Raw genomic sequence first — 72,089 nt, forward strand, 5'->3', positions numbered from 1 at the left:
GACCCTGAAATGTAGCATGAAGGAATTAAGTATGTTCCTGTTGTTCTTAGGAATTGCAACGGTGATATTCGCGGGAGCGGTGTATTATGCTGAGATGGCAGAAGAAAATGGCCAATTTACAAGTATTCCGGATGCGTTTTGGTGGGCAATTGTGTCCATGACTACAGTAGGATATGGCGACTATGTTCCTCAAGGAGTTGTCGGCAAATGTCTAGGAGTGCTGTGCTTAGTTTCAGGTGTTCTGGCCATTGCTCTTCCCGTCCCTGTGATTGTTGCCAACTTCAATCATTTCTACACTCAATACACGGGTCGAGGTTACGGATCTCTCTAGGACTTTCTTATAACGTAAGAGCAGCCATCTTGGTTATTTAAAATAGAAATGGCAAATGGAAACGAAACGAAATAATATGTAATGAAATAGATACACCTTTTATTTCTATTGAACCTAATGATCAAGCAGGGGGTTCTATATTCATCAGGCGTTGAATTGATAACTGTGGTGGCGTCATGTCAATCATGTCAATTAAATCATCTTCCGCGTTTGAATTACATAAATGCGATCTTGTATCGGTGATCTTTTGACGCTTTTGCTGACTGTGCCAGAACAGTATGTATGTCAGACCTCTTTCAGAGAGTATCACTTAGTATTATCTCCTTTGATTTGGGTCAGTGATCAGACACGTCAACCCTAATATCAAAGCTATCTTTTACACGCCTATCACATGTAACCCATCTCTGTTCATTGTTTGAAACATCATAGCACAGCGAGGAGTCGTGTCGTCTTTAAAACGATAGCCTTTGTGACATACATCTGATTAATTGGAGCGTATCGTACATGGTTACATAACTCTATCTTGTATGGTGATATAACTTAATACTTACAATTAACCCATGAAGATCCGGTTTAGAATTGATCTTCTGCAACCAATACATGTCTTAACAGGCGACTTTCTGGTTTCATGATTTTTCATGATCGGTCTCGCTGACTCGGTTAATGCATGTCATCTATCCCAGTTGCTTAGATCGATGTTCATGATGTCAGTCACTGGATTGTCCTGTCCAAACTCGATTATGTACAGGCCGCCGTTATAAGGCTGGAATACTGCTGAGTGCGGCCTTAAACAGCAAACAAACAAAGTTTAATCTTACTGCAAATATGGTCACTGTTCTGGCAAGAGCTGTTTTGTTTAACTCATCAAATATATCTTGATTATTAAATATGGACCTTTGTGCCTTGAAATAAGTTCGACATAAGGCTTTCATTTTTATTAAGTGATAGTTACACTTCTAAACCCTTGCCATGCATGTGTAATTAAAGTCTGACCCATTTCTGCGCCACCTGTTTAAAATCTTCGTATTACTGCTTAGTACCATGAAGCAAGACAATGCATAGTTTTGTTAGTGTAGGAACCTTCATGTGATATGTCTTCCAACCATTCCCAGAATTCCAAGAAGGATCAGTTGCCATGATACAGTTATCCCTTGGCGTGAACTACCAGCACCATAGGACAACCTCGCCATTCTAGACGTTGATGACCCCAAAGCAGTATTGCACCATACATGTGTATTGTCAACCGCACCTGAAGAATAATGAGTATTGGCCGACCACAGACCACATTGCTTCTCTGAGCAGGATTTGTGTATTGTTAACCCTGAACCCAACTGAGCGATAGATGTGTATTGGACAACCAAATACAACAGGTCTTCTCTCAGAGCGATGTTGCACCATACATGTGTATTGTCAACCGCAGGTTGCACTTCTGAAGAATAGATGTGTATTGGACGACTTTCGACAACACTTCTCCTCTCAGCAATATGTGTGTACTTCCAACCTCAGATTGCACCTCTGAGCAACAAATGTGTATTGGTTGACCATAGGTCAGCCCTTCTCCACTCAACAATATGTGTGTACTTCCAACCTCAGATTGCGCCAAGAGCAACAAGTGTGTATTGGATGACCAGCGACTATACAGATCCTCTGAAGTCATACGTATGAACTCGATGATCGCTGGTCAGATTGACCCTCTGAATATTAAATGTTGTATTGCCTTAACGCTCAGGGAAACCCACCAAGGACACCATAATATCTTGTCTGTGATACGTTTTCGTTATCAACGATGAACAATTGTGTAACTGTGACGTCATAAATGAACGAAGATGCAAGTAACGGGTAAAGTATGATTGAATAATGACGTGATATCTGCAATGTACGCCTTCCATGTCCAGATTGTTAGTGGATCCTTACTATAATGCATGTATAAAAGAGCAATGGTCAATATGTTTCCTTATTTCCCCAACGATACAAGTTTAGCCCAATGTTAGCACTCAAATATTTACAATAGGCAATGGCAAGATTTATAAATAGCGATTAGGGTCTGATCGATTTGTCGAAATGGGCACTATATGGAAGTATGTTTAGGTAAGTTATTAGTAGGGGTGGGTATTGCAGAGAATATTCATATTGCGATATATTGCGATGTGAAAGCATGTATTGCGATATGTATTGCAATATATTGCATGAAGTATTTCTAAACAAAAACACTACTATAATCGAGTTACTGATTGATTTATAGAGCAAAACACTACTATAATCGAGTTACTGATTGATTTATAGAGCAAAAACACAACAAAATCACTATGCTTGATTAAGCTTTAATAACAAATTTTAATCATGATAAAATAAAAATGTGAATAATATTTGGCACAAATGAAACAAGGAAATCGCCGAAGATTTCCGAGTGTTACGACGTTTTCCGAATGCAAGTCAAAATACCGGTTTTCGATCAGCGTATCGCAATACGTATCGTTTTCATGTTTTCATACCGGTAAATCGGTTATATTGCGCAGCCCTAGTTATTAGTGAAAGGTAGTTAATAATCATTGTGTTTGTATCGATTCTCACACGACTTTACATCTACTCTAAACAATAAATGTCTTGACATTAGTTTAGTATGCAATATAATGGACCTTGCCACCCATCTAGATATACGAAGGCATGCATGTTGTTTTCTTTTCACATGTGTGTAGTCAAGGTGACATGTTTTGAGTTTTGAGAATGTCCTGTTAAACGTTCATTCTATGTTTGTAAATAGTCCCGAGTGCCAAAGCAAAAATGCAGCTTGTGTTGATCCTTAGGACTGACACTGAATATACGACGTGGTCAGTATCATATATCCGCCCAAAACAGCTTTAGAAGGTAGAATAGCAGAAAAAGTACACGAGTCGATTAGTTCATTTCGGGCTGAAATTTTCATTGACATGTTTTTGCAATAATAGAGACTGTTATTGTGCAACGAAGTGTATACTTGATATGTATGGTCGAATGGAATGAATGAATGTAATTTATTTTTAGATGCATGAAATGAGGAATTTTGTCAAGTCATTTTAGGTAGACATGGATAAATGTTTGTCGTTTTAATAGTGGTCATGTTGACACTTTCTGACTTAGATGCTTAAATACCAATATTTTTAGTAAAATAATGTTTAGTAAAATTTCACTTCAACAGGTATGTTTTTCAAAATGTTAGAATTAATTGTAGTTGCTGCTGCTGAGATGATGAAAAACATCCTTGAACGATGTTGTGCTTTTGTTGTTTATATTTATGCTTGTTCATCACAAATTATGCAGTATGCTGTTTCAAACGAACATGCAAATGGTTCATATCGGATCTAAAAGAAGTGGCATAATGTAAGAAAGTGTTAGGGGGTGCCATTTTATGAAATGAATACTTTTCTCTCACAACCAACCTGTCTGTCATTCTGTGATAAAACTACATTACATTTCACGGCCAAAAAGCAAACTCACTTGGTGTGGGGTGTTTGCCGACAATGTAGTTATGTATTACCTTATCTCTGTGTCCAGTAGAATAATGTTCACAATGTTTGTTCCGTTAAGTTTTCCAGTCACCTCAATGAAGCCATTCCATTGATAAAAATGTGCGAATGTAATCTGGTGTTTGTGTTCTTTGTTGTCATACGTTGTCATACGTTGTCATACAGGATGGGCGGTTGTCATACTTTCAGGATGGGCGGTAGGGTAGCCTACCAGTTTCCCAGTTGGTGTGCTGAACGTATCAAGTGGCACAGAGTTAGTTGTTTGGGGGATAAGAAGCTAACATCCATTTCCGAATTACACCAGACCGTGTGTGTGTGTGTGTGTGTGTGTGTGTGTGTGTGTGTGTGTGTGTGTGTGTGTGTGTGTGTGTGTGTGTGTGTGTGTGTGTGTGTGTGTGTGTGTGTAGGTCTGTGTGTGTAGGTGTGTGTGTGTAGGTCTGTGTGTGTAGGTCTGTGTGTGTGTGTGTAGGTCTGTGTGTGGCATTTAGAGTGGTTAAGTCGTCGCTCGCCACGCCCATAAAACCCTGGTTCGATTCCCCACATGGCTACAATGTGTGATGCCCATTGTATGCCCAGGTATGTACCTGACTACATGGCGTGCATGCCAAACACCAATACTTCGGATGAAATAATATTCCATCACTATTTAAGACTGGATGTGACCATGAGGATTGATCCACGCATAATCTGTACTTAACAAGTGTTACATAATTTTCAAATGTTCTGCTCACACTAGACCCGTGGAGATCCGAGTCAGAATTTATCTTCAGCAACCCATGCTTGTCGTAAGAGGCAACTAACAGGATCAGGTGGACAGACTCGTTGACACATGTCATCGTATCCCAATTGCGTAGATCGATGCTCATAATGTTGATCACTGGATTGTCTGGTCCAGACTCGATTATTTACAGACCGTCGCAATATAGCTGGAATATTGCTGAGTGTGGCGTAAAATTAAACCCTCTGACTCACTCTGCACACACTATTGGCAATACAAACCATGCAAAACATGAACAGTTATAAAGTCATGGCTGTTGTTATTTCAGATGACCTTTGACGTCTATGTGCGTCACTACAGTACATTATAGGACATGTGTGAGCGTAATTAGGAATAATTCATTTATTCCATGGAATAAATTACCAACAGCGTGCTTTACTAATGAATGTCCCCATTATTTCTTTAATGTGGTATGGCAATTTGTAGTCCGTATTGTGTAATTCTGTAAGCGTTGTTTGTTTGTTGTGCTTTTTCAACGTAAACTTCTCCCGTCAAGGGCGATGATTGGTGTGCGTAATTATTGTAATGCCGGTCGCGTTCATTCAGATGTCAGGTCATTGCACGCATCAATCACTGATCACTATGAATAATTCAAACTTTCAGCATCATTGCGTAAGCAATAAATGATCATAGTGTCTTTAACATTAACTTATTGTTTGATTTAAGGTCATTAACTTATTTTGTTGAACACTTTTTTGATAGGTTAGACGTCATACTTATATGTTTATATTGTATTGACGTGTCTAAATGTTTAATATGTTTAACTAAAAAGTTGATGATGATGATGATGATGATGATGATGATGATGATGATGATGATGGAGGAACGGTATTTGTGAAGGAAAGGTATATGTGTGCAGGAAGTGTGTCTGTGTTATGTGTTGTTGTGTGTGTGCGTGCGTGCGTGTGAGTGTTGGAAAGACGTTTTGTGTGTCTCTGTGTGTTAGAGGCAGGAGGGTGTGTGTGTATTGAGGGAGATGGAGTGTGTACAATTTATGAATTGGGAGGTTATGGTCGTGCATGCCCGAGTGTACCATGTCTATATCAAATATACTATTACATTTCCTTTTCATTTATTGCGCAGTTCTCTTAAAGAATCAACCTATAACCACGAAAAACGAAATTTATATTTTTCGGTTACATATCACTTAAAGACGATTATCAGAGACAATACCATTCAGAAAATCTCTTATGCTCGTTCAAAATTATACAAACACTTCTCTAACTTAACCTTCAATGCCAGCGGTATAAGATACAAACTGTTATACAGTCAATACCAAGTATTCTGATTGAGTGATTATGACGAGCTGGCAATACGACACACATACCACCTGCACATATGTTACCAATGAGCGTGACCTTTGTCCGCGAGACTACCCTGCCATTCCTCGATCCAAGTGGGTCGGAATCCTCTGAATGGACATTTGATCTCTGTAAACTTACTGCTACTTAGCGCCTTACACAATCATTACATTACATACGCCAATTACACATGAATGCATTAGTCCCGTGCCGCCCATCCGTGGCTAAGTCAGATTACATATATCGTGGATCTGTGAGGCGTGGTATCTGCCTAAAGGGTTGGTATTATAGCTTGAGGCCTGTTACTCAGATTAATGGTTGTTTTATGAAAGATAAACCCGAATATCAGATAACACTTGCTGTGAGTTTGCACATTTGTGTAATCTCTGAGATTAGGTAGGTAGTGCTTATTGTAAAGCTGGCATTAGACAAGGTTGCGCTTTGGCGTTGATGCCAATGCACGTGTGAATCCTCATATGTGTTATTCATGCCGTTGGTGCTTATGGTGCTTATCATATACGTATATCTGTGTGTTGAGCGTACATAGATTGTGTAGATGTCGTTGGTGAAATGTCTGTTTCGCTTTGTCGATAATCACAAGTCAAAACAATTTCCCTTTGCCCACGTACTTAATTTCAATTACAGGTCTTTGTATGTGTACCTGTGGCTTTAATGGAATTTTGTCTAACGTTTTAAAATACGATATTACACCGACAAACGAAATTCCTCGTCCAAGGACAAAATTCAAATGATATTTAATGTCAGAAAATTTACATGGATATTAAGCTGGATCTCAAGTCACCATGGAGTGGGAATTATTTGAGAGGGGCAGGTAGCCAAAGCACTGTACGTCCCCAAGGACCCTAGCCTGGTTATCTACCTTCAGTTGCTGGTGATCTCAAGCCCGTTTTTATACTGTATTGTCCGTACTGTTTGTCTATTTTAACAGTTACTTACTAGTTTTAATTCTCTGTGATACTCTAGTTATTTTACTGTCCTTTGTCGACGTTTTTTTTCTTTATATAATTTGATTGCGCTTACTGTTAATTTAAAACGCTGTAAGTCACAATATGGCTGAAATATTGTCAATGTGACTATAAATTTTAACTCACTCACTCACTATTCGGAAGGGTCTATGTTATCAGAGTTTATGGTTTAATACTTTAAGCAGTCTGCGTCCCTTTAACTGTACCCGTGAAAATCAGGGTTAGAATTAGAATTCAGCAAAACGACGCTTGTCGTTTGAGGCCACTAACGGGATCAGGTGGTCAGGCTCGCTGACTTATTTGACACATATCATCGTATCCCAATTGCGTAGATCGATGCCCATGATGTTGATCACTAGATTGTCTGATACAGACTCGATTTTTTACAGACCGAAACACTATAGCTGGAATATTGCTGAGTGCGACGTTAAACAACAAACAAGCCATTTAATTTAATGACCTATTTTGTCTCGTGATATTGACAGTGGCATTGACGTTATTGTATGGAATATACTGACTGACTGAGTTTGGTTTTACGCCGCTTTTAGCAATATTCCAGCAACATCACGGCGGGGGACACCAGAAATGGGCTTCACACATTGCACCCATGTGGGGATTCGAACCCGGGTCTTCGGCGTGACGAGCCAACGCGTTAACCACTAGGCTACCTCACCGCCCCGTATGGAATATACACTGTAATTTGTTGATATCCCTTCAGTCAGTTCAGTGTGCCTGCAGTGTGCATACAGTCAAAACATTGGACGTACATGTATGCCAAACCCCTCGTCATGTTGCGATAAATGAGTATATTGTATTGCCCGACCCCTCGTGAAAACGATGGCGCATATTAGGGATGCCAAACACATACCAGTGTTGCATATTTCCGCTGGCTTGTTATCATTGGAGAGGATATGAAAAGCTCATCTTTTCGTGGGCGAAAGAAAACTGCAGTCAGTTGTCGCTAATCCAGGCGAAATATATCAGGTGCATATATATACATAGTTATGTAGAAGTGATTTAGTTCATAATTACGATGTTACGGATGAACGCCAATACATTGGATATCACAGGATGGTTCTCGCGCGATGGGTTAATGTTTATAGTCAATGCAGCATTTTGGATCTGTAATCGTAAATGTACGCGAAACACTGGTAGCTTACAATGAGGGTTGGTCAATGTAAGCAGCACTTCTCCAGAATTGAGTTCACGTGTTTCACCAAAGGTTCTGGAGGTATGTTCGCAAGTGTTCTGTCTATAGTATTACATTTGTAACATTTAACAGTCAAATATTTAAATGCGTGTGTATCAAAGAAAATAAGTGAAATATCAGTGATGGGGTGGGGGTGGGGGGAGAGGGTTATTTTTTAACACCATGCAACACACACAATCACCCACTCACTCTTTAAGATGCGTAGTATTAACTTTTCCAAAATACCGACTGATAATGATTGAAAAAGAAGGTTCTTTGTCTATAAATAATACTTTCGGTGGGGGTGCGTTTGTCAAATCAGACGTGACCGGGTGATCAATCAATAACGATTTTCCACAGACTTCCGAGTCAAGATAGCAAGAGCAATTTCCTTACGAATTGCAATGATACCTTGTTGAAAATTCAGCCAAAATAGTTTGATCGGCCACATTCAAGAAATATGAAATGAAAAAAAAATAATACAAATGTGCGTTTAATGTCCCTTACATTCAAATATCTTTAAGCTAAAAGAAGCAAATGTAATGTAAGTCCCCATGGTCTCTAGTATGGTGATCTACCTCCAGTTGTTGGCAATCCATAGTCTGTTTTATATTGTAGTGTTCTCTTTAAAACAATCATTTTATGCTAAAATGCTAGTTTAACGTTAATATCTGTGATATACTGGTAGTTTTACTGTTCTTCGTCAAAAGGCGTTTATTTTCTAATATTATTGTTTTATAATACAATAATTACTTGTTCTCGTCACGATAGGGCTGAAATATTGCCGATGTGACGATAAAAATTAACTCACTCACTCTAGATCTCGCTCTCTTTTCAATGCCCCATATTTCAGTTCCATATGTTAAGATTGAAATCACAATAGCATCAAATAACTTCAGTTGGCAGGCGTTAGATAAATTAAAACATCAAGCTTTTGATAAATTATGGCTAAGAGTTACCTAATGTTGGTGTTTTTTTCTAATCAGTAATAACAGCAAAAGTCATCATTCTGTTTACCCTTTGTCTCTGTATGGCATGACCAAATGTATCCTGAATTCCTGCTGGGAAATACAAGGGCGAAATATGGTGTCTTCATACCTCATAGCCTTGACCCAAAGGTCAAAACAATGACGTCATAAGTAACCCAGTTTTTGCAAAATGTATCCACGTTCAGAGCACGTGGCAGTTTATCTAAAATAATATCAACGAAAATATAGTTCCCTGGCAGATCCGAGTATCGTGGCACGGATGTATCCCTCCGAGGAAGTAATCAGGCCACGAGCAGGAACTCACAGACTTAGCGCCACTTGTCTATTTCTGCACTGGCAGCTTTATGTATAGTTGTGTACGTCGGTGCTAAGGGGGAATGTAAACACGTCTGTTGTTTGCAAGTTTAACGTTTTTCTGCAGTAAATATCAAGTTTGTTGATATCAAAGGTATTTTTTCAAGAGTCAGGAGTGTCCAAATATAGTGAATCCCCAGGAAACACATTTCCCTAATGCCGAGGTATTTATTGAATAATACTGTGCACATGTTATAATATGTGGCCCACAAGCATGTGTGACATTTATAAGTAGGAACAAATATTCCGAATTAATGTCTGTATCAGAAAACGGGATAAATGTATAGACAGAGATGATGTAATAGTTTCTTAGTCATTTGTTAGAAAAGGTATGATACTTCATGGATGAATTCTTTATTTTATTGTGAAGCGACTTTTCGGTATAGACTCTTAACCGTTGTCAAGCAAGAGTGATGCGAAACTGTACCGAACCGTCGCATCAATAATACAGCAAAGACGTTGTCACCCATAAAGTGTCATATCATCATTATTTATCAACTTCTTAAATTTCAATCAAACAGATTAATCATTTGCTGATAACAAACGTGATAAACAGTATTTTTTATTGCATGATAAAAATCATAATATTTTTGCGTATGTATCGCGTTTTTTATATAGTCATGAATATTTTCCAGTTTGGGTGTGATATTGTGCATGAATTGATGCAGTTTGGAATAGGAGTAATTTACAAATATCTATGAACGGGGGAACGTTTAGTTAAACATTCCGCTGGTAGAAGTATATCTTTTAATATGTGCTTTTAAAAAACAATATGGAAACTTTTGTGTGTGTGTGCGTGCGTGCGTGCGTGCGTGCGTGCATGCGTGTGCGTGTGTGTTTCTGGCGGCGGAACTCGTCAGGGGATAACAGGAATATGTCACAGTTTTGGAAATAATTGTAAGGAAATTACACAGTTTACAACAACAACTTTCTCAAAAATGTGTTGAAATTGCAAAATGTTCGGTATTGTTTGGTATATCGGCTTTATGTATACACAATTTCAAAGATATTTTTGTATTACAAGAAGAAGGACGACGTAGATATGGTATAAAGGCAGGGCCTTTGTGCGTCAGAAATAATAAGTTGTGTTCACACAGGTTTCTAGGCAGTTAGCAATCTCAGAATGTTATGAAATACATCACAGACTATGGGTTTACTGCAAGTCCTATAGGTACACGCTTTATTCGAGTTATCGCACAACTGGCGTGCAACAACCTGTATAGTTGCAGTATAATCAGTGCCAGATGTTGACACATATGGCGATATAAGTTCCATTAAACACATGGGTATGAGGGCGGTAGTCATTAGGATCAAAGGGATTTAGATACAAGTTATAACCATGATTATTCTTGGCCACCCTATGCTATATATAATTAGACATTCTTGTTTCAAATTCGTGAAGATCCGGGTTAGAATTGGTCTTCACCAACCCATGCTTGTCTTAAGACGCGGCTAACGGGATCGGGTGGTCAGGCTCGCTGATTTGGTTGAGACATGTCATCGTATGCCACTTTTGTTGAACGATCCTCATGATATTTATCACTGGATTGTCTGGCCCATACTCGAATATTTACAGACTGTCGCCATATACAGCTGGAATATTTAAAACTGCGATGTGGAATCTCTGTGGACAAGCACTATAAAATTAAACCCACTCACTCATTCAGAGAACACATTTCTATCCCAACACTCTTTTTTGTTGAAATCATATAGAATTATTCTCATACACAAATAAGGGCGGTGAGGTAGCCTAGTGGTTAAAGCGTTCGCTCGTCACGCCGAAGACCCGGCTTCGATTCGGTACAATATGTGAAGTCTATTTCTGGTGTTACCCGCCTTAATATTGCTGGAATGTTGCTAAAAGCGGCGTAAAACCAATCTCACTCACTCACTTGTGTGGGTAACGCAGGTATATAATTATCAAGCATTACATAGGCATGATGAAAGTGACACCAGTATGTACCAGCGATACTGTCGGTTCAAGACTGTGGAAGCCTCACTGGATACCCACCAATAGCACAAGGAACCTTCACCACTACCTGCTGTGATCGTCGATTGCCTTAGTTAGCTGACTGCTGGCTGGCTGAGTATGGTTTTACGCCGTTTTTAGAAATATTCCAGCAATATCACGGCGGGGGACACCGGAAATGGGCTTCACAAGTTGCGCCCATGTGGGGAATCGAACCCGGGACGAGGGAACGATTTAACCACTAGGCTACCCCACCTCCCCGCCTTATAGTTAGCGATTATCTGGATGCGAACATAGAACTATTCAGGAGCGGAACCAGAAGGGGTCTCTCTCTCTCTCTCTCTCTCTCTCTCTCTCTCTCTCTCTCTCTCTCCTGTCCTTTGATGACAGTTTTTTTATATACATATATTCCATTTCATTGTCAAATATGTTCTCGTCATGATATGGCTGAAATATTGCCGATGTGACGTTAAATATTATCTCACTCACTCACTCACTCATTCTCTCTCTCTCTCTCTATTTTCAATGCCCCATATTTCAGTTCCATATGTTAAGATTGGAATCACAATAGCTTTTGATAAATTAAGTATACGAGACACAAAGATATTCCTGCGTGAATGTTTTAACCCTGCGGCTAAATCGAATGGTTACAAAACTTTCAAACTTTATTTACCTTTCATCGCCACCTCCAAATCTCAAATAGCAAGTGGTCCATGCCTCCTTGTGCAAGTGGTCCGTCTGTGAATGTGTATCTCATCGTGTTCTCGGTATTATTCACAACTGTGCACATCTCGGAATCTGTGATGTAGACTGATAAGAACTTTATTTAGTTGATTCCGCCGTGTAAGGTTTATTGACCATGTGGTGATTGAATGCTAAAACGGCATATTATTATTGGGTTTGAGAACCTCCCTCCAGACCATAAGCTGCACATTCACTCGCTCAAGCATTCGTAAAATATTTCCATCAACGCGCATGGCAAATGATCAACGGGAATTTCCCAGGCGTTTCGCTTTGTTTGCGGCGAACAGCTTCTTCTCATTCATCTCGGACAATTTGGAACTGTTTGCAGTCTCGCGTTTATTCATGCGCAATGTTTGTACCCCGCACTCAGCAATATTACAGGTATATGTCGGTATATAATCGAATCGGGACCAGACAATCCGATGTTGGGAGTCGATGTAAAGATTTGTTATACAATGACATGTGTCGACCAAGTCAACGAGCCTGACCACCCAATCCCGTTACTCGCCTCGACAATCATGGGTTGCTGAAGACCGCGGTGTGTGCGCGTGCCTGTGCGTGCGCGTGCGTGGTTTTATCATCGCAATAAGATTGCATTATGATTGTGAAAACATAAATATATAATTACTAATTATACTTAGCAATAAAAACACCGAACATCGAGTATTGTGTATTTTGTTTTGTTTAGTATGTTATGGTTTGTTGGTATTGTTGTATGTGTTTGGTTGGTTGGTTGGTTGGTTGTGCTTTTGCTAACTGTTTAGTTGTTGTTGTTTGGATTTTTTGTTGTTTTGTTTATGTTTTGTTTATGGTTTTTGTTAGGTTGTTTTGTTGTTGTTTTTGTTGTTTTGTGTGTTTTTTTTGTTGTTGTTTTTTTTTGTTTGTTTTGTTGTGTTTTTTTTTTTTGGGGGTTTTCCACGATGTGGGTACAATTGCTGAGTCGAGAACAAGAGTGCATCTCTTGCACAGTTCTCATACCAATGACAAGGCATCAATGGAAGAAGAGTTATCTCCCTTCCATGTGTCTAAACAATTTCCGTCCCTGCTAAAATGTGCAGGGTGTTTGAATGGAAAATGTTATTACCGTGCGTGTTTGATCTTGGTAGCATTCATGAGGAACATGGTACCGATATGGACCGTGTTAGCAACCCATCACTTCTAACACCTCTAAATCGCGGACAAAGATTTCATAACACCAGCTAACACTTACGTAGACCGTGTTTAAAGGCTCATGGTCGCTGTGTTGTTTTCGAGGAAGATTTTTGCAATAATTGGAACACTTGCGCATTCTCGACAATGTCAGCAATCAGGTCGCCTATTTTGGACAGAGAGTCGGGGTGTTACAGATGCATTTTATATCTGCTGTGCAACAAAGATGTAAAGATTATTTTCAGAACGAATGAGTGAATGAGTTTAGTTTTACGCCGCTTTTAGCAATATTCCAGCACTTTCACGGCTGGGGAACCAGAAATAGGCTTCAAACTCACTCACTCACTCTTACACCGACCTGATCCGGGTTATAATTAATCTTCAGTAGCCCATGTTTGTCGTAAGAAGTCACTAACGGTATCGGGTGGTCAGGTTCGCTGACTTGGTTCATCGTATCCGAACAGCGTAGATCGATGCTCATGATGCTGATCACTGGATTGTCTGGTCTAGACTCGATTATTTACAGATTCCGCCATATCGCTGAGTGTGGGGTTAAACAACAAACAAACACAAACAAACACCAAATGGGTGGAAAAGTAGAGAACCTGTCTCCTCTACTCCACCCAGCTACGTCGTGAATAATACGTTCTTCAAAGGGACTAACTCACCTACCGCGAAAAATAGACCCGTGAAGATCCGGGTTAGAATTGGCCTTCACCAAGCCTTGCATGTCGTAAGAGGCAACTAACGGGATCGGGTGGTCAGACTCACTGACTTGGTTGACACATGTCATCGTATCCCAGTTGTGTAGATCGATACTCATGATGTTGATCACTGGATTGTCTGGTCCAGACTCGATTATTTACAGACCCCTGAGTGCTGAGATTGCGGCGTTAAACAACCAAGAATCCTACGAAAAATAACAAACCCACAGTGGCTCGTATAAAAGATAACTCATTTATTTCAATAAAATAGTATAAAACTCCCTCTATTTACAAACAAAGAAAATTTTCATAGAAAATAAAACAGGGTGTATATCAATAAATAATGAAGGACTAAACTCTTCACACATAGTGCAGAATAAGTCCTAACTATCTGGGATGCGGAATATCTTCAATTAACAACTGGCATTTAACACCGAATACTGACTTTAATGGTTCAATCCTGGCGCCATGACAACTAACAAATGTCAACGTGCATCACGAACCGGGCTAAATCATTTCTGGATGTTAAGGAATATTCTCATATGCCTTTTGTTTATCCGAAATTTGAAATTCCCTGTGAAATTACAGTCACTGTTGTATGGTTCCCACTGAGCTTGTAAAGTTAACATAAAGAGTCAGTTTTGTAGAGCTTGCTAAAATTATCGGTAATCGGAAATATCGTCGATAGGGAAAATAATGATCATCGCTATGAAAATTGGGATATCGATATATATTATACATTAATTTTTGTGATAGAAAGAAGTTTTAATATATATTTAATATAGATAAAATATATTCCTTTTTTCACACAATTTTTCTAAAAGTTACGTCTCCGATATTTATAGATATCGATCGATATTTAGTTAACGATTATCGATTTCTATTATCTTTAACGATAGCCAGCCCTACAATTTTTAATGACTTATATCAAATAATCTAAAACTACCGAAGACTTAGAGCTGTTACAGATGTATTGTATCTGTTGTAGGATAAAGATGTAAAAATTGTTTTCAGCAAGAATAGTTAACGATAATCGATCTCTTTTGAGTTGTGACGTCACCTCAGCCCATTGCAACCGCTAATATTTGTTTACCTATGATGAAGTTATCAAAATATCTATGTGCAATATATATCATATATATATGCATATTTTATGAATATTGCTACTACATGAAATCTACGAGGCAGGATGTATACACTTATGCGGAAATGTTTCACAACAACTTATCACAAGAAATTCAGTTTAATTATGAGTGTAATTACCCGTATGTTACATGACGACTTCATCTGTGATAAAGACACTGAAAACGTTGCATACTTCATCAAGAGAGTTTGTAGGAAGGTACATTCAAACTTTCGTGTTTAACATCAACGAGATGTCATTTTCACACAGTCGAAGATTTTGACTGATCATCTATTTTTGACACGGGCTATCACATGGTCGCTGGATCTTGAGGACGTTATGAATGATTAGTTCAAACACAAATGTCAAGCTATGCTATACATGTGAATATACTAATGTCCGAGGGAGCATGTCAATATTGATACATATTAATATACCACGAAAAACAGGCACGAACCCCGTTTATCGTATACGATCGTAACAATTTTCATTTTTTTAAACATAAGATGCTCACTAATGCGGTTTAGTTACGATGAAAACAGAAATATTTGGGCTTAGTGTTTATGAAAAATAAGATGGTGAAAAAATGGTGACGATGATATAGGTTTCGTTCAAAAAACGTGTGATTTTGAAAAGTGCGTGGGTAGTAGGTTATAAACAGATATATACAAATGGATTAACAGTTTTTTTGTGTGTCATTAACTGGAATACTTCATAACGTTTTTACGTTTGTTAAACTTGCAACGGTACTTTCAGATATGTAAGACTCTACAGCAACGGGTTCATTCATCTCATACAATCTATACTGCTCACATTCAAATGGCATATTTCGTGGAAAACAATGCATAGATCTAACCGAATAAATCACGGTGTTCGGTTGCTATGGTAACAACGTGGCGCATAATCTTCACACAATACGTGAGATCAGGCATGTCAATTCGTTTCAAGGCACAAAATGTACATGGACTTTGCACACTGTCAAAATAGATGAATATAGTCAACACTAATTTCACAACAACAAAACAGATATATGTAAATCTATGCCACTTTCACTCAAGATTCAACACGCGCTCTACAAAACATATCAGTGCATTCTAGATGCGAATTATTTTTCAAACTATCACATTTTCTCTTTTTGATACTAATGATATATTGATATATCATTCGCTTTTCATGTGTCCATTCTTTTCCTCCTTTTCCGCTTCCATCGTAATTTCCTTTCCATCTTTTCGTGACACCCGGATGTATTTTGGCACATAGTTCCCAAACCAGTGACAGTAGAGGGCTCCACCCACTAACACCACCATGGCAATTGAACACAGTATGCCTGCCAAGATAAAGGCCCCTTTCTCCGTGTGAAGGATCGAATGTTCAATACCTGAAAATAAACATATTAGTTGATTATTTTATACACACAAGATGCAAAAACGTAAAACACGAAGGAGCTTTCAACTCCAACCCAACCATTCGTCACCACTCGCCCCTTTCCGTAACCTACGAGAACATGTTCGGCTTCTCTCGGAAAGACACGAGTTCGTCACTCCCACAACGCCAGAAGCAGCGTTACTAAGATTAGTATAATTGTGACTAAAGTCTTTGGATGAGTGAGTGAGTTTTTACGCCGTCTTTAGCAATATTTCAGCAATATCAGGGCGGGAGACACCAGAAATGGGCTTCACACATTGTACCCATGTGGGAATCGAACCCGGGACTTCGGCGTAACAAGCGAACGCTTTAACCACTAGGCTATACAATACGGAGGAAGGGCATATTCTATTTCTAGTCGTTTGTTTGTTTGTTTGTTGTGTAATGCTGTATTCAGCAATATTCCAGCTGTATGGCTGAAGTTTCTTCTAAAAATATTCAACGGTTTTGGAGTGCTACTCCGGAAAGGAACAGTACCCTCATTTTCGATATTCGTCTAACTTGTCGAAATTAAAACGTAATAGCTGGTTGGGGTTGGGGTTTTCAAACAGTGAGGATAAATTAGGACGGAATTGTTTGAATAATGAATGGAGTGAGATTAGTTTTACGCCGCACTCGAAAACGAATGGAGTCGCGCTGTCCGGGAACTGATAAATTGTAAATATTAAATAGAGTTATCTGCCTTAGATAATACTGCTGCGGGCTAAAAAGGCAACTCATTTTGATAATTCACCATCACTGATACATTCAACGTGTACGGACGAATGCGTTCACTGAAATGGATTTCTAATATTTTAAAGATATGTATGTTATAATAAAATCAGTAAAATCAGTTACTTTGTTTTCTTCTGAAAAAGGAATTTGATCGTCTTAGAATACATAAGCTGATAAACGTTATTTTATTTTGTTGGGGTTTTCCCTTTCTATTCCATTTGTATGACGGCTGTTTGTATATAATCGAGTCTGAACCAGACAATCCAGTGATCAACATCATGAGCATCGATGTCCGCAATTCGGATACGATGACATGTGTCAACCAAGTCAGCGATCCTGTTAGTCGCCTCTTACGACAAACATGGGTTGCTGAAGATCAAGCCTATCTCGGATCTTCACAGGTTATAGCGGATATGGATCATAATGTTATTCGAGAGTTTGAAGTCAAACTTCATTCATTTCAATACAGTTTCTGAAGTTCTAGTTCGTGTTTCCAGGCTCCGAATCAATATGTACTTACAAGGAAAGAACATCTGTGAACACGTTGACATTGCTCAACTAAAAATACACATTCCACATGGCGTGGTAGTATGAAGTCCCAATTCCACACTGACAACAATATCTTGACGTCACAGAAGATGAAATCAAATGCATACATGTGACGTCAGGCACGGTCACATGTCTATGACGTCACAATGCGTGAGTCGCAATGGTGACACAAGCGGTCGGCATGGCCTAGATGAACACGACCAAGCCAGGGTCACGATCCATATAGCCTTCGTAATGATACAACCTATCGTAACGCTATACTTTATCGCGGGCTTACGAATGGCGTAGTGTTACGAACGTTTTGTGGATAGGGTCCCAGCTGTCGTTCATTTCCCGTTGAACGTCAATTTATACAAACCTACGTCATACTAGACTTAATCAAAACGACATTGTGAAATAATATTGTTACACAGTTAATTATTTCAAAGTAAAATACAAATGTTTTAACATAATGCCTTACACAGAGCTAAGGCTGACAAAAGCGACATCTGTCGTTTTTAATGACGTCATAGGATCAGATCACATGACTACGCGTATGTCACGTGATTAGGTTTTCAATCGCGCGGAGAGTTACAGAACAGTCAGTATATCGCCCATCTTGGAATTTTGACACCTAAGGCACTGTTTTCATTAAAATTGAGGTTGTATTTGTTCACGTTAATAAATACCATGATATCCCTGTATCACTAAATCACCAACACTTCACAGAACATTCATAATAATTCACTTTCAGGATCAGCCGGTTCATGATGTTTTTGTCTGTTGTTTTTGAGGTGAGGTGAGGTGAGGTGAGGTGAGGTGAAATTGGGTTTAACGTCGTGCTTGAGAATATTTCGCTCATATGACGACGTGCATGCGTGTGTATGTGTATGTGCGGCTGCTTGTACTAGCCCAGACTGAAGCTGGTTTTATAGTGCTAGCCCACTGAGATACCATGCCGCAGTGAAGCATGAATACTCCACTCAGACACATTATACTGACTCCGAGCCGACCAGTCCTTGTTGTACCCATTGATGCCGAGCGCCAGACAGGGACCAACAAGTACCATATTTTAACGTCTTTTGGTATGACGCGATCGGGGATCGAACCCGCGACCTTCCGCTCTCCGGGCGGACGCTCTAACCACTACACCACGGAGGCGGTCTGTTGTTTTGATGCTGTGCGGTTTTGTTTTCGTTATTAAAACCACTGCCAGAAATAGTATCGCTTTATCTCGGCGAACTACAAACAATCATGTCCATATATGCATTTCCTTCTTTGATATAGAATTCTAAAAAGTGTATATTGTCGGGCTATCTGTGTGGTTCAACGGAAATCCTGTTCAAGCTCACGGACGCGCCGTACGTTTCCGGCTTAACATACGAGCACATAGTCCTTTCTCAGATGATAGAAAATAAATTGAAAAAAGGTCTAGAATGACTGTGCATGTCTTAATTTTCTGGGCTCCTTTTTGATTCTAACTGCGCGCGTGCGTGCGTAGATACATACTTTAAATATAGGGCGATAGGGTACCCTAATTGTTAAAGCGTACGCTCGTCACGCCGAAGACTCGGGTTCGAATCCCCATGTGTGAAGCCAATTTTTCTGGAATAATATCAAAAGCGGCGTAAAACCATACTCGCTCGTCTACTGACTTAAACAAGATAACTATATTTTCTTGACGTATATAGGACAGAATGATATGTACATACGTTTCTGAAAGGCTTTCAGCTCATCCAGAACGTGCGAGAGGCCAGCTTGGGCGTCCTGGACATAGCTGTGTTCAGCCTCTCCCTCTGTCACCGCTCGGCCATAGCCGTCAAAGTCTTCTCCCGAGCCCTGAAAACAAATACGACACAGGTGAAAAATTGCATCATAAAAGATACGCAAGCAGCGGTCACGCGTGATCGACCTTCAACTAACATTAATCTGACTTTGTTTTAAAGCTGGAATACTACTGAGTACGTCACACAAGTTTGTTGCACAATGTCTCTCGTTGCACAATAATCGTACTTTTTACACATGTACAACGCAAGGTCCCATAATATAGCCATGTCTCAAACCCTATCAGGGTATGTTCGTTTGTCACTGAACGCCGCACTCAGCAATACTCCAGCTATACGTCGGCGGTCTGTAAATGTGCGAGAAGGGACCAGGCAATCCAGTGATGAATATCATGAACATCGATCTACGTAATTTGGATACGAGGACATGTGTCAACAAAGTCAGCGTGCCTGGCTATGGTATGGAGAGCACGATACCTGATACAGTGAAACATAATTCATCGGAACAACACCGTTCGACTGGATAAACACAGGATTAACGAAACACTTGCAAGCACTTAACATTACGGTACGTAAATCGATGGTCCTTTCAGTAAACGTCTAACAGATGTTGATCCCTAAACAACGAGTGAGTGAGTTTAGTTTTACGCCGCACTCAGCAATATTCCAGCTATATGGCGGCGGTCTGTAAATAATCGAGTCTGGAGCAGACAATCCAGTGATCAACAGCATGAGCATCGATCTGCACAATTGGGAACCGATGACATGTGTCACCCAAGTCAGCGAGCCTGACCACCCGATCCCGTTAGTCGCCTTTTACGACAAGCATAGTCGCCTTTTATGACAAGAATGGGTTGCTGAAGACCTATTCTACCCCGGATCTTCACGGGTCCCTAAACAACGAGCGACTGCTAAGCCTATATTACATTATTACAAACTCTTCAGATTCATTTCATATATGATTTCAGTTATGTAGTAGCCTAGTGGTTAAAGAAGACCCGGGTTCGATTCCCCACATAGATACAATGTGTGAAACCCATTTCTGGTATCCCCCGCCGTAATATTGCTGGAATATTGCTAATAAAAGCGGCGTAAAACCAAACTCACTCACAGTCGCAACGAAGCACTACCCCAGCCGTGAGACAGCGGCCTGAAAACGAGTCAACTAAAATCAAGAAACTAAAACACAGTTTTCTGTTGAGTTTTACAATTTTTGTTCCACGAGCATACGCCTGTATATTGAACCAAACTGAATCAATGTGTCAACTTTCAGCTCGGGTATTCACATCAAGTCCAACCTGTTACATTCTCCGTGATGTTATGGCTCTTTGAATTACTCATATTGCCTTTTCGCTGGTGACATATGATATATATCCATTGGCTGGTGATACACGATCAATGTTTTATAGTCATTGCATTCGCTTGGCAATTAAGCATTTGAACACTGTATAGTTAAACGTTGCGCAGAGTTCGCATGTATTTCAACGGTAGACACCTTTGGTATTTCGTAACTATTCTCCATCTAAATTTGGACGCATGGTCTATGTGAAAAATACTAGATTCGGGATGGATGAAATATGGTCCTAAATTTGTATTTGTCCCGAGCTAAAGGACAAGTGGTTGGTTGGTTTGTTGTTTAACGCCGCACTCAGCAATATTCCAGCTACATGCATGGGGGTGGTCTGTAGATAATCGAGTCTGGACCATACAATCCCGTGATCAATATCATGAGCATCGTTCTACGCAATTGGGATACGATGACATCTGTTAACCAAGTCAGCCAGCGAGCCTGACCACCTGATCCCGTTAGTCGCCTCTTACGACAAGCATGGGTTACTGAAGACCAATTCTAACTTAGATCTTCACGGGTTAAAGGACAAATGATTTTGTCTGGTATTTTGGTCGCTTGCTTCAAGAGTATTCCACTGACCAATATGAATCTCGAAAACCTGGAGTATTTAAGCGACGTTATACTAACATCTTGTCTCTGAATGTAAACTGAAACAAACGTCTGATATTCTGAAAATATAATGAAAAATAACCAAAAGATTTTCTTCAAACAGAAACTATAGTAATCTAGATTTGCCAAATATTAGACATGCGAGGGCTGTAATATACATATTTGTTTCAGGTTGTATTTTTAAAGATTTAAGAAGGATAGAGAGACATACAATTTATTTCCTCCTTTCAAATGAGAAAATAATAAGCAATACTGCATATTGCATTATCTCATTTTTTTAATACAAATGAGAAATATATACTACCCATCAAAAGTTTAGACTCACTTAAAGCACTCACTATATGTTATGTATATGTATGTGGTTACATCGAAGATGAATTTCTCCACCAACTTGGGGGAACCAACTGAAAACCTTATGCAGATGAATTGCACAAGGATGATGCTTCAAATTGCGAAAGGCATGAGCAAATGTCGTGCATGTGAACAGATGCGTTTTGGTGTAAAGTTTTGTTAAGAATTCGCCAATTTTCACAGATTTTAATCATTTACTGAACTCATGACAATAATCTTTTCAATGTTACGAATATGTTTTACAATACACCAGTTCATAACTAAACAGTACCTTTAAACAGTATGGAATATTTTGCAAAAAGCTAGTTTAGAACAGTGGACAAGTAAGTGGCTCCATTTACACTAGTGAGTCTAAACTTTTGATGGGTAGTATATTACTTATACTGAATATTTCACAAAATGAATTTTCTGTTTTCTGCATCACATGCTACAATTATTCAGTTTTCCTACAGATGAGAAATTCATAGGTGATATGGTATACTACATAACACGACATAACAGTACAATGCGTTTTAATCGCACACAGCGTTATACGGTGACCTATATAACAAAATAGAAAGAAAATACTCAAAACAGTATGACGCGCTCACATGAGAACAAATTAAGAAGTCACGTATGTAGGTGCATAAACTCACGTCGTAAAATTATCGTACCACATCACACAACCACGTGCACTATATGCATACTGCAAATTTACGATTCACTGACCTAATCAAGATCTGCATACGCTGCAATCAATATTTCGCCATCGCCCATGAGTTACAGATTCGAAAGAAAATTTAACTGACAGACAACATGCTTATTGCTGTGCAACTTCCGTGAACACACATCGAGCAGCACCTACCATTGTGGTACCACGCGTCCAGGATGAGACTACACGCTGGATGATACAACTGTGGATGGACCCTGTTCAATAGGATGTACAAACAGGCTGTTACACACACAGGCGTAAACTAGCTACGTCACAGCTGGATATATTGTTTGGCGTAAGTCATATATTAAATCACATTAGTATATCAAATAGCAGTTCTATTTTATCAATATGTGTCTAACGTTCATTTTACCGGCTGGCAGTTTTATATTTCGATCATATGCTGAAATTAGTAAATATATATATGTGGGGGGGGAATTAAATTAGCGTACCTGTCCATACGTCACTATTTAATATAAAAGTGAATTTTCTTCACTTTGGTAGAAATAATCGTAAGTTAAATTAACCTATTCAGGTTTGTGGTGTTTGTTTAACGCCGCACTCAGCAATATTCTTGCTATATGTAAGCTGTAAATAATCTGGACCAGACAATCCAGTGATTGACATAATAAACATGGATCTACATAACTGGGGTACAATGACGTGTGTCAAACAAGTCAGCGACCCTGACCACCCGATCCCTTTGGTCACCTCTTACAACAAGCATGTGTTGCTAAAGACCAATCCTTCAAAGATCGATCTTCATACGTTACGATTCAGGTATAAAATGAAAATGTCGGTGAATGCCAATGGCAGGCACATGACGTTTGAATATAGTTTCACGGAAACCATTTTCAAAATACAGGCTATTATTCCACGAACTGTCAATATGCTATCGTTTACGATTTCGATATGCTTGTTTTCTGCGTGTGCTTGAATAAACCTACGTTCGTCAGACAATGCAAAGCACCCCAGCGTCCATTTGTGATTCACATTTTAGTAAAACATTCCTCCTTGGTTTCCGTTGAAAATGTGAAAAGCCCACTAGCATTTCCATGTTTTACATTTTCGGTTGTGATTTTACGAACTAACAAGCGGTCTTAATGCAACAGATAGCAGAAGGTAAAATCGAACATCCGAATGCCTTATAATGAAACAATACAGTGTCGCGGTATAAAGGAACGGGATTGCCTCGTGCGAGAGAAGGACAACGTGCAGCACGCACACAAACGGATGGTTGGTTGGTTGGTTGTTTTTTGAACGCCGCACATAGCAGTATTCCAGCTATATGGCGGCAGTCTGTAAATAATCGAGTCTGGACCAGACAATCCAGTGATCAATAACATAAGTATCGATCTATGCAGTTGGGGTACGATGACACGTGTCAACAAATTCAGCGAGCCTGATCACCCGATCCCGTTAGTCACATCATACGACAAGCTTCTAACCCGGATCCTCAAGGGTCGCACACAAACGGAGTCGCGCCATGTAAGACTGAACAACGTTTCGTCACCTGACCAGGCAGCTCAGTGAGAAAACAGATGGTTACAGTACAGAACACGATATATGAGGCCGTACGCTTCACCGAATTTCCATGTTATGTATATTGAAAAGCTGTTTATAAAATTCAACTGTAAAACTTTAGAGCAGGTCTTACTGACTGACTGAGTTTGGTTTTACGCCGCTTTTAGTAATATTCCAGCAACATCACGGCGGGGGACACCAGAAATGGGCTTCACACATTGTGCCCATGTGGGGATTCGAACCCGGGTCTTCGGCGTGACGATCCAACGATTTAACCACTAGGCTACCCCACCGCCCCTAGAGCAGGTCTTAAATTTCAAATGATACCCGTGAATATCCGGGTTAGAATTGGTCTTTCGCAACCACGCTTGTCGTAAGAGGCGACAAACGGGGTCGGGTGGTCAGGCTCGGTGACCTGGTTGACACATGTCATCGTATCCCAATTGCTTAAGTTCGATGCTCATGGTGTTGATCAATTGATTGTCTGGTCCAGACTCGATTATTTTCAGACCGCCGCCATATAACTGGAATATTGCTGAGTGCGGCGTTAAACAGCAAACAAACATAAAATTCAAATGAAAAACCTCTCAGGAGGTCTCTCACAAAGTGTCACCCAGGAAATGAGTGAGTGAGTTTGGTTTTACGCCGCTTTTAGCAATATTCCAGCAATATCACAGTAGGGGACACCAGAAATGGGCTTCACACATTGTACCCATGTGGGAAATCGAACCCGGGTCTTCGGCGTGACGAGCGAACGGTTTAACCACTAGGCTACCCCATCGCCCAAGTGGCACCCAGACCGTGCAAGGGGTACTGGACGTTGTAATAATCAAGAAACCGCGTCTTTTTAGATCTTAACGTATCGGTTACAACTACATTGTACATTGTACAGGCAAAGTCATTTATCCTTGGCTGTGTCTAACCTTGAGTCAGTTGTATACCTACAACTTGAAACGCTCTCGACGTCAGCTGTGACACAGCGACATTTGTTTCACTCTAAGCACTAACCTGACCCAAAAAGGTGGCCGAATCGTACAGGTGACGCTCAAACGAAAAACGCGTTTCAAGGACTTAGTGTGACATCCTCGGAATTATTTTTTTTGTCCTACCCTGACAACAACTTTCCTGAAGGACCGTGAGATGGACGAGCTGAAGATCAATTCTAACCCGGATTTTTTACTGGTCCTCACATACAGGACACGAGCAATGATACACCGCACGTAGCTCTACATTAACAAATATCACCTAACATTACACCAAATGAGGTTAACAGACAGGTGTGGAGTATGAATCCCGATGATTCAGCGTTTCTAATTTTCCTCACCGAACAGCAAATATGTTGAATTTTAAAAAGGTTTCCACATATTTATTTTACAGCACAAAGTGTTATCATTGCTCGTAATTTAAACACCAGACCCGGCTCAGCCTCGTTAGCGGCTAATCCGTTATAATATCTCCCGGACTGGGTCCCAATCATGCTGTCTGTGCTATTAGAAATCACCGTTCCTAAAGCCCCTAGACCTTCATCAATACATCAAAGGCAAACAGAGATTTGCAATCCCAACTCCGATGCCTGGGTGCCTAGTCATGTCTCAGGGTCGGAACATCTCACTACGTATTGAGCTATTGATGCATCACCCTCCAAAGTGGGAAGTCGTGTGAAATTGAGACACGCACAAAGGCTGCAATCGATTTCATTGTTTTGAACACCGTGGACAAGGTCACGTTGTGCGAAGCGCAGTCATTGCAGTTTCGCGTGAATTGTCCAAGTTTTGCTTACGGGTGATGTACTGTCGTGATCAGAAGCTAAGAGTAATGTTTTACGCCGCTTTTGGCAATATCGTGATAACAGAAATGGATTCAAGACATTGTACCCATGTTCGGTGTTGGATGGTTGACTTGTTGTTTATCACCCAGAACTCTGTTCAACAGGGGTTCCTTTCACGAAGCGGGCGGTGGGGTAGCCTAGTGGTTAAAGCGTTCGCTCGTCACACCGAAGACCCGGGTTCGAATCTCCACATGGGTACAATGTGTGAAGCCCATTTCTGGTGTCCCCCTCCGTGATGTTGCTGGAATATTGCTAAAAGCGGCGTAAAACCAAACTCAGTCAGTCAGTCAGTAGATCATAGAGTCTGGATCATGTAAACCAGTGACTGAAATCATGAGCAACGAGTCAGTCAGTCCTTTCACGAAGCAACCTTTACTAAGGTTAACCTTAACTGCCATTCTTTAACATTGCACTAACGTTACCTTAGTGACTTACGATCACCTTAGTGCTTTGTGAAAGGAAGCCCAGGAGAATTGCTTTTATTACCCACGTGGTCAACGTATAGGTAGTTGCATACTAATCTCGTACGTCACACGAGTGTCTAATCGCGTTTACCTGTGTCGTAACGACTTGACCCGAGATTCTAGCGATTTGATAGGATAACCGATTAGGTCACGTTGTGACGGAACTACTTTTTCATTCATAAGAAACACGTGAATTCATTCATTCTACAACTTATATGCATTGTGGGAATGTAAACATTGCGAACGTTGCCTTATCACTGTTTAATTGTGAGTCGAACTGAGACATTATATGCGTCGAAAAACAGAAACGCAAAGTTTCCACCAGTGAGGTTAGCCGAGTGAAGCAACTGCAAACTAAGAAACGGGTTGCTACGGAGTAGTTTAATATAGGAGGCTGTACGAGGCGATGACCACTGACATGCATCGTGACGTCGGTTACCAAGGGGGCAGACGAGCAAGGCGTAATGACGTCATTACAGTGTGACGTCATGCAAAAAGTGTACTACAGAACAACATTCTTCCGCAACCTCTTTATGAAACCGGTTTCGGTTTGAAACCATAACAATAAAAAAAATACGCTATTTTGTCAATTTAATGCATGTAAGACGTGGGTAATAAATAAAATACCACACTCGGTCTCATAACATACGAATTATACGAGTTTCCATAGGAAGGTTTCCGTAGCACCCAGGGCCCTTATTCTCGAAACGTTCGTAGCCTTAAGAATTATTAACTTTGATCGTAGCCACTGTGTTAAGAATGGGCTTAAGAAGTTCGTAGGGCTACGAACGTTTCGAGAATAGCTAGCCAGTTTCTTAGTTTGCAGTTGCTTCACTCGGAGACCTCGTGTAGTATTCTCTATGTATGAAACAAACGATATCTCTGAGGAGATATTGTTTTGACAGTAGATTTTGTACAATGCCCTGACAATGCTATGATGTCATGAACTTGATGACGTCACAATGCTATGACATCACTGCACTGCAAGTCTAATGGCAGTACCGTGTTCAGAGATGTACATTTTTCATTGAAAACTAATGAGTGATTATTGTTGATAAATAGAATATCCTCCTCGTGTCTACTGATATCAATTATATCAACACGCGTTGATAAAAGTAAAAATATCCTCGACAAGCCTTGGATATTTGTAACTTTATCAACTCGTGTTGATATAACTGATATCAGTAATACTATACACTTGGGTAAGATTCTCTATTTACGCCGCACTCAGTAATACTCCAGCTATATGACGGAATCTGTAAATCATCGAGTCTGGACCAGACAATCCAGTGATCTACCTATGTAGGGAACGGAACAAGGTCTTCGGAGTGACGAGCGAACGCTTCAACCACCAGGCTACCTCTCCGCCACATCAAGTTAAGGACCTTCTCTCTGAGTTTAGTATGATGAAGGGTGAACCGAAGAAAAATTATCCGGAACAAACGGATCCTAATGTTATCGGTACTACCCTAAAACACAGGCCCTCGTGTCTTTGCGAGGATAAAAGATTTTATCAATTATATACAAAAATTTGAGATGACCCCCGACTCGAAATGCTTCACAGTATAATACATTATGACAAGGCCGGACACTTCGGTGCACCCCACCCGACTGCTTTGCCGATCGCTACGCTACCATCGCATGCAATCGATTAAAACTTAATGTAAACATGATCATGGATGATTGGCCTATCGAGCAACACTCATGACACCTACCAATTCTTTATTGTTATTTTTGCAAGTCGATTGAAACCCGATTTTGACCCTCAACTAAACGATCTTGACACAAATGGCTGACGATATATCTGCACAAAACGGGGGTGTGGTCGAAGCAAGCCCTCTGGTTGGTTGATGTTTGTTAAAGGGACATTTACAAATGATGCTTCCTTTTGAGAAGCCATAGCTGGAAAAAAGTCTTACATTTCTTCCAAGTCAAGGAGTCGATGGAAGTAAAAATTCCCGAGAATTTATAAAGAATGTGCAGATTTAGAAGCGTTGACCAACCAGACGGCTTGCTTCGACCACACAAGCGATAGATGTAACGGTCACAGAATATTACTGGAACTAAATATTTCTTTTGGGATTTGAACTAATCACTCGTTACACGTGTCAACAGCGGATTACATTCCTGTACTCTCCTCGACTTTTATACCCGGAGTGAACAAGCCATTCCGGGCCCCGTTGCACGAAGCGATCTTACCACTACGACCATCTTAAGGCTACATTAGAGTATAGGAATCTGGGAAGCCTTGTTCCAAGGCTGTACTTAGTCTGTCTCACAGTCCTAAACGACATTATCTTCCCTAATGCCTAGCCCTCCCTGCAATGCTAAAGCCCTAAATGAAGTAAGTCTTGATTTCCCCTGATTCTCCCAACTCACTGGGGCTCCTTTTCAATTTAAATGGGTTTATTTGTTACTATCAATATTATATATATTCAGGGACTAAGCGTTAGTCTATGCTGTACTGAATGCTTAGCCCATGTATGTATAGTAATTCTATCCTTTAAAGAGGCAAGTCTAGATAAGCTGGCAGGACGACAGTTTGTTGTTAAGATTATTTTAGAAGTTTTTAATTAAACTATTAATTATTACCTTCGAGACTTGTGCAAGTCTAGAGTTATCGCTAAGATCGCTTTGTGCAAGTGGCCCAGCTGCAGTTTGTTAAATCCTGCGCACCCAGCGAGTGACGAATGCAAGTCATAGTGTGTGACGGTGATATCATCGTAACTAATATTGAAATATCAAGTCAAGTACGTACACTCTCCAAATATAGACGCCCGCACCCAAACACCCAACACAGTGTCCACAATAGATAGTCCCTTGTATTCACGTGGGTGCTACAAACAGAATGTACTTTTGGGTCCTATGTTGTATTTATTACAGTTGGTCAACATGCCGCTCCTTAAATAAAAGCAAGTATTTTGGGAAACCGGTTTGAATGGAAATTGGTTCGCCCCATTATAACGCTGGGCTAAATATTTACGTTGGCGGGCAACAGCAACACGATTATATTTGTGTTTTTGTGAATGGGTTAAGCATTCTCACGTTTAAGTGGGACACTTATCACAACGACACAACATGTCTTGTCGTGTGAGAAGCGTGCATTGACACGACATTACATAATCATAGACCTTGGGACCAACAACTTCTGAATTATTCTGGGCACAAATATTACAATCTATTACCCATATGGTGAAACATAACCAGTGTCATATGTATCACATGTGCACATGTGCACATACCACTTTTGCCTTGCAACCATTGTTTCTGTATTTCGTCGTCTGTGACGTCATTAAACAATTGAACGTGACGTCATTGAAGAGGGCCGTCACACTTGCTTACTGTCTTTTACTGCACAAATGTACATGAATAAAATGGATAATGAAGAAATTATTACACTCGATCAAGTGTGTCATATGACTTATACGAAACTCGTGCAAAATTATGTATTGCCCTCGCTCTCGCTCGGGGAAAACAAAATTTCGCACTCATTTCGTATAAGTCGTATGACACACTTGCCCGTGTAATAATCTCTTTATCGAATACTAGTATGTATCAACTGCACTCGTTGATATATTAGTTGATATAGTACGCCGCTTTTAGCAATATTCCAGCAATATCACGGCAGGGGACACCAGAAATGGGCTTCACATATTGTATCCATGCATGTGGAGAATCGAACCCGAATCTTCAGCGTGACGAGTGCACGCTTTAACCACTAGGCTACCCCACCGTCCCGTTAATAGAATAACAAGTCCACAATTTCGCGATGGCGTCCAAAACTTCAGTACAAGCTGCCAGTATATCAATTTATTTTAAAATAAGCAAACATACGAACTGTTTTCTGAAAATGTGTGTAACTGTGTATCAATGTGCCGATTCAATCGATGATACGGCTGGGAGTTATAACGCTAAATTCAGGCGACCACAGCGTCGAAATAGTCACCCAGTCACAAGTAGATTCATATCCTAAGCAAACACTATCCGAATAATCCGTCCTTTGTGTCAACAATACTGTTAGTTTCATAGTACGGACAAAGCCTATCAGAACTGCATTCTAGTTTAGTTGGTAAAGAGTCAGTTATGTGTCATATTGCCCATGTATGGGTCTATGGGGATCAGGTGACCAGGCTAGGTGACTTAAACGCACAATGAATGAGTAAGTATGGTTTAACGCCGCTTTCAGCAATATTCAAGCAATATCACGGCGGGGGACACCAGAAATAGGCTCACACATTGTACCTATATGAAGAGGGAACGCTTTAACCTCTTAGCAACCCACCGCCCCCAACGTTAATTCACAGACTGCGGGTCATCGTAACCAGATCGTGATCGTTCCTCATGATTTCAGTCACTGGTTTACATGATCCAGACTCGATGATCTACTGACTGACTGACTGAGTTTGATTTTACGCCGCTTTTAGTAATATTCCAGCAACATCACGGCGGGGGACACCAGAAATGGGCTTCACACAATGTACCCATGTGGGGATTCGAACCCGGGTCTTCGGCGTGACGAGCCAACGCTTTAACCACTAGGCTACCCCACCGCCCCTCGATGATCTAAGTCCCAGTGACATTGCTAAGGTAAGCTTATCCAAATGAAATCAAGACTTACTCACTGCACTGTGAGCTTCTTGTTGTTCAGACAGTAAGACTGTATACTGTAGATAGATCTTGTTATAGTTGGCCGTAGCTCCGTCAGATCAAACCTTCAAACATACGGAAGCAACTCAATGTTGACAGAGCGTAGGCGTTCGCTCTGAACTGCACCGACCCGAACCAAACTGAACTTCAGAAACTCAAGCTTATCCTTTAGTAAGCTGATGTGATGTTTATCCGATCTCCTACAGAGTAATTCTACATACGCAACACAAAACATACCAATCTCACATCCCTTCAAGCACCAGCTAGGGACGTAGATGCAGTTGGTGCATATAGGAATTACGCTGAATTCCTCAGTCAGGTATTGACACGGAGCGGCTCCAGAAGGAAGCGGATGAGGATGAAGATACCAACGACGTGATGTTGTGTACACGTGTGTGCGTCTACAGCAACATAAACATGCCTTGTTTCGCAACATCTATAAATAACTACATGCACCTGCACAGAGTAATACTTCGGCAAGTGCTGATTCGATTCTGGCACCGTAAGCTCTACAGATTTCCTGATTAATGTAATTTATTAACTCAAACGTTTCGACGGGAAGCAGAAATTGGTCGCGTGTCGTGTTGGCTATTTCCACCTCATATATAATTAATCTTACCGCGCTGGATAATGTCTGGGCTAATATTTGGCTAGACGTGTCCTTCACACTACACTTGGTCGTACCGCAGCCAGGGAACTAAGCCAGTCCCCACAAGTTAAGAAAATACCAAGGTGAGTTCAAGATCATGGGAGGTAATTAAAACTTCCCGAGAACTCTACACCACTATTCGGAATAAGAGTGTCTGAGCCTTTCAGACGTTCGAGTGACTGTAGGGTAGTTTAGTGGTTAAATCATTCGTTATTCACGCCGAAGACCCGGGTTCGATTCTCCCCACCATGCGTGAAGCCTATTTTGGTGTCCCCGCCGTGATATTGCAAAACGCGGCGTAAGAGTAAACTCACTCACTCACACAGACTTTCGAAACGGTACTAGACTTTTAGAATAGTGAGTGAGTTGGGTTTAACGCCTCTTCGAACTGTATTCCAGGTATATCAGGGAGTGTTTATATGGGAGGAAACCCCGAAGGAATATACCATTTTACCATTTTGGTGAAACCCACGATTAAGTGAGTGAGTTTAGTTTTACGCCGCTTTTAGCAATATTCCAGCAATATCACGGCACGGGACACCAAAAATGGGCTCTGCACATTGGACCAATGTGGGGAATCGAACCTGCGTCTTAGGCGTGACTTGCGAACGTTTTAACCACTAAGGTACCCCACCGCCCTAACAAGCAAGACTATGGTCCTTAGAAATCTCGAAACAAACGGGACGAACTGGTTTTCGAACCCAGTATCACAGCTCTCTGACTTTGCCAGCTTATTGCAGTGCCTGAAACGAACAAGTCTACAGTGCCTGCAGTGTTGAAACATAAAAGAAACACTTCGTAAATGTAACTTTAACAAATCAGAAAATCTCACAAATCATTTCCATACAGAGCAATGCTGACAGGACAATGAATTGAATTTTACCTTCCCCTGAAGCCTACGAACTTAATGTAGGTCAAAACGATTATAAATGTCATTGCGTGTAAAAAATGCCCTTGACAAATGCCCTAGATACAGTTATAATTTGCATAATATTCTCCTCGCTATGTGGCTAAAACCACGCCGAGGAGACTTTGCATTTTCACTCATGGTAGGCTCGTCAATACTGTCCACACATTCACGTCACAGTTTTTCGCTGTGGACGCCCCACCCTTCGTCGTCACGTGACCTGTACGCACGCTAAATGCGTAATGTGTCTCTCGAGAGAGTATTCGATTTTATCCACGTGATCGCCCAAGCTTGTCACGTTGACGATTTGGTTTCACGGGTACAATGTGTAAACCTCACCGGGATGAACAGTAATTTTGAATACGGGATATATAATTACGTGTCACACGAGCTGTTTATCTCGTGAGTCGACAAAACGTTCCGAGTGTCACATTGGCTTTGTCAGGTCACGAGATACTGTAACATGTTATTTGACAAAAAGGTAAATGTTCTGATTATTATGATCTTACTCTGTAAACCCCTGATGCAGGGTGCGGTGGGGGTAGGCTATTGTAGTGGTTAAAGCGTTCGCTCGTCAAGCCGAAGGCCCGATTCGATTCCCCACATGGGTACAATGTGTGAACGTGAAGCCTATTTCTAGTGTCCCCCGCAGTGATATTGCTGGAATATGGCTAAAAGCGGCGTAAAACCATACCCACTCACTAACACTGATGATGTAGGGAACAGATCCGGAATTTAGTGTTATTTGATATGCCATATTACTTCACAAAATAACAATTATATATTTGCCTATACAGTTCTGCATCAGTACAAAGAAATATACACTGTACTTGCGTAGACGAGACGCAAAACCTTGCATGTTACATGCATTTAGTGACGAGATATCAACAGATAGCAGTGCTGCTCATACAGGGATATATTTCAGTATTTAAACAAAATTCTTCATAATACACCTATTGATACAAAGGATAAAGGTGGGTGTGTCTTTCTATGCGTGTGTGTCGGTGTGCACGTACGTACGTGCGTACGGTAGCCCATCTTGGCTCTGGCGGCCTGCGAAATTACGAGTCTGGACCAGACAATCTAATGATTCATACGAGCCACAATCACCACCGTATGGGTATCACAACACGCTGTCAACCAAATCACCGATTCAGACTGGCCGATTGATTCAGTCACCCCTTACGAGCGGAACAACGGCATACAACGCACTACAAAATAAAAAGTGCTCCAGATCACAAAAGCACACATTACAGTGCCAACAGTACGACGCTTCCATGACCACAAAACGTGTTGGATATCGGACAAGAACGTCTCCCTAACACCAGCGAAAATCCGGGTTATAACTGGTCTTCATTAACCCATGTTTGTCGTAAGAAGCGACTAACGGGATCGGGTGGTCAGGCTCATTGAATTGGTTGACACATATCATGACACCAGTTGCGTAGCTCATGATGTTGATCACTGGATTGTCCGGCCCAGACTCGAGTATTTACAGACCGCTGCCATGAAGCTTAAATATTACTAAGTGCGGCGTTAAAAACAACAAACAAAACGTCTCCCCGACCACTTCTTAACAATGTAGGGAAACGAGTAGGACTTTGAACAGACCCTTCGCGGTAACTGATTGATCATTCCAGTCATATCGTGCCGGCAGCGAATACCAATGTCAGTAGAGCAACACACATATGTATGCAACTGCATCCAGATTTCCACCAGAACGACCACATCCCCGAGTAATCCTTACCAGCTGACAAGGGCCTATTCGTATATTTATAACACATCCACGTCGCTTTTATCACGACATCCACATTTACTTGTCGCAAGGATTGTTCGCGAGTATTCGACCTGTTCTGGAATATAGATGGCGCGTTGGGGTCTTTGTTTGCCATGTTTTGCCACCAATTCCAGTCGCGACGCAGGTGCCACATTCATAACATTGCGACAATTAACGGAGACGCGGCAACGACTGCTTTCCAACGGCTGTGAGAATCTACGCAGAGAGTAAACATTGGCAACGAGAAGTATCGATGTACAAATGACGCTATTTTCCATGGTGGGTTCGGTAATACAATAGCTAAGTTTTAACCAAAGAAATATAAAGTGTAAAACACCGAAAATTCATTTCCAAACACGATACAGCGTCGACTGTGGCAATAACAACGTCGGTGAGAACAGAGAGGTTACACACTGTTGCCATTAGAATACACAATGCCCTTTTTTTATATAAGATGGTCAATTACCCTGCTCTACATGTATATAATAACGAGTCCTTGGGAATTTCTTTTCCATATTTGAGGAGTATGGGAGTAGCCACTGCACCCACAAACAAATGACAATTTAATGAAATATGCTTGTTTCAGAAGATTTCCCTGCCTGCCTCCGAACTTAATGATTCAATGCAGACGTTCCTCAGACAACTGGCTGTTCCTCTCTTTGCACTCCTCCCTCGTAACAAATAGTGAACTGTGTCAAAATTTTAATGATAGTTTGTTCAACACCTTTTTTATTTTTAGGACATAAATTCTGCAAAAACTTGGCAGAGTTGGTCTGATGTTTAATTATGATCAGCGTTTCATTTAGTATTATACGCATATTAGTTTTCGAGTTAGACTGCGATTCATCGGTCCAATTTTCAGCCAAACGGACTATAATAGCTTTAGTTAAATTATGTTCAATCATCCCAACACCCACGCTCTTTTGCGTCCATTTTTGATAATTATTATTTGCGTCCATACTTAATTTGTATGTTAACATGACGCAGTATTTTGCGCCCACACACACTCGTTAAGTTACGTTAATTTAATCATTTAACCCATGTGACATAGCCGTTATATTTCACCAAGCGCAAAACAAATAAAAATGAAGAAATATCACGAAACTAATCAGATCACTAATGGCGCATGGTTAGTTTTGCAAGACTCAAATTCCATTTGGGCTTTCAAAACATATCAACAATCAAATTTATTAAATTGATATATTAAATAGCTATTGTAACTACACTCATGTGCCAAATTGTTTCAATTTTTACCAATCAGTGGAAAGCGATGAATTTGAAGACGTTTTTATTTCGCGGCGCATCTCTTGGTAGCGTCACGCGACAGTTATCTGGGCCATTCTCAAACCATCTTGGAGAAACATGAAGTTGCTACTTTAGAATTGGCTTGAGTGCTGTTCAACGCCGCACTCAGCAATATTCCAGCGATGTGAAGGCGATCTGTAGATAATCGAATCTGGACCAGACAATCCAGTGATTGGCATCAGGAGCATCGATCTACGCATATAGGGGTACGATAACTTGCATGAACCTCCTAATCACCGATCATGACAATCCAATCCCGTTAGTCGCCTTTTTAAAGAAATCATGGCTGAAGACCACCTGTTCGTGTCGTGTATTTGCATAAGTTCTTCAGAGAACGAACCAATCTGGAACTCTATAACGCATGTCACGTACGAGAGGCATTACTCTCGTGGGGCGGTGGGGTAGCCTAGTGGTTAAAGCGTTCGTTCGTCACGCCGAAGACCAGGGTTCGATTTCCCACATGGGTACAATGTGTGAAGCCCATTTCTGGTGTCCCCGTCGTGATATTGCTGGAATATTGCTAAAAGCGGCGTAAAATTAAACCTCACTCACTCACTCATTACTCTCGTGGGTTTTAGAAAAATGGTTCACGTCTGAGACCTGCATTACTCCGGGTTTTCCTCCCATATTAAGCCTACAAGCCGTGATAGAACTGGAATACTGTTCAAGGCGGCGTAGAACCCAACTGACCAACATCCGGTAGCTGAATTGGCCAATCTCAAAGTTCCTGAACACGGTCAATATTGAGGTCACGAAAAAAGGTTCAACGAAAATATAAACAACCAGTTCCCCTTAACGAGCCGTAAGTGGGAATGATTACTTACTTATTCATAGCACTCAGTGCAGTAGTCATCAATCACTCAACGCGCGACATGGTGTCAATCTCGACCTCTGTTATAGTGTTTACATGCCAAGGACACAGTGACCGAAGCCATGATAAACATCATTGTGTTGTTTCCACGCAGGTTGTGGACCAAGCCCATCCCACCAAAACAGTGATCAGATCATTAATTATAGATTAGAACATTCGGTCTTGTTGTTCCTTTCCGTTATTTGCCGAAGGCTTGTCCCTGAAGATCCTTATATGGTTTCATGTAGGTTACGCTCTTAGCAACGTAATTGATGCAAATGTAATACATAACATTAAAATGTCACTCCTGGAAAAGAGAAGCCGTGTTTTAAACAAATTATTTTAAAAAAAATAAGGATAAAATATATGAGAAGATTACCGAAGAGGTATGGTATCATTCGTGAATTATGAATGTGAGCAAGGATTTAGGCAAGAAGTAGGTTAACACACTGACGAGTACACAACTGCAGAACATTTAACCTTGGTTCGGTCGGTACATTGCCGATCAGAAGAATATAACGACAAAAACATGTCTTTTAAAGCTCTAACATAAATCAAGTCAATGTATTTATTCATTTGGAAAATATTTTTAAAAAGTCGAATATTGCTTTCACCTGTATGACTTATATGAACACCTGTATGACTTCCGCTGTCATTAGTCCCCCGCCGTGATGTTGCTGGAATATTGCTAAAGCGGCGTAAAAACATACTCACTCCACTACATTAAACCAATCTTACCAAAGCATTTCCTTTCTCCTTTTTCAATCATACTACGCGAGTTATGAAGTGCAAGATGGTTTGCTCTTCGACCTGCAATATTCGACTATAGTTACAGCTGATCAGGGCACCCTGCAAACTAGTGGTTGATACCTTGAGCAACTATCATAAGACGTAACTTCTGATTCCTCATTGTTTGTTTAACGCTGCAGTCTGCAATTTTCCAGCCGTATCACGGAGGTCTGTATATATTCGAGTCTAGCCAAGATCTAGTGATCAACATCATGAGCATCGATCTACGCAACTGGGGTAAGATGACATGTGCCAACCAAGTCAGCAAGCCTGACCTCCCGATCTCGTTAGTCATCTCTTAGGACAAGCATGGGTTGCTGAAGATCGATTGTAAACCGAATCTTCAGCGGACCCGAATCCTAGGTGCTCATTAGTATGTTTTGGTAGAAGGGGTTACCAGGAAGCTTTCTTTAGAAAGTACTCGTGATTCTACTGATCCTACACCTTAATAACGCATCCAGAAGCAGAGTGAGTGAGTGTGCTTTTACGCTGCTTTTAATATTCCAGCAATATCACGGGGACACCAGAAATGGGCTTCACACATTTTACCCATAAGGGGAATCGAACCCTGGATCTTCGGCGTGACGAGCTAACGCTTTAACCACTAGGCTACCCAACCGCCCCAACGCATCCAGGAAATAACACTGAAGACAATGAAGTACAAAAAGGCGAGATTTTCGGGATCCAGAACCAGTCTTAGCTAACCAGAAAATATTTGCGTAAATAATATTTCAAAACAAACGACGAAAACTGCAGAGAACTAAAAATCTAATCTGAACCATCATCTGTAAAGAAGTAAATTGTACTCTGCAAGCATTATTGTGTAATTACATTTCCCGTCCTTTCTTCACCGTTGATAACAGTTACAAATCTCCCGGCACCAACTCAGACGTTTTTCACCACGCCCGATGAGTTTGAAGTGTACAAGCCCCAAGAGAGTCTTTAGAGGTACGTGAACTTTAGACCCGAACTGTACACAATCAGGGTTCTTGTTGTTCGGGGTTCACATTCTTTCCTGTTTATATATGAGTGATCTGAATAGAAATCAATAATGTCAAGGGTCGTACACAAACCCGGTCGGTAGATACCCGAAGAGCCAGGTTGTACAAAGGGGACGCAACTCTAACCAAGTGACCTCAACATCGGTAAAAATGGGTATGGTTTTACGCCGCTTTTGGTAAAGAGCCGAAGACCCATGTTGTGATGATTGGTTTGTTGTTGTACAGCACATGTAAATGGTAGTGAGTGAGTGAGTTTAGTTTTACGCCGCACTCAGCAATATCCCAGCTATATGGCGGTGGTATGTAAATAATCGAGTCTGGACCAGACGATCCAGTGATCAACATCATGAGCATCGATCTTCCCCATGTTGTGCCAAGGGGACGCAACTCTAGCCTCACAAACCCGTACAAACTGGGTGAGTATGGTTTTACGCCGCTTTGGGTAAAGAGCCGAAGAACCAGGTTGTACCAAGAGGACGCAACTCTATAGCGAAGTCTCCTCGTCATCCGTATAAAATAGGTGGGTGTGGTTTTACTCCGATTTTGGTAAAGAGCCGAAGAACCATATTGTGCCAAGGGGACGCAACTATAGATGAGTCACCTCAACATCGGTACAAAATGGGTGGGTGTGGTTTTACTCCGATTTTGGTAAAGAGCCGAAGAACCATATTGTGCAGCCAAGGGGACGCAACTCTAGCTGAGTCACCTCAGCTTCGGTACAAAATGGGTGAGTATGGTTTTACGCCGCTTTTGTTACAGAGCTGAAGAACAATATTGAGTCAAGGGGACGCAACTCTAGCTAAGTGACCTCAACATCGGTATAAAATGGGTGAGTGTGGTTTTACGCTGCTTTTGGTAAAGAACCAAAGAGCCATGTTGTGCCAAGGGGACGCAACTCTAGCTAAGTCATCTCAACATCGGTATGAATCAGTGACTATGGTTTGCACTTAAATGGTGACTATGGTTTGCTCTCAAATGCCAATAATATCACGGCGGGGACTTCAGTACCACCATGTGCGTGACACATTGTACCTACGTGAGTTAAACACCCGGTGTTTGGTCATGACGAACGAACGCTCTAACAACTAGGCTACCCCACCGCCCCCATCCCGCAAAAATGCAATAAATCCTATTCGCCCTAAGCTACTCTGCAATAACTAGCACTTTAAAAGCGACACAACAATTCCCTGTCGAATACAACGAAAGCACCACATACGAGGATTATTGATTAAGCGCTTCCTCCATGCAATGGTTTGAGGAAAATTTGAAATCTTCAACACACTGCAGTATACCATGTTTTTAGAGGTATATTCAGGATCGATACACAAGGCTCACATACTACAAGACAGTTGTTGTTTCACATATGCTACACTGGCAAACGAGCTGGAACTGTCTCACACTAGGTGAGGCTGACACCAGGCTGACTTCATCAAAGATCACAGAAGGGTCACATGAATAATTGAGTGAGATTCGTGTCGAGCCTAATGAGCGAGATGTGGTTTGTGTAATATTTATACAACCTGGCCGCTCCGTCACAACAAGACAAGGCTTGAGATCAGAACACATGAGGATACGCTGCTACCTGTTTTTATTGTAATTTGTTTTGTCATCACCATAATTCATGTGCTTAACGTGAATTCCTTCACTTAGTAAATCCGTTATCAACACTTCTCATTTAACTAATGAGCCCAGGATCCAACACGACCCCCTAAGTCATTAACCCCTCGGATCAATGCGGCTCAGTTTTTAACATGGTAACCAACGCTCCTCCTTTAACTCCTTAAACACGTGGATCAATGCTACTCAATTAACTCGTTAAACAAGTGGATCAATGCGACTCAATTAACTCTTTAAACACGTGGATCATCGCGACTCAATTAACTCTATTAACACGTGGATCATCGCGACTCAATTAACTCATTACAACCATGAATGACTGTGACTGTATTGACTCTTTAAACCCGTGGATCAACTGTTACACGACTCCGTTAACTCATTAAAACCGTGGATCCTTGCAACGTAATTAACTCATTAAAACCGTGAATCATTGTGACTCTATTGACTCTTTAAACCCGTGGATCAACTGTTACACGACTCCGTTAACTCATTAAAACCGTGGATCCTTGCAACGTAATTAACTCATTAAAACCGTGGACCATTGTGAGTCTATTGACTCTTTAAACCCGTGGATCAATACGACTAAATTAACTCATTGGAACCATTATCGACACGATTCCATTAATTTATTAAACCTCCTCACTCCCTTCAGTCATTAACCCGGTTTTGCACGCCCCACAGACAATTAGACCTTTTACTATGTTCACAATAATTTTCTGTTATCGCTAAAATTTTCAAGTTTGTAGCCAAGTACAAGTTGTTGTTGTTTTTGTTTAACGCCGCACTCAGCAATAGTCCAGCTGTGACTACGGTCTGGACCAGACAATCCAGTGATCAACATCATATGCATCGATGGACTTGAGTCAACCGAGTCAGCGAGCCTTACTACCCGATCCCGTTAGTCGCCTCTTACGATAAGCAAGGGTTACTGAAGATCAATTCGCGACGGGATCATCAGCTTCAAGAATCGGTTCCGTTAGGGACCGGTTCTGAATTTGTGCCTATAAAACTGGTTCCAGGGATTGCCTTTATAGGATTTTTACCCACCCTCTGTTACATTTAGTAGTCTCCGTCTACCGGGCTAGCGAGAACACCAAAAGTTGCTATTTCAGTAAAAATTATAATTCAAAATCAATCTCCGTATATATTCACGAGTATGCCCTACTCCAAACAACCATTCGAATCAGGTTTGGCATGATAAATCTCCAAACAGATAGATCATAACAATGACTTAATTAATATTTAATGAATTTACAATGAATGGGGATTGACGTTCGCCCGAAGAGATCCTTCCTGAAAGAACGTCATTACGCAATCATCACGTGTTCATTCCATTGTTCTGGTTGCGAATGAAGTCCATCCACATGAGCAACTTCCGCTTGCTGTCATAAGACAACATGAAACTTCAAGTGGTCGTAAAATATTAACGTCGATTGAAAAAAATCAAAAACGCATTAGCATCATCGTTAATTATCGCCATCCCAATACACAGAAAATGAATGAGTAATTAAGTCGTAATTCACATGACTCAGGATACCACTGTATTCATCAAAGCACGGCCGGCAAGGATGGTTGAATGTGTGACGTACTTCATAACCCGTTACGTATTACAGACTATAATTGCATGGTAGAGGCGCCGTAAGTCGTCCCTAATTAGGTCGTCACGTGGCTAATTAGGTCATGATTACTTCCTCTACTTTAATGACGGCATTATGATTAATTGACCTACATACCAATACGTCATCGTCCTGATCGACGGTCGATCAACTTACATAGCGGTGTATTTTAGAATCTGATCGTAATTTTCTTCCGTCAAACCCACCGTTAATACTGCACATAAATAATTATTTTATTCAGTGGTAATATTAGCACTGTCTTATTCGTTTGACATAATTTCATTCATGATTGTTCCTTCATCAGCTGGGGCGGTGGGGTAGCCTAGTGGTTAAAGCGTTCGCTCGTCACGTTGAAGACCCGGTTCGATTCCCCACATGGGTACAATGCGTGAAGCCCATTTCTGGTGTCCCCCACCGTGATATTGCTGGAATATTGCTAAACGCAGCGTAAAACCATACTCAGTCACTCCTTCATCAACTATGTTCAGGTGTACGGTTCTGACAAAACTAGAATAAGACAAAGGCAAACTGGGATTCGAACCAAGTGTAGGTTTCAGGTGTGCCCAAGGGAGGCAACCCTGTCTCACGTTTTCAACAGAGAGGCATTATATGTCATTAACTGTACAAAGTTCACTGTAATCATTAATCCATCTTTTACACGTGATGGAAATATACTGCCATTATCATGTGATCCATGTTCTTTACAATATCTTAATAATTGAAAATCAGAAAAAACCGTAGCTTAGAACGCTATACCGACCAGGGTATGTTTCACATGCTGTTTGCTATAAAGAATGGAAATAAAACATCAAAGTTCATCCGATATTTTTTCAACGGACTGACAACATCAAGAATCTACAGCTATACGTGAATTGAGAACAAAACATTGGATGCCGGTTGTTGTCGAAGAACGCCGTGACGTATTTGATTTCCGATTACTGGAGGTAGCGATACCAGTTCCATTACATAAGCGTTTCGAGTTCTCTCTGAGAAAAGAATCAATTCTTTACCACGAGCAAAGTAAATATTGCGACATTCCAAAATATTCAAGTAGAACACGACACCGGAATGACAAAGACACATCTCATCAGTATATCAACAATGTCGTTCAACCGAACGAGTCTGCAAGTAAGGAATATATTGAATTTGAAATCTTTGTACTTGTGGACACAAAGATGACCTTGACAACCCAAAACATGAAGCATCTCACATACGAAAATCCAATTATCGACTGTCTCCGCTGTACACAGTGCACACTAGGTAGGCGTTGGGCTTAACACGGGCTACAGATCAAACTGATAGGAATGCATCTTAACGTAGATCTTATAACATCATGTTTTTTTTCCTATTGTGTTGGCGCATCATGTATCGACGTTAAATATTTAAATGCACCCGCAGCGGACATGGAAATAAGATGAAGAAAAAAAATGATGAAGGAGCAAGCATACACTCCGAAATGTCGTGTTATTCACAATAAAGAAGTTGACTTCCATAAATCTTGTTTTTCTTATGCATTCCACTTCTAAATGCCCTTTAAGGATTTGAAGAAAAAAATGTGAAGAACGAAAAGTTAAAAAATATGTTGGGTTTTGGTTGTTTTTTTTTAGATCTTAACTCGAAAGAGTTGGCAGTGAACGAAAAAATCCATGCCAACCAATACTTTTTTATTTTTAAAGTACACATTATGTATTTTTTGTGTTTAATTTGATTTAACTTGCAAATCCATCATAGCCCTCACTGTGTTTATATATTAAACACTGCTAGGCTTATACCAGTACAACCAGAAATTATTGAGAATTTAAGATTGTAAATTTGTTTATATGTTTCATTAATTACTCACGTATTAAATGTGAATATGAGCAGAACATAACTCCAGATTCAAAGACAGGTGAACAGTTAGTATTTTGTCAAGTCACCATGGGCAGCAATGCAGGCTTCAATACGGCGGGGCATACTACTGATCAAGGAAGTTAGAAAGTCGTGGTCCATGCTGTCCCAATATCGGACCACCTCTTCTTTCATTTCAGCAATATTTGTCAGATTTTTCTTATTGACACTTTCCTTCATAAGTCCCCAAACATTTTCTATTGGATTTAGGTCAGGGCTATAGCTTGGCCAATCTAATAATGTCATATTTTGGGTCCGAAACCAGGCCTGTGAATGCTTTGAACGATGTTTTGGGTCGTTGTCCTGCTGGAAAATCCAAACATTTCCATAGAACACGTGAGCAGATGGAAGTAAATGTCCCGCGAGAATATATGTGTAACGCTCACTGTTCATATTGCCTTCAAATACACAGAGGGGCGTTGCCCCTAACACAGATATGCCACCCCACACGTTAAATTTCGGACTGTACTTTGGGCGCTGATACAAAGGTTTTTCAGTTTGTTTGGTCCCGAATTTCAGTGTATTAGGAAATGGCCACACAGAACTTTCATCTGAGAAATTCACATTGTCCCAGTTAAAATGTCTATGCTGTAAGCACCAGTTCAACCTTCGCTCCTTTTGTTCAGGTTTCATGATCGGTGATGGAATTCCTCGACTTTTCTGCCAACCCATTGCATGCAGCTCAGTTCTAATTGTCTCCTTACAGACAGCCACCGTTCCTCTATCAATCATATCCAGCCTTAAGTTTTCTAAACTCCTTCGTTTGTTTTTAGAAACAAGAATACCAAGCCTCCTCCTGTCACCGACAGTCAATTTTCTGGGCCTACCTGCACCTCCTTGGTGCTCAATGCCATATCCATTTGCAATATTTTTCAAAACACGATAAACAGTGGACAAAGGGATGCCTGTTCTACTTGAAATCACTTAAGCTGATCTGATGTCCTTGTCATAATACTCTAAAATCAACTTCCTCTTCCTCATCCATACTGAGGATCACTGAAAATGTCGCCTGCAAGCAAGTAAACAAAGGGAGATAACTCTTCACAAACTAATGAAAAAGGATTAACGGAGTTGTCGCCCTTGAATGAAACCAAGCACTTGATAGCTGGTCAAGGCTGTTTATACTAGAAATCCAATTAAACATATTCCTAAAATTCTCAATAATTTCTGGTCATATTATAAATCGGCATCGAAATTCATAAATTATATACGGGGCGGTGGGGTGGCCAAGTGGTTAAAGCATTCGCTCGTCACGCAGAAGGCCTGGGTTCGATTCCCCACATAGGTACAATGTGTGAAGACCATTTCTGATGTCCCCACAAAACAGAAAAACGACCTTCCACTATATACAGTAGATATGAAAGTCGACCTACACGCCTGTTTAGAACCATCTACCCTTCTTTATTTCCATCACGAACTTCCTGGTATCGTTTGGAAATACCTACATACGGTTGATGTCTGCATATAATAGGTTTCCAAAAGTTAGTGGATATATTTCATCAGATGCTTGATGCAGTTTCTGTTTGTTTGTTGTGTAATGCCGCGATCCAGTGATCAACAGCATGAACATCAATCTACGCAATTGTAATACGATGACATGTGTCAACCAAGTCAGCGAACCTTACTACCCGTTCCCGTTAGTCGCCTCTTACTGCATGCGTGGGTTGCTGAAGACAGTTTTCAAGTCGAATTTCAAGTCGGGCTGCTTGATACAGGATACCTTTTAAAAATCACTATTCCATTTGGATACATATATTTCTAGATGCTCAACTTCAACATGTTTTCATGAATTTCACAGCAAGGTTTCCCTTTACACAACGTTTCTTTGGGTTGTCGAAACTTGGTATTCGTTTGCACTATACGTTTTATATTTCATGGATTATACAGTGTAAAGCATTGGAATTTATATCAAATTTAATATTTTAGTGTGTTTTGCATCTCTTACACTTTAATCAGCAGGTCACGTGCATATGGAGCGGTAAATGAGCATGGTTCCGATCCATAAAACGTTCGTAGCGCTACGACATTCGCAAGCCTATGATAAACTATGGGGTTACGACAGGTCGTAACGTTACGAACGCTTTGTGGATCGAGACCAGCGCTACGATATTCGTAAGCCTACGCTAAACCATAGAGCTACGACAGGTCGTAACGTTACGAACACTTTGTAGATCAAGACCAGAACCTAAGACGCACAAGCTTTGTATGTGCGTGCACTACAACATGAAACTCGATAGTTACACGTGTGTCGCCCGTGATAACCACTTTATGATCGTCATATCATACATATCTGAGAGGTCAAGTGATAACTTGTCCTCCTTTAATCATGACATATATTTATACCGATACCGTTATATAACTGTCACTGACTATTTTATAACCTGTTTTAGTTCTGTCCTTGAATACTTAAGTATAGGAATTCCGGAATCAGAATATAACCCAGTTGCACTTTGAACCTCATGCTTTTCGTTAGAGCTGACTAATGGAACATCGGTGCTCATGATGTCAATCATTGAAATGTCTGGTCAAAGTTCGATTATTTACAGATCGCTGTCACATAGTTGAAAAACTGCCGAATGTACCTAAAACAACAAACAAACAAAAAATGTTAAGCTATTAATAACCCAGGTTAACAGCTCTTCACGCCTACCCTTCAATCATTCGGTTTGAATTTGTCTTCAGCAACCTGTGAATTGTCGAAAGAGGCGATTAACGGAATCGGGTGGTCAGGCTCGATGTCTTGGTTGACACATGTCATCGTATCCCAATTGCGCAGATCGATGCTTATGCTGTTGATCACTGGTGCGTCTTGTCCAGAATCGATTATCAAAGAAAGACACTGCCATATAGCTTGAATACTGCTGAATGCGGCGTTAAGCAACAAACAAAAAACGCCTGCACGTCCGCACTACTAAGAAAGCGTATTGGAATGAGACGGATGCGATTCAAGTGTACGGACATAACACAAATTCTCGTACTAGCCTATGTTACTGATTGTACAATGGTTTTATTTATCGCGTATGACCTGTCTATATCCTGTTGTGTGAGTTGGGTTTTACGCCGCTTTTAGCAATATTCCAGCAATATCACGACGGGGGACACCAGAAATGGGCTTCACACATTGTACCCATGTGGGGAATCGAACCAGGGTCTTCAGCGTCACGACCGAACGCCTTACCCACTTGGCTACCCCAGCGCTCCATATCCTGTTGAATACATCTGAGATATGACATTACCACACTGGTACTGTAATGGGTTTGTTCTGGGCTCCATCCTGAAGAATATAGAGATGAAAACAAAACATACCTAAGCCTTAAAGGTGACGACACATCTCTGAAAAGCCCCAGGTTAAGGTTAGTGAGTGAGTGAATATGGTTTTACGCCGCTTTTAGCAATATTCCAGCAATATCACGGCGGGGGACAGCTGAAATGGGTTCACACATTGTACCCATGTGGGAATCGAACCCAGGTCTTCGGTGTGAGTTAAGGTTAGTACAGCGTTCAGACTCATTTCCTTTTCAGCTACAGTGGTTTCCAAAATACCCAAGGGTTTAGGATCTTTAATAGAATTAATTTGATTGACATCAACCTTGTACGTAGCTTTATTTCGGGAAGTATTCATTCTTGGGCAAATATCATAATCAATGATTAGGGTTTTTTTCAGGAGCAAGATGAATTGAGTAAAAAATATCAAAACAGATCTGTGTAATGTAGCTTAGCAATGTATTAGATAATACATGGATCTGTAGTGCAGGATTACTACAGAGACCATATGTTCTATCGGAGGGTATCGGAAAAGAACTCGCAACTGCGCTAGTACGACCTGGGTTGAAGATCAATTTCTACAACGTTAAATCGCGGAAACAAATTTGGCGTAATACCGCTCGCAAGCACACATGCACACATACAACGTGTCCGTTACCATTTTGTACGCTCATAGGGGCCTCGTCGTCGTGTAGGAAGATTTCCGCGTTCACGCAGGTGAAAGAAGACTTTTCCTGGCTCTTCCAAACCAGGTGGTGGACTGAATGTTTCGACAGTTTGTGTGTATATTTCTAATTTCGATTTCTATCACACATTTTGTTGGCATGACAATGGGGCACGTGACTTGCATTTCATCGAGTAATGACGCATGACCTGAATTTAATATATTTATAATTGTCATAAAATACGACGTGTTTCGCATAGTTCTCGTTATTAACACGTGTGCGTCTAACAAATGATATCCCTGCTGCATATCGCTGCACATATTTCCATTTAATGGCAGGTCATTTCTGAGCGTCACCAATATGGACGAGGGCCCTTAACCACCAGCAGTCAAATTACATGAAGTATGACTTGTCAGTTACTACTCAATGAGAACATATTATACAGGTGTCTCATGTCATATGTTGCTTTCCAGCAATGCCATCAATAAATTACATAACATGTCACGGCAAGTTACCGATCAAGGAAACAAGGGGTTGATATCATGAACAATTGTTCTACGCCTTTGTGTCAATGGAATCGTCTGAAGCACAACAATACCATACACACACATCATACATATAAACAGGTAGAACCACAAACGTGCTGCATATTGTGTAATGCCGCATAGCATATCAGGGCGACATGAAGATCAGGGAAACCAGTGGTTAATATTATGAACACACGCTCTGCGCCGCTGTGTTCTTGTTTATTTGTTTGGTTGTTTTGTGCGTGTATGTGTGAGGGAGAGAGAGAGGTGAGGTGAGGTGAAATTGGGTTTAACGTCGTGCTTGAGAATATTTTGCTCATATGACGACGTGCATGCGTGTGTATGTGCGGCTGCTTGTACTAGCCCAGACTTAAGCTGGTTATATAGTGCTAGCCCACTGAGATACCATGCCGCAGTGAAGCATGAATACCCCACTCAGACACATTATACTGACTCCGAGCGGACCAGTCCTTGTTGTACCCATTAATGCCGAGCGCCAGGCAGGGACCAACAAGTACCATATTTTAACGTCTTTTGGTATGAAGCGGTCGGGGATCGAACCCGCGACGCTCTAACCACTACACCACGGAGGCGGAGAGAGAGAGAGAGTCCTTACCTGTACTTATATACAGGTAAGGTAACACCTTGTAACCTACTTTTAGTCGGTAAATAGGTCACGAAATCCAGCGACCTATTTTAACCCCAAATGTCTTTCATTGTCGTGATTTGCTTGAATGAATCGTCTTATACCCGTGATACGCCTACACATAAATATCTACCCCAAAAGCAAACATACCGACAGAAGGCCTAACACTAAATTAACTAAAGATCCATCCACCCTTTCAAGTGACATTTGTTGAGCATTCTATTTTTTAGGTCAGTTATAAATAAGGTTTTAAGAGAACATTTACAACACACTTCAAACTTACTGAGACACGTATGTATTTACGACATGTTGTTATCAAAGTATTTTACCACATGTAATACACGGAACTTCAAGATTTATTGTTGACCACTATAAACACATGATAAGATTCAAATCTCTGCGGCAGCCTGTGGATTGTGCAGATACGTATGAGCGCAGGTCATGTGACGGCCTGTCCTGTTTGAATTAAACACTTGACCGTTTAACTTTCAAGATCCTGGCAACTCCGGCTTTTCAACTGTCGTGGTGGCAATATATATCTTAGCGTTCAGGGGGCTATTTCATGTGAGCTGGTCTTGTAAATTGTATGTTCGTTATTTATGTGTATGTGGTGAGAGACACGAGTATCCATGTGCCGATCAAAACGGTTACCAGTTTTGGTAGATGATAAGAGCTGACTTTGTGTGGTTGGTTTTGCTTGTTGTTGAACGCCGCGCTCAGCGATATTCCAGCTATATGACGGCGGTCTGTAATCGAGTCTCGACCAGACAATCCAGTGACTGACATAATGAACATCGTGTAAGGTTTTCGGGCTATGATTACATTTAGTAAAACTTGTTCAGGGCCCCGTTCCCCGTAGCGCTACGACTGTCGTAAGTTTATGATAAAGTATGGGAGTTACGATCATCATAGTGCTACGACAGTCGTAAGTCTATGTTAAAGTATGGGAGTTATGATCATCTAAGTGCTGCGATCTTTTTGTGGAAGGGGGCCCTGATGACTTCTCCCTCTCTATCTCTCACACACACACTCTCTTTCTATCTCTCATGCACACACTATCTTCCCACCCCAACCCCACCCATCTCTCTGCGCTCTCTCTCTCTCTCTCTCTCTCTCTCTCTCTCTCTCTCTCTCTCTTTTTTTTTTCTTCTCACACACATAGATATACACATGATTACAATCATTATTATTTATATCGTGATAACATATTTGGAGATTTCACGTTTTGGAGCATGACGCTGATGATTGTAGATAACACACTGTTACTAGGTGCCGTTCCATACCATTATGATGAGGATGTGTGTGGGCATGGTGTCAATGTTAGATTTTGATGACAAGGTGAGATGTATCGAGTGATGACGATGATCACGGGGTACCAGAATAACGACATACAAAGATCCTTATGTATATTTGTCGCTGAGACAATGTGACTGTGATTATTTCAAATCCTTACCTTTATCGTATATGTTTACATGAGTTTGATAAAGCAAATTGTGATGTACGGGACTAAGGCATATGTTTGTGATTTTGTCATACGCTTGAAATGGGTTCCGAGTATGACTATACCATTAGCCATTTACAAAATCTCTCTGCCCGGCCCTCGGCAATCACCTCATAAAACAACACCTTGTCAACTCGGAGTCATTATAATGTACCTAATTGGGGAGTCAATGTTAAACTATGTCATGGTATCTTAGTGGGTTAGCGCCATTAAACAGGCTCAGTGTCTGGCACAGCTGGGCGGTGGGGTAGCCTAATGGTTAAAGCGTTGGCTCGTCACGCCGAAGACCCGGGTTCGATTCCCCACATGGGTACAATGTGTGAAGCCCATTTCCGGTGTCCCCCGCCGTGATGTTGCTGGAATATTGCTAAAAGCGGCGTAAAACCAAACTCAGTCAGTCAGTCAGTCTGGTACAGCCAACACAAACACGAGCATGTATATAGTCTGTCTCAGTCCCTGAACCGCACTATTTCCCCTTCTACCTACCCCTTTCTTCAATGTTAAAGCCCCAAATGAAGCAAGTCCAGATTCTGTCTCAGGTTCTGAATCTCCCTGCTCCCTGATTGTTTGCTTCTATCAATATTATATACATTCAGAGACTAAGCCTTAGTCCAGCATGGATACTGCTTTCTACACGTGCGATAATCTTGCAAGCAACGTTCAACACGATATCACCTCATCCGTAGTAAGCCAGTAACGGGACACAATTGTCAGCTATATCTCGCTAAGCTCTACTAACTCGGTCAACATATTATAATATATCACATAGCATTGTTAAAGGATAAGGAGAAATACTTAACAATAGTGTCAATTAAGGCTCGACTATAGTGGTTACCGTCAACATTCACTGACAGCACGAGTGTTCAATTATTTCGTCGTATTAACTCGTCACAAGAAGGCATCAAAATAACTAACCGTATTGATCGGCTATTGATTCAAAGCCTACATTAAAAGGATTAATAAAAACACTGCTCACTCACCGTGACCGTCTCCAGAAGGAATGTAAACAGAATCGCAGTTGGAAGCATGAGAGGAGGTCAAAATGGCAAAATATAGAGAACCTGGATCCAATTCGCGTGACGAGACCTCAACTGGAAATCTGTCCTAAAAAGTCCAGTGATAATGTTCTCCACGATGACAAAACAATAAAAAAGGAATTTTCTAGACTCGCTCTGTTTACTTTGATCCCACACAGCTTGCCGTCTGCTCCAAATGACGAAACAAAAGTGTCGTCTGCTCCTCAGTGAAAGTTGCCTCTCCGTCTGCCTGCACTGACACTGTCAAGATAAACGTGTTGCACATCCACAAAAATAGTCGACAACAACGTGTTTACACCATTGTCGTGTGCTTGTGACGTTTTCACTGTTCACATGCTAATTTAGGACGAGTGAATCAGGGCACCATTTCTGTCGAAATTCAGGTCAGGATCTGGAGTGAAGGAGCTTTCGTAGTCAGCTGGAACACATATGGACGGTTACTGTGGCAGTGCCTCGCAGCGTTCGGGTTCACAGGTACACGCGGCAACAGGACTGTCCGACACTAACCGTAAATCCCTCGTTATACGGCGCCCTTCGGATATACGCCCAGCTTTATCAGCTGCGGGACTTCTTGACTATAATCTCGTCGGTCACGTGGTTATTTAACAGAAGACATGCCAAAACACTGGTCGTATCCCTTCCTTTTGATAGCTGTCTTGATAGCCACGGTTCAAAGGTTGATCAACGTGTGTGTGTTGTTCGGCTGACGAGACGTATATTCATTTTGAGACTACTGCGAAATTCGGAGAGCTTCTCGGTCAACCGCGGAACTTCGTCAAATGAACGTTAAATGAGCCGTTTTCAAGCTGGGTATTGAATGTAATTATCGGAGGCATTCATACAACGATTATGCGTAAATAATGGTGTTTGTGTGAAACCTGTGCAGGGATGTAACCACGAGTTTCGTCCTGTAGAAGAATTCAATGTGCAATTATCAACAGACTTTAAAATCAATAGTGCTCACAAAGCTTTGTTTATTTTCCTACATTGCTTGCCAGGAACATCCCCGCCCCTCCATCCACCATCCGCACCCAGCCTCTCAGTAAGGGCATCATATTTTGTATGTGTTTCACGTAGCCAGCAAATTCTGAACATGGGTCGGTCGGGGGAAAAAACAAAACAGAAAAAAACCTTAATAAAGACAAAATTATCTGAATAATGTTCTTGATTCTCGTTTGTTTTTAATTCTTATTACAATTTCTTGCATTCTTTGGACTTGTGGGAGCGACTGACCAAAAGATAAACATTTTATATGACGAGGCGGTACGTTTTAGGTTCGAGTCGGCGGTGTTGGAATGAACAAAAAGTTTTTGGGGGGATCGGCAATAAAATTAGAAGGGTCGGTCGGGCGATGAGAAACACAGAAAATATAAATGCTGCCCTAACATGAGAAAAAATACGTATCGATATAGCTGATCGCGGGTTCTCATTTTCCGATCTTAATCACAAACTTTTGCATGTTTGTGTCGATATCCTGATTTTTATAGTCATTAAATAATAATTACTGTTCTGTACAAGAGTTTAATTGCATTCACGCTGTGAGACGGGATGGTTTGATTTTGTTTGTGTTGAATGATGTTTATATGCGTTATTTATAACTATTGTTGACTGCTGTCTCTATGATGATGTTTGACCTTAGTGACTGTGTGCCTCCAGCCATCAATGGACCATTAAGGCACCTGTTGTTCGGACAATAATATCATATACTTCCCTCGCTATAAGGTCTGTAATTTTTCAAGCATGTCAAACGGCGTTGGAAGGTCTTTTTGATCGAGTATGGTGCTTGAGTGAATGAGTGGGTGGGTGCTTGACTGAGTGAATGTGTGTGTGAGAGAGAGAGAGAGAATGAGTGAGTGAATGGTGGGTGGTTTAGTGAGTGAACGTGAGGGCGATTACTTGAATGAGTGGGTGAGTGCTTGACTGGATGAACGTGTGTGTGTGTGGTAGTGAGTGAATGGGTGGTTGATTGAGTGAGTGAGTGAATGAATGGGTGGGTGGTGTGAGTGAGTGTGTGAGTGAATGTGGATGGGTGCTTGTGTGAGTGAATGAGTGGGTGCTTGAGTTAGTGGATGTGTGAATGTGTGCTTCAGTGTTTGTGTTTTGTTTGTTTGTTGTTTAACGCCGGACTCCAGGCGTATGACGATGGTCTGTAAATAATCGAGTCTGGACAGAAAATCCAGTGATCAACAGCGAGAGCATCGATCTACGCAATTGAGAATACAACGACATGCATCAACCAAGTCAGAAGTCACCACCCGATCCCGTTGGTCGACCACCAAGGATGGGTTGCTGAATATTTTAACCCGGATCTTCACGAGTATGATAGAATGAGTGAGTGAGTGAATACACAAGTCGTCTAAGCCTCTTGGGTAAACCAGTCACGGTTTTTTCCACACATTTCAGCCTTTAAAGAATCTCGGCGGGGGATGCCAATTGCTTCACACATTGCTACCATGTGGGGAATCGGCATATTCGCCATGGCGTTGAAACCTGCTCTCCGTTAAGTTAACCGCTCACGTATTCAACACCACCGTCAACGACACTTACTTACACCATTCAGATTAGTGAGTGAGTGAGTTGGGTCTTACGCCACTGGCATTGCATACTAGAACATTACGGATGCTGAAGGTAATTGAGCCATGGTTCACACAGAAAGTTGGTTTGGTAGACTGTCAGTTTTACCTGAAGTCATGGCGATGCATACTATAAGAAAGTTCTTGTAAAGCATGTATTTCGGTATTGTCAGCCATTACGTTCATTGTCGAGGTGAGTGAGTGAGTAAGGTTTCGTGTCGTTGTTAGCAATATTTCAGCAATATCATGACGGGGGACACCAGAAATGGGCTTCACACATTGTACCCATGTGGGGAATCGAACCCGGGCCTTCGGCGTAACAAGCGAACGCTTTAACCACTAGGCTACCCCGCAACCCTTTTAAATTAGTGACGAACCGTATTGAAGTGGGTCGTGATGTGATAAATAACCCGGGGTGACTCATGTGGACCTTTTATCACTTAAGGAAACCCGCAAGCATGGGCATTGTGTTGATCAACCGGGATAGTCCTTAGGCGTGAATACTCTAATGTATGGTTTGTTTGTTTGTGTGCCGATGACGTCGACCCTCTCCGTGAAGCCCACTTGTGGTGGCCCTCGCTGTGATAATACTGAAATAGCGCTAATTGCGGCATAAAACCACACTCAGTCAAGTTATTTCATACAAAAGCAGAAATGCTTCCACACAATGCCCCGACTAACGGGATCGGATGGTCAGGCTCGCTGACTTGGTTGACACATGTCATCGTATCCCAGTTGCATAGATCGGTGCTCCTTATGTTGATCACTGGATTATTTACAGACCGCCGCCATATAGCCGGGATATTGCTGAGTGCAGCGTTAGACAAAAACAACAAGAAGAAACAAACAAAAACATCAGACGTGTGGGTAAATTCACGCTGTCAAACTATCAGCTCTTCATGGATTAGTCTAAGGCGGAGTGGAAAACATCGATTAAAATGTTTGACAGTATAAGTATTGTATATATGTTCCTGGTGTTGGAAAGCATGTTTCTGGTAATGGTATTTTAGTACATAGTGGTAGATCAAATATTTATGTGGATTATTACGTAGGGTTCATTAGCTATTGGTGTAACTTACCCATTTGACACAAAATGAACTGTAATCACATTTTTAAAATAATTCTTAGTGACTGGTCATATATTTATAGGGGTGAGTTTGCTGGCTGGAACTGTATGACATTTTAAGCGCCTTTGAGCAGCTGAGCTGAGCTGGATATCGGCGCTATACAAATGTTAGTATGTTGTATGTATGTATGTATGTATGTATGTATGTATGTATGTATGTATGTATGTATGTATGTATGTGTGTGTGTGTGTGTGTATGTGTGTGTGTATGTATGTATGTATGTATGTATGTATGTATGTATGTATGTATGTATGTATGTATGTATGTATGTATGTATGTATGTATGTATGTATGTATGTATGTATGTATGGTATGTATGTATGTATGGTATGTATGTATGTATGTATGTGTATGTATGTATGTATGTGTGTGTGTGTGTGTGTGTGTGTGTGTGTGTGTGTGTGTGTGTGTGTGTGTGTGTGTGTGTGTGTGTATGTATGTATGTATGTATGTATGTATGTATTTTGCTGACAAATAGTAATCTTGTGAAATGATATGGTCTATTTTAAATATATTTTGACCTGAAGCGGTGCCTCCGTTTCGCTTGATTCTTCTTCTTCATCTTCAGTGGAAGATTGTCTTGCAAGATGTAAAATCGGATCGTATTGATACGGTCTAACATCCATTTCAGAAATGACACCAGGAACATCTTTTACTGCTTCAGAATCCACGGACACTGTTAAGTTGTGAGGTAAAATCAAAGAGGAAGCCATCAGCAACAGGCACATGTGACGTCATGTCACGTGATACCCCCTCTGCTCATTAACTGTCGGGTGTTTCCGTAATAGGCGGAAATACGAATACGTTTTTGTGTTTTTATTGCTATTTTACAAACTTTTTGTTCAATGTTAATGACGGAATGTGACTTTTAGATTATCCTTTACAATATATCTAAAGTTTTGTTTTCGTTCGTATTCTCCTTTAAAGGATGTCCGAGAATCGTTATCCAAAACAGTCTTACTTACTTATGAAGAAATTAGATTCAGCCTCGGCGACATCGGTTAAATATTTTTTACGTTCCTATGGTTTCGGATTTGTACCACACAGTCAGGTTCTTGTCGATACTTCCCTTTTTCAAAATAGACTTCTTGATTGTGATAAACAACGTATTCTTGATAAAATAAGTAAATCGCCCAATCTAAGATATTTTAAAGAAGTTAAATCATTGTTAAATATTGAATATAATCTTACTTCCATTAATTACATAGCAATTAGGAGAAATATATGTTTACTTAGATTACATTGAGATGTAGTATTAGAGGTATTAGTTGAGATGAGATGTGTAAAATACGTGACTACGGTTCGAATGAAGATGTAAGTCACTTCAAGTTGGAATGTTCAGCATGTGATTTCATTAGAGATAAGTATTGTCCTCATTGTACAGGACAGCATACTGAATGAATATCCTCATTTCATTAGCAGCAATTGCACCATACACTTTTTAACGGTTATAAATGATTATATTAAAGAAGCTCTTGCTGTTAAAAATTCTGTTACATTTTCTGAAGTAAGTTATGTGTATTTATTCTCTGTATAATTTGCTACTCTTTATATCGTAAACTGTTTTCTTATTGTACATGGACGAACAGCCTATAAAACCGAAATAAAATGAATTGAATTGGCAAACAATCCTTCCTTTTGTATGTGATCCTCTACTACTTTCAATCAGTACATGTGTAGAAACATCTTTATATACACGTTCAGTAGTAAAGCTCATCCCGCAAATCTACCGGATCTGCGGAGGAAGGGAATAACTCCGAAATGCCCAGGAGCCAAATCGAAACTGCCCCAAACCACCATCACGAGGATATGAATAGCTCGCCTTATGTAATACGGCGGTTTTCCCAACAACGCTATATGAACACATGAACCCGAACACGCCACGTTTCCAACGGCGTCGTTCTGGGAAATACCAGAAGACAAACTGATTCTCATGCTACAATTCAACCTTTGTACTTCATCCACCAAGTAAGCTCACGATTTGTACATATGACGCTCAACGTCACGGAGCTCTCGGTTCGAAGTACACAACCTGAGAGACAGTATCCCATTTTAATGTGAGTGAGTGAATATGGTTTTACGCCTCTTTCAGCAACATTCCTCCAGAAATGGGCTTCACACATTGTACCCATGTGGGGAATCGATCAAACCCGGGTCTTCGGCATGTCGCCCCCATGTTTTAATGTCTTCGCTGTCGGAGTTTACGCTTCACATTTCTCCGAATATCGCTTACAAAAAGTATTCATGCAGCAGTGGATCATGTTCAGACACATATTTGTTACATGGTAGTATCTATCCGTCTGTGATGAGCAGCAAGATGTCACGTGCTGAACCGACATCTGTGACGGAGTGTCACGTGTTGTAACTTGACGAGGGGCCTCACGTAACATGTGCTTGTACCAGTTGTAAATTCAAAGGTGTAGATATTCTGTAAATGATTTTTCATCCTGGTTGTTGTTCTAAAGTTCAATGATACTATTTATCGATCCCTGTTTTACTGTCCGTTGACGACAGGTGTTGTAATATGCATATGTATTGTTATCAATATCAATATCAAATTATACTCGTCACGCTATGGCTGAAATATTGGCTATTTGACGTTAAGCATTAACTCACTCACTCACTCCATCTAGTCTTCTTACCGCTCATTCATTCATCGTATCTATAGATAGATAGATAGAAATGTAGGTAGGTAGATCCCTATTGTCAATATATTATGTCTACAAATGTTTGTTGTATAGGGGCGGTGGGGTAGCCTAATGGTTAAAGCGTTGGCTCGTCACGCCGAAGACCCGGGTTCGAATCCCCACATGGGTACAATGTGTGAAGCCCATATCTGGTGTCCCCCGCCGTGATGTTGCTGGAATATTGCTAAAAGCGGCGTAAAACCAAACTCAGTCAGTCAGTTTGTTGTATAAGTTTGACATTTGCTGTTTCATATTGATATATAGTTCAGGAACACGACACAAAAAAATTGAACCGCGAATGACGAGGGAAATATGTTAGTGAGTGTATTGGGTTTAACGCCGCCTTGAACAGCATTCCGACTATATCACGGTGTGTCTGTTTAAGTGGGAGAAAATCCCGAAGTGATGAACGTCTCTGATGTTTACCACTTTCGTGAAAACCTGTACCCGTGAAGGTCCGGGTTAGAATGAACCTTCAGTAACCCATGCTTGTCGTAAGAGGCGACTAACGGGATCTGGTGGTCAGGCTCACTGGCTTGGTTGACACATGTCATCGGTTCCCAATTGCGCAGATCGATGCTCATGCTGTTGATCACTGGATTGTCTGGTCCAGACTAGATTATTTACAGACCGCCGTCATAAAGCTGGAATATTACTGAGTGCAGCGTAAAACTAAACTCACTCACTCACTCGTGAAACCCAAGGGTAGAGGTATGTTGCTGACAGGCATAGAAACATAATCGAGCCGAACCGGGATTCGAACCCAGAATTATGTCTTTCTGCCGTACCAAATAGACCTCAGTATCTTGTTTGCTTGTTGTTTAACACACTCAGCAATATTCCAGCTATATGGTAGCGGTTTGTAAATATTCGAGTCTGGATCCAGCGATCAACATCAATCACGGGTTGATGAAGACCAATTCTAACCCGGATCTTCACGGATGACCTTGTTTGATGACATGTGACATGCCCGTTCACATGTGTATGAATAAGTAACGGCAGGGGCAGTGAGTGAGTGAGTTTAGTTTTACGCCGCTTTTAGCAATATTCCAGCAATATCACGTTGTCAACACCACCGTCAACGACACTTACTTACACCATTCAGATTAGTGAGTGAGTGAGTTGGGTCTTACGCCACTGGCTTTGCATACTAGAACATTACGGATGCTGAAGGTAATCGATCCATGGTTCACACAGAAAGTTGGTTTTGAAAAGTTCTTGTAAAGCATGTATTTCGGTATTGTCAGCCATTACGTTCATTGTCGAAGTGAGTGAGTGAGTAAGGTTTCCTGTCACTATTACATGTATTAGCAATATGCCAGCAATATCACGGCGGGGGACACCAGAAATGGGCTTCACACATTGTACCCATGTGGGGAATCGAACCCGGTCTTCGGCGTGACAAGCGAAGGCTTTAACCACTGGGCTACACACACACACACACACACACACACACACACACACACACACACACACACACACACACCACCCCACCCCTACGCTCATAGAATACATCGTCATACCAAGGGGCGCTAGGGTAGCCTAGTGGTTAAAGCGTTCGCTCATCACGCCGAAGACCCGGGTTCTATTCCCCACAGGGGTACAATGTGTGAAGCCCATTTCTGGTGTCCCCAGCCGGGATATTGCGGGAATAAGAGGCGTAAAACAAAAACCCACTCACTCACTCAAGTAACGGCTTAGGCTGTAATTTCGTAATAACATCCCATTTGTCCTACACGACAGGGATATGACAGTAGCGATAAAATACTTCCTGAATAACGAACTCCGCGAGGAAGCAACTTCCACGTTAGATGTTGATTAGATCCCAAACGAGGAAATGCCCTTGTGCGTCGATATGTCACGTGTCGTCTTTCATTGTACTGTGTGAAAACAATGATGTGTTTTATTGATTCCGATGGAATTATTGCCTACCGAGATCTGTACGTGACATGAGTCGTTATTCCATGAAATAAAATTTTAAAAATCATTACGGTGTGCATTGCCGGTAATTACAGTCATTGGTTTGTTGAACATATTTCCGCGAAGTAATCCGCAGGCCATTGCTCACCGTGTGTTTATGAACTTAAAGCGATACTACCATCAAAACATTAATTCACATAGATAAAAAAAGGTTTTGGCTTATGTTTTGTTGTCAATGTTTGTTTGTTTTTATTGAACTCAGCAGGATACAAATGTATTAAAAAATATAATGTGCGTCCATATTGGCATAAGTATAATGTGGCTAGTCGAAAAAGACGTCTAAATGGGGATTGGGTCGGTGGCCTGTGGCTAATTGTGTGTCAAAGTACTAGTGCCCTGGTGGAGTCGATGTTTGTTCATGCGTTCAATCAGTGGACTATTAGGACTTCAATCATGTCGGTGCAGGGGCGGTGGGGTAGCCTAATGGTTAAAGCGTTGGCTCGTCACGCCGAAGACCCGGGTTCGAATCCCCACATGAGCACAATGTGTGAAGCCCATTTCTGGTGTCCCCCGCCGTGATGTTGCTGGAATATTGCTAAAAGCGGCGTAAAAACCAAACTGAGTCAGTCAGTCAGTCATGTCGGTGCAACATTCAAATCAGTTGTTTATATAAAAATTGACCTCGAACCAGTCACTATGTCGATCTACATTACTGTCCAAAAGAAACGTCCCATCGCGAAATACATCGTCCCGACGATCATCGATGTCGACCCCGGTGTTGTTACTATCGTTGAGAGTCGTAGTTGAACATGACCACGGTGCGAATCTTTGGCGACTATTGATTTTCTTTTTCGCCTTTTCTAAGATCAGGGAAGATCATGTTAGTTGATGTGTTAAAGGTTATAAGACTTACAAGCAGCGATGACTGATAACCACATCGGAACTGAGCACATCATTCTTAATTTGTTACAAGTCACTGTTACTATTTATTAAAAAAGTTATTACATACCATATATGGCAACTGTTCTCTGTTTGGAGGCTGTTCGCTTTGAAGTTTCAATAATCGGTATCACGGTAATCGTAAGGGGTAATAATTCGTTTGTTGCATCAATAGGAAGCTAAAGTGAGTCACATTGAGGTTACACTCGGTACAGACCTTGAATCGTGTAAGACACGCAAAATGACATTTTGAATGTTCACATTCACCAATAAATTCTTTATTAAACATTTCAGGGCCATACTTGTACAGACATGGTTTTGTATGAAAATCAGTGTGTTTTTTTAATGTGCACTTATCATCATAAAATCAACATGGATTCCAATCATTTTGTCGTTTTTTATGAGTCAAAGGATCATACGGGTCAGAAAAACTCATGTTTTTCCATCGTGGTCACCGACAGAAGTTTTATGTACGTATGGAAAACCTATCATTGCTTAAATACAGTTTGTGCTTAATTAAGTTCTTTGTGTATATGTATAATCTAGGCCAAAATATTGTCGAAAATGGGTAACATTGTGCCTTTAAGTCAGTGTTCTGTTAGTGAGAAGGATGTAGATACCACATAGAAAGATGTGCTCTGTCCTAATGTGAAAGTAATCACCACAGACAAGGCTCATGTGCGTTTAACTTTCATCATAGAGCAAGCCTCAAGATTTTAAATGAAAGCCCCATTTTGTCATAAGGATTGACGAGTATTTTGAAATCTTTTCATCTGAATCGGGACAAGGAACTAAAAACAATGATGTCGTTCTAAATTTGGAAGTGTTTTAAATATTTTTAATAGGATTTTGATGAATCAGTGAAAGAGGAGTGTTGTGACAGCAATGAATCAGACAATCTTTCTTTTGACATAAAAAGCGATATTTTAACACCGATTTCCTGACTCAGTCTCACGTATCCAGTTTTTATATATTTTCTCTTTCGTTGACTGTTTTTCGTTCACCATTGCCTGGCGAAGTAGTAACAGTGTGGCTTCAACATCAAATATTGTCTCCAAATGCAACGGTTGTTTCTGTATTTAGAATAAACAGAAATCAAACTTGGATTTTTACTCAAAATTTGTTTCTGGACAAACATGGGGTTCCGTACACACATGGGGCGTAGACAATCATGGACTGCTGGACAAAACATGGGAACCAGAAATTAGGATTCTGGACAAACATGGGGTTCTGGACAAACATGGGGTTCCGTACACACATGGGGCGTAGACAATCATGGACTGCTGGACAAAACATGGGAACCAGAAATTAGGATTCTGGACAAACATGGGGTTACGTACACACATGGGTCGTAGACAATCATGGACTGCTGGACAAAACATGGGAACCAGAAATTAGGATTCTGGACAAACATGGGGTTCTGGACAAACATGGGGTTCCGTACACACATGGGTCGTAGACAATCATGGACTGCTGGACTGGAAAACATGGGAACCAGATCAATGGACAAAACATGGGAACCAGAAATTAGGATTCTGGACAAACATGGGGTTCTGGACAAACATGGGGTTCCGTACACACATGGGTCGTAAACAATCATGGACTGCTGAACAAAACATGGGGACCAGACAATCATAGGATTCTGGACAAACATGGGGTTCCGTACACACATGGGTCGTAGACAATCATGGACTGCTGAACAAAACATGGGGGCAAGACAATTATAGGGCGCTGGACAAACATGGGTTGTTGTACAAACATGAGTTGTAGAAAGCCATGGGGTACTGGACAATCCCGCAGTGCTGGACAATGGCAGAGTGCCGTACAAACATGGGTCACTCGACAAACATGGGGTACACGGTGCAGTGGTGGTAGGAACGAGAGCAGACCCCAGCACTCAAGGGTCGCTAATGGGGATCGGGTGGTCAAGTTTCACAGCTAGATCACTTGGCTGTTTTCTTGTCATCAAACCCTGAGGCCATGGAACGTGTGGAATCTAGCACTGGTTTGTCTGGCCCATACTCGATTATTTAAAGACTGTCGTGGTATAGAGTGAGTGAGTTGAAATTCAACACCACATCGACAGCATTTCAAAACTATCGTGTCAAGTCATGATTTAGATGAGATAATACCCATATTCTCCAATTTCTAATTATATCTAGGTATTATATACTGGTTCTAAAATCCATACTGATTAGGTTTTGATCGTGTTCGATAATTAAGCACCTTTAGACAATTACTACACACAGACACAACCTGGTCAATGCTCGATTCCAGACTCCGTCGTTAGAATATTATAATTGAGCTTGGCTAAAAGCAACTTTCGCTCATTTAATCAGCCGTTTTAAGTCAGCTGTAGACTGTCTAACACTGCTGAAACTGGCCGTTAGACCGGTTCGTGATTTAGCTGAATTGCACACTATGCATTAGACAGCAATGTATATATGTCTGCGTTGTTTTAACTTGTTGTCGACTGGAACAACCCTGTGATTATAGCGAGATCGGGCGTGGTTTGTCTGCGAGCCAACCGTTGTTTTTAACAACCAACAGAAAAAAACAGGCTGCAAGCAAACGGTGGGTTAAGCTGGAAGTTCAAACGAACGTTCGTGACGCAGAATACCAAGTTCGATTTTCGACACGGGTGCGATTTGTGAAGTCAAGTTATGAAGTCCCCTGTTCTAGTATTGTGTGAATATTTAGCCACGTTAAGCTGTGCTGTTAAGTCATACGGAAGTTGGTCTATTAAGCGTCGTTATCGACTTATCTGTAGAGAGATCAGGGTGGGAGCCTTGTGGTTTGGGCTAGTCAAGATAGTGACACGAATTTGATTCAGCGCGTGGTTTCACGATGTGAATCCCGTTGTTGGTGTCCTGTTCCCTTATAAGGCAGAAATAATTGTTATTGTCGCGTTAAAACCCACTCGCTCGCTCACTCAGTCACTCACTCACTCGTGAACCCATCCACTCACCCACTCAGATTTCCCTCATAAAGTAAAACATAATTGTTACTGTCGCGTTGAAACTCACTCACTCACTCACAATTCCGTTATAAAGCAAACCATAATGGTGACGGTCGCGTAATAACCCATTCACGACTCACTCGCTCACTCACTCACTCACCCACTTACTCACTCACTCACTCAACTTTCCTTTGTAAAACAAACCATAATGGTAACGGTCGCGTAATCCACCCACTCACGACACACTCGCTCACTCACTCTCTCACTCACTCACCCACTTACTTACACACTCACTCACTCACTCACTCACTCAACTTTTCGTTATAAAGCAAAACATAACTGCAACTGCCGCGTAATAACCCACTCAATCACACACCCATTTACTCACCCACTCGCTCACTCACTCTCTCGCTCACTCACCCACTCACTCACTTACTCACTCACTCAACTTTCCGTTATAAAGCAAACCATAATTGTAACTGCCGCGTAATAACCCACTCACTCACTTACTCACTCACCCACTCAACTTTCCGTTTTACAGCAAACCATAATTGTAACTGCGGCGTAATAACCTACTCACTCACTCACTCACTCAACTTTCAGTTATAAAGCAAACCATTGTAGTCTTGGCAGGCGGACAGTACAACGCCAGTCTTTTGGGGGGATAACTTGTGCATATTATTTGAAAATTTAGAAATTATGATTTTGAATTTGTTTAGAAATGAATAGTTGACTAAGGGACTTGTGCAAGTCTAGCAGGTTGTGTCCATAACTATTTCCAAACTGGTTCTACGTCAATACGCTAGATGTAACGTGGAAGCGGAAATCGATCACACATGTGTTGATATGGACTTCACCAAGCACACGTTACGCGCACTGCTTAACCTGCCATTGGCAAGCAATCAGAGAAATTAGCCATTCAAACTTACCCTTTGTCTGACATTGATTACCCCACATTCTTTCACCGGGCCTAATTTCTGTACATCACGCGCTCACTGGTTGTGTGACGGGGTGGGGGAGGGAGTGGAATGGGGGTAATATTTTCACATTTGGAAAGACGCTGACTTGAAAGTCGAGTTGAGAGAAGTAAACATTGAGAGTTACGCTCACGTAATGAGCGTGATGATGAAGATAGCTATATGGTGTGGGGTGGGGTGGTTTGGGGTGTGGGTGGAGTGAATAACTGTAGTTTGCAGGGGGTGGTGCGGGGGCATATGTGTGTATCCTTAGGTAAAAAGAAAAAAACCCAAATAATTTAAAAAAAAGAAGATATCATTTGATCTGAAAAATGTGTGCGTGTGCTCGCTCGTGCATGTATGTGCGCGTGCTTGCGTGCGTCTGTGTGTGTTGTAGGGCATGGGGAACTTATGGGATGGCACGGGTAGGGGACGGGCCCAGAAAAGTGGATTGGAGAGAGCGTCATTAACAACTAACTAGATACATACACCGGCATCATGATTGAAAACAAACGAACACTTTGTCCACACCCTACCCCACAACCCACCCCAACACCCAACACCCAACCCCAGCCCAAGCCCTACCCCACCCCCAGTACAAGGAAATCATGCAAGACACGTTTTAGAAGAGTTACAGACATACGGGATTGAATGTCATGTTCGAAGGTTCGGGACGACGGGATAGCGCAAACAGCGAGCCGTACAGTCTGTTGATTCAGTTTTAGAATTTGGTGCGAGTAAACGAACTATTCGCATGAAAAGCTCATAATATGTTCAAAGTAATCTCAATCGAGTTCGATGAATCAGTTTAATTAAGCAGAAACCAGCTTTACTCTGTCCGTTTTGTGCGGCAGTGATCTTAACAGGTTATGTGTGTTTAACCAGTACTCACACAAAGGATTCGCAGCACACACTTTGAATAATTTTCTTGAAAGTTTTGGAACTACACTGTGTCACATACAAGGTAGGAATTCAATAGGAACAAATATAATGGGTAAACTAAATATTCAATGGAATTCCAATTAGTTTAGGCCGAGCTAAATCTTCGTTTGCAGAGTTTAAAAAGTATGAATCGATACACGAGAAACCAGAGCGCATCAAACGCCCTTCGTTTGTTCTCGGTTCAGTGTCTAACAGTCCTCACAGAGTTATCTCCCCTTCATTACGCGCGAACACACGTATTCGTCATTTTGATTGCTTGTTACGTAAGGCGAAAGCCGATGTCGGCCAGAGTAAGAACTATTGATTTTGCTCGTACAAGCGAAACTAGAATATAGTATCAACAACATGTTGAATAGTCTTGAATAATGAGTCACTGTGGCAATGAAAAGGAAAGCAATGGAAAGCAATGGAAAGCAAATTCAGTCGTTATCTGTTCGTACAAACAGCGGCAGCAACAACATTTTGCATGTTCCTCCGAACACGATTTGTAAAACACTTAGATGTCCTTGACAAATACCCTGCATTCGTTGTGTACACTAGCGTTCTGTAGCTGTGCTGTGATGGGCGGTTCATGGGTTCGAATCTCTGTCAACATCAAACTCATTTCCACAGCTGTAACTCCAAAGTAGAGATGAGTGAGTGAGTTTAGTTTTACGCCCCACTCAGCAATATAATCAAATCTGGACCAGACAATCCAGTGATCAACAGCATGAGCATCGATCTACGCAGTTGGGATACGATGACATGTGTCAACCAAGTCAGCGAGCCTGACCACCCGATCCCGTTAGTCGCCTTTTACGACAAGCATGGGTTAATGAAGATCAATTCTAACCCGGATCTTCGCGGATACAAAGTGGCAGTGTAACATGCCGGTATTGCTCCCTCGTTCTGCTGACATCCATGTGTCGAATACGGGACCCCAGAATCGACAATAAGAAATTGACACATTCATTATCACTGGTATGTACAAACACCCTGTGATTTATTATGAGACTTTCGAAGTGCTATGCTTTTTCCAGGTTCACAACGAGTATCGGTGTCATGGCTAACGGGGTCAGGCATAAGATGGTCAGGACTAACACGGCCAGTAACTACAAGTATTAATCTTTATGGGATCGGGATTAACGGGATCTGAACAGGCAAGGTCACATATGGGTCAGATATAAGATGGCCAGAATAACCACGATCAGTAGTGAGTCAGGACTAACGGATTCAAATATTTATGGGATCTGGACTAACGGGATCTGAACAGAGGGGCGTCAGGGGTAAAGGGACAGGCATAGGAGGGTCAGGACTGCCACAGCTTGTACTAACTGTATCAGGACTAACGGGATCTGAAAAGACGGATGATGACTAACGAGGACAGGCATATAGGATGGTCAGGACTGCCACAGCTGGCACAAACCGAGTCAGGACTAACGGGATCTGAACAGACGGGTGATGACTAGCGGGACAGGTGTAGGATGGTTAGGACTGCCACAGCTGGCACAAACTGAGTCAGGACTAACGGGATCTGAACAGACGGGTGATGACTAGCGGGACAGGTGTAGGATGACACAGCTGGGACAGGTAACGGGATCTACGGGTGATGGTCAGGACTGCCACAGCTGGTACAAACTGAGTCAGGACTAACGGGATCTGAACAGATGGGCGATGACTAACGGGACAGGCATAGGATGGTCAGGACTGCCACAGCTGGTACTAACAGAATCAGGCCTAACGGGATCCGAACAGACGGCGTCAGGAGCAGGACTAACGGGTCCAGATATAAGAGGGTCATAAGGACAGTGTACACAGGCTGGCAAACCGTACGACTAGCGACTGTGTTACACAACACTCCACGGCGCCGACTGGCACTGTGTGGGTTTGATCCAAATATCAGTGTCAAATAACTGTGAGAAGGCCAGAATGTCACTCAATTGACTGTTGTTCCGTCTATTTCCCTTGTGAATTGTACTTACTTCCCTTTGACCTATAACGTCAAGCGTTTAAGGAGCCACTGACAAGCTATTAACCGCGTTTACAACGACAGACATGAATTTATATTTATGGTTTGGTATGTACATGTATATGTTTGTGCGTGTATGTCTGAGGTGAGTTGAAATGGGGTTTAACGTCGTACTTGAGTATATTTCGCTCATATGACGGCGTGCATGCGTGTGTATGTGTGGCTACTTGTACTAGCCTAGACTTAAGTTATAGTGCTAGCGCACTGAGATACCATGCCGCAGTTAAGCACGGATACCCCACTCAGACACATTATACTGACTCCAAGCCAACCAGTATCCATAAATGCCGAGCGCAAGGCATGGACCAACAAGTACCATATTTTAACGTCTTTCGGTATGACGCGGCCGGGGATCGAACCCTCGACCTTCCGATCTCCGGACGGATGCTCTACCCACTACACCACGGAGGCGGTCTTGTATCTCTGAATGTGTGTGTGTGTGTGTGTGTTCTTGCTAGGACCTGGGTGCGTGCGTGAATATATGTCTGCGTACTTCGTACTTTGTACTTTTCTGCCATATACTGGGGCGGTGGGGTTGCGTAGTGGTTAAAGCGTTCGTTCGTCACGCCGAACACACGGGTTCGATACCCCACATGGGTACAATATGTGAAGCCCATTTCTGGTGTCCCCCGCCGTGATATAGCTGGAATATTGCTAAAATCGGCGTAAAACTAAACTCACTCACTCACTCACTCTGCCGTAAACTAGTAACAGTCACCTTAAAGGCGGTGTTTCTGTCCAACGAGGTTTTTTCCCAACATTACACTTCACTCGTATAACTACCCTTACCATTCTTAAAGGTTAACATGAGTATGTTATGAAATTTTACTGTACGATCATCAAACCAGCATCTGCAATCATACACAGCCCAGGCGACATTATACAGGGGTTGGAAGCGCTCGTTAAATCTCTTGCATTATTTTCATTAAGACGATCATGGTTTTGTACACTGTTGAACGTCGCACTCAGCAATATTCCAGCTATATGACAACGGTCTGTAAATAATCAAGTCTGGGTCGTACAATCCAGTGATCAACAGCATGGGTATCGATCGACGCAATTGGGATTCGATGACATATGTCAACCAAGACATCCAACCTGACCACCAGATCCTGTTAGTCGCCTCTTACAAGCATAGGTTACTGAAGACCAATGCTCGCCTGGATCTTAACGGCTGAAGACCAAGGCAAACTGGAAGTGTTAAAGCCGAGAATAGTGTCAATATTACTGAAAGCCGTATAAGACCATTTTTTCACTGACCAATCCGTAAAACTAAACTCACTCACTCACTCACTCATGCTCTTGGATGACATGTAATCGTGACCCAATTACGTGGACTACTGCTCATGATATCGGTCACTGGAAATCAGTCTTATCCAAGCCGTCATACAGCATGAATATTTATTCCAGTGTTTAACAAAAGATACAACAAATCATATGATGAATCTAACCCTTGCGATCTTGTATTTTACCATAATGGTGAATGTTGGATGATGTTATTTGTGTCTATTGTAGCCCTATGGGTGTATTTCTATACTGATGTACATAAGAAAGTACACACCGGGTGTTTTGGGACTATTCCCATGAAAATCATAAATATTTTGCTAGTAATGTTGAAATTGGGTACAATATCTGTGGTGTTTCGGAAACACTTGCACAATGTTTGTGACAAGGCAGAATCAAAACACTTTTTAAATGTTAATGCTGTTTTAATGAAAATATTTTACCAAAGAATCAGGTGTGTACTTTCTTTTGAACGTCAGTTTATATTCGTTGGGTTAATTTTTTTCGGGGGGTTTTTCTGCACATAATTGAAATCGTTTCTATTCTCCACTGTCTGCAGAATGTATTTTTGTGGTAGATTTGTTTGCATAAATATTAAATACCAACCACAGGCTGTCTCTATAGATTACCCTTTATCGAAATATAAAATCGTCATGCAAATCGTGATGTATGATCTAATATGAACTGATACCCTAAACGGACCGCCTCCGTGGTGTAGCGGTTAGAGCGTCCGCCCGGAGAGCGGAAGGTCGCGGGTTCGATCCCCGACCGCGTCTTACGAAAAGACGTTAAATTATGGTACTTGTTGGTCCCTGCCTGGCGCTCGGCATTAATGGGTACAACATGGACTGGTCGGCTCGGAGTCAGTATAATGTGTCTCAGTGGGGTAGTCGTGCTTCACTCAGTGGGCTAGCACTATAAAACCAGCTTAAGTCTGGGCTAGTACAAGCAGCCGCACATACACATACACACGAATGCACGTCGTCATATGAGCGAAATATTCTCAAGCACGACGTTAAACCCAATTTCACCTCACCTCACCTGATACCCTAAACACCGCTGCATAAAAAAGATGCATGACATTTTGCCTTCCAATCAGGTTTCAAACAAGACATTTTACGAGCGGTTCAGTTTTTTGGAAGTATGCACTTGTGTCCAGGCATCGCCATTGATGTTTTTAACGCCCTTCTCCCCAGTGCCGTAGCTACATGACCGAGTTCTGTAAATAGTCTACTCTGGACCAGACAATCCAGTGACTAACGCCGCATTATAGTGATCTACGCAACTGAAATACTGGTATGCATCATCGAAATCCCTATCCTGACCAACCGATCCTTTAAGTCGCTTATTTCGACCGGCAAATACTGCTATACACACATTGTAGGTATGTGTGACAGACCTATGTCTCTTTCGCACATAACAATAACTATAATAACACTATTCTGCAATTTAAAAGTCAAGCCTATCTCCAAATCATTTCTCAGCCCCTTTCTAACACCAACAAACCCTTTTCACTGCAAATATCTCTCAGTGGCCCCCATATATCTGGAATATTGCGTAAAACTCACTCACTCACTCAGGCTCATTCCCACTTACCTAACTTACTGGGGGATTAAAAGAGATTACCAGTTACGGGTCAGTGAGTGTGCAGGGTGAATTTGTTACCCCTGCTTTGGCTGTGACACCACCACATTCAGGGCCAATCAGAGCAATCTCATGACCACCCGTGAATTGTAATTTTCACAAAATAAACTTATAATCACATCACTTGCTAACAATTATATTTGATCTGAGTGAACTATATTCATATCCTTTGCTACGAATTGAATTTTAATTGAGTGAACTCCTGGGGATCAATACAGCTACGGTAAATGGTGCCCCATCTCGTGCTGGCTGGTCTGAAGGTGTGTCAGCTGGGTATTGATGCATTGTTGCCCTCAAATTGGTCAATCTCAAATTTCTCTCATGATCAATAAGAAGGAATTTTTAATACAGTTACAAAATTACAGAACAAACATATTTCCTTCTTGCTTAGCTGACCCTTTGACATCAGCTAGATACTAACTGAAACTGATTCCACGCCTTTTTGGATGACATATTCTTCAAGCTACATAAGAAGTGATTTCAGGGAATTATTATGTCTAAAATTCTATTTTTCAGGGATTATGTATAATTCCTGAACATTTCAGTGATTATGTATAACCACTGAGTGAATCAGACGTTATTCATAATCACTGAAAATTTCAGGGTTTATACATAATCCCGGTTTTTACATATTCAGTATAGTTAATTAGATAAAGATAAACATCGAGTCAAAAGTAGTTGATATTTTATCCTATTTGGTCCCGGATACTTTTTCACAGGGAACAAAATAAGGGATTAAAGGGGATTATCACGCCCAAGTGATTTCTTCTACTGAAACAAAGGATTTGGGTAAGTGGGAAGACACCCTCACTCACTCTCAGTGCTTGAGCGTATGTACATGATTCATATGGACATCATTTATGAACTGTAACTGGTACAGATGCTAACATGTTGAGATTAAGATGCTTATTCTTCAGTTAGATTGCTCATATCCTTTAAATATTGTTGCATAAATTGGAAGTGAAAACAATCGACCTATATGATGGTGAAAAAGTTGTACAGTCAAGCACCCTTGTGTCGAATTTGAAGGGACTTCCGTAAACACTTCGAGTTATTCGAGGTTTGACAAAACCGCAAATTGTTGACAGAATATGGAATACGCAGGGATCCAGCTATTACTTCGAGACATCCGTAAGTTCGACACGTCAATTTCGAGACAACGGTATTTCTCTGTATCAATTACTGGTTTTGGGAGCGGAATGATTAAAGAATTTTCCAAGGCAGTTTCTTTATTCAGTATCAAGGCCAACGGCCCATGATTAATACAAAATAATCATTATAATGACAGATGGGAATGTTTGAAAAACAAAGCTTCCCTACTAAACTTTGCAACGTTTAACAAAATATTTATCTTGTTACATGTTAGAAGAGTTTAAAACTTAAACATCGTAGGTGAATAACAATTATATTCCGCCGACCTAAGCCTTGGATCCAGAACGTACGTGGGAGTTTCAGCACAGCTCATCGGGAGGATTTTACGGGGTCGTTAAAGGAGTTATGTGCCCTTTGACCACTTAGTCCTGCTTATTGTACATTCAAATTGGGGTGGAAACGTCCGTGCATGTGTAGTGTGTTAGCGTTCGCGGTTGAAGATAGCGCGGTACATGTAGTGATGGTGTTGTGTGCGTAGATGCTGTGCGGATCGGAATGTCAAATGTATTATTTGTGACGTCATCAGCTCAGGGGGCCTATAATTCTACAATATGTGTCTTGGCATTTTCCCACTACTACTGACTGACGGACTGACTGACTGAGTTTGGTTTTACGCCGCTTTTAGCAATATTCCAGCAATATCACGGCGGGGGACACCAGAAATAGGCTTCACTCATTGTACCCATGTGGGGATGCGAACCCGGGTCTTCGGCGTGACGAGCCAACGCTTTAACCACTAGACTACCACCACCACTACTACTACTACTGCTACTACTACTAGTAGTAGTAGTAGCAGCAGCAGTAGTAGTATTCGTTCAGAATGT

General features: G+C 41.3%; 2 protein-coding genes across 2 annotated transcripts in view; one reads left to right on the plus strand and one right to left on the minus strand.

Moving 5' to 3' along the window:
* Positions 1-388, plus strand: part of LOC124261841 (potassium voltage-gated channel protein Shaker-like) — a 1,402-nt gene extending 1,014 nt beyond the window's left edge. Inside the window, exon 1 of the mRNA XM_046696213.1 lies at positions 1-388. This exon is cut by the window's left edge and continues 1,014 nt beyond it. Within this exon, the coding sequence (XP_046552169.1) occupies positions 1-331 (331 nt within the window). The 3' untranslated portion in view covers positions 332-388.
* Positions 389-14,231: 13,843 nt separating this feature from the next.
* LOC124261836 lies at positions 14,232-51,793 on the minus strand. Its single transcript, XM_046696209.1, has 3 exons — positions 51,018-51,793; positions 19,500-19,626; positions 14,232-16,498 (listed from the first exon to the last, which is right to left on the minus strand). Exons 1-3 carry the CDS (start codon positions 51,063-51,065, stop codon positions 16,281-16,283), a joined length of 393 nt encoding a protein of 130 aa, XP_046552165.1. The 5' UTR covers positions 51,066-51,793; the 3' UTR covers positions 14,232-16,280.
* Positions 51,794-72,089: the final 20,296 nt, after the last annotated feature.

Source organism: Haliotis rubra, unplaced genomic scaffold (genome assembly GCF_003918875.1).
Source record: "Haliotis rubra isolate DU_JTF1 unplaced genomic scaffold, ASM391887v1 Scf811, whole genome shotgun sequence".
NCBI classification, from domain to species: Eukaryota; Metazoa; Mollusca; class Gastropoda; order Lepetellida; family Haliotidae; genus Haliotis; species Haliotis rubra.

Coding starts and splice junctions, on each gene's coding strand:
- LOC124261836 (XM_046696209.1), bottom strand. CDS start 51,065: ATGCTTCCAACTGCGATTCTGTTTACATTCCTTCTGGAGACGGTCACG. Junction 19,627..51,017: donor TCCTTCTGGAGACGGTCACG/GTGAGTGAGCAG, acceptor ATTTGTTTTCAG/GGCTCGGGAGAAGACTTTGA. Junction 16,499..19,499: donor GCTGAAAGCCTTTCAGAAAC/GTATGTACATAT, acceptor GTTTATTTTCAG/GTATTGAACATTCGATCCTT.